Genomic DNA, 66098 nt, shown 5'->3' on the forward strand with positions numbered 1-66098 from the left:
GCTGATCAGAGCTCGAAGTTTTCAGATGACTCAGAGTCGGACTGTGGTTGGGCATGGCAGGGAAAGTTTTCTTCCTTCTCCCATCTGCGTGAGACGTGGGACTTTCGAGAGACTTTGAACTTTTTTTTACTGTGCCATGGTCTGTCCTTCATCAAATTATGGTATTGTTGCACTGTTGTAACTATGTTATAATTATGTGGTTTTTGTTAGTTTTTCAGTCTTGGTCTGTCCTGTGTTTCTCTGATATCACACCGGAGGAATATTGTATCATTTCTTAATGCATGACAATAAAAGAGGACTGTGTGTCCTCATAATCTAATCCTTTTTCTCATTGAATTCTAAAACAAAAATTAATGAGAAAAAGAAATCAGGTTAGGGGGTCTCTGTGGAGAGAGACACAGTTGTTCTAAGGCCAAGATCCTTTATCAGAACCGATATATAAGTAAGTTAATTAAGGAAACCAGAAGACAGTAATGGATGAAATAAAGTTTTTATAATAACTTAAACTAATGTGACTGTTAAGGGCCAGTTCCACTTACATCCATGACACTTGGGGCCTTCTGTAATTTGAATATTTCAATTTTCTAGTCCTAACTGGTAATTCTACACCGTGCATATACAAAGTCTCTGTACCTCCATCCTAAATGAAATAGGCCCCAAAAAAACCCCAAAAGTGCAGTTTTGGACCCCCCCCCCCCATTTAAGAAAGGATGCTCTGGCATTGGAAAGGGTCCAGAGAAGGTTCACGAGAATGATCCCTTGAAAAAAAAAAGTTAATGTATGAGGAGCTTGTCAAGTTTAATTGTCATTCAACTATACATGAATACAGTCAAACGAAACAGCGTTACTCCAGAGCCAAGGTGCAAAACACAGCAAGTCATACACAGCACAAGACACTCAAAAAAAATCTCATCTTCTATCCGGGAACTATGCACCATGCAGGACTCAGTACTAAATTCTCCAGCTTTAGATAACCTTTTTTTTGTATGAGAACTGGCCATTTTTTTGTGCATAGTCTGGGTTACAGAATGTTCCAATAGGCCACAATGTACATCATTAGACTAAACAATATTAGCAGCAGATTACGCCCTGACGGCAGCACACACAGCGAAGGCGACGTCAGTTTATTCCACTTCGTAATTAGTCCGTAATATTCGAAAAATAAAATAAACATGGTAAAATAATCTGTAAAAAAAAACTCAACAGCTAAGACAACATCTGTTACTTAACATTTCCGCCAAGACTAATTAAATACTTAAGTACGGTCGCAAGAAAACGGATCTCAGGGTGGCATATATGTACTTTTGACAACAAATTTACTTTGAGACACCACCGAGATTACAACAGCTGTCATTAGCCGTTTACAGATCTCCGAATCAATGCTCAGCTAAAACATAACAGAAAAACACAAACACTGAGATGTAAACGAAAACACGAGAAACTCTGCAGATGCTGGAAATTCAAGCAACACGCATCAAAGTTGCTGGTGAACGCAGCAGGCCAGGCAGCATCTCTAGGAAGAGGTGCAGTCGACGTTTCGGGCCGAGACCCTTCGTTAGTCCTGACGATGCTGCCTGGCCTGCTGCGTTCACCAGCAACTTTGATGCGTGTTGCTTGAATTTCCAGCATCTGCAGAATTCCGGTTGTTTGCATCTCTTGATGTGTGTTGCGTGAAATACAAAGGAAGCGTTCAATAAACAAAACAACATTTAAAAGCCGTCAATAACGCATATAAAGATATCGAATTCCCTCAGCCCACCTCCAGTCCGAGCTGCGCAGTCACCTTTACCCTGTACGGCGGCCGATCGTGAGTTGGCGCCCTTTTCTTCCTCATTTTCCATTTGTCAACAGTCTCACCAATCCCAAATGACCCCGCCTAACTAAGGCTGCTCCTTCGCACTACTACTCACTGTTGATTGGCAAATTTTCCTGTTAATCAATGAGACGCGCCCCTTTTCTTCACTCTGCGGTACGAATCGGAGCCTCTCTTCGACGCTATTGGCTAAGAGTGCCGTCCATCAAAGATGGCCGCTTTCCGCCCAACACCGTCGCTTCCCAATTGGCGATTTAATTGCTGCATTTGATTGGATAGAAATTGGTGTCAATCAATTGGCGCCTCGGACCCCACCCCCCTGAAGGGGTCACGTTGAGACGTAGGCGGCGACAATCGCCGTCAATGAGGTCCGTGTCGGTTAGCGGGAGCCGCCTCTTCCTGGTCCGGCCGCTTGCCCGCTGAGGAAGCGGGGCCATGTGATCTGCGGACCATTCAGTTGGGAATGTGCTTTCGCCTGTAGTCGCTGTGGCATCTGTATTCTGGAGGTGCGAGATTCTTGGTCGTGGTTTCAGTGTGCCGATCTGCTTTAAGTTGTACAGTTGTCCCCGCCTGAGGGGACATTCAGAGACCCTAAGCCCATCTGGCGCAGACTTTCAGTTAAACTCTCAGCGTGTTGATGTTCAAGGGGGTGCTTGTCAGTCAGAACCATTGAACGTTGGTTGATATTTGTTCTTTGTATTTCGGCTCCCTGGCTAGCAACTGACAGTAACGGGAAAATGGAGGCTAAAGCTTTATGTAAAGGAGACGGTGCTTGCAACGCGGTGGCCCCGGAGCCTCATCGCCTACGCGGAATTGGGAGCAGAGAGCACTCCAGGAACACCAACCTGAGAAGGGAGGAGCCCAGAATGAGCGACGAGGAGTACGAGGATTCCGAGGCCGAGCAGTACAAGGATGGTCGTTGCGAGGAAGTGAACTGGGAGGCCAAAGTTCAAGCGTATGCCTGGTGTAAGGAGTTTCTTGGTGGGTCCTGGAAGTTGATTACTGTGGATGAGTTTCAAATCTCAACTATCAGGTAGGTACAAATCCATTAAAGTATTCTCTGGAATTCATGTAGGCCACTTAATACAGCAAGCCTCCGTGCGAATGTCCAAAAGCAAGGATGGAAATACCCAACAAAGAGTAAAGACGTTTAGAGTGTAATCACTGTCACGCAGGTTAAGCTAATCAGAAATCTAGCTTTATACACTTTAAGATTGCCAACACCTCTCAATGTCGAGGTGTGTTTCCCTTGTTTGTTTGGTCCCATCTGCTTTTACCTGACATTTGCTGCCTCATTTTCCCTGATGATCCTCATCAGCCAGGCTTTCCTACCCTTGCCAGCCTTTGCTTCACTCCCTGAACCATGTTTATCTCACTGTTAAAGTCTCCTTGCCAGATGGCTCTTTAATTGCTGACAAACTTTCGACAAGTTCCTGTCTAATGCCATCAGAATGAGCTGTGCCCCACATTAGCACTTCCACTTGTGTACCAGTCCTATCAGTTTTTTTCCAAACCTACTTTAAAATTAAACATTATCTTTACTGGTTCCAAACTATGCCCCCACTGACACTTTGGCCGCATTTCTCGAAGAGGTCAAGTATTTCCCCCTCTTAGTAACGTCATCTCCATATTATTTGAGCACCTTCCTGGGTACACTTGACAAATTCTCCTCCACCTAATTCTATAGGAGACCATAAGATAGAGGAGCAGAATTAGGCCATTCAGCCCATTTCGTCTGCTCCACTATAACATCTTACCATAAGCTTTGATGCCCTGAACAATCAGGAAATTATCAATTTTTTGCTTTAAATATACCCGTGGTTTTGGCATCCACAGCTGCCTGTGGCAGAGTATTCCACGTATTCACTTCTCTCTGGCTAAAAAAAAAATTCTCCTTACCTCTGTTCTGAAGGGTCGCCCCTCAATTTGAGGCTGTGCCCTCTAGTTCTGGATACTCCAACCATAGGAAATACCCTCTCTACATCCACCCTATATAGTCCTTTCAACATTTGGTAGGTTTCAATGAGATTCCCTAGTATTCTTCTAAATTCCAGTGAGTGCAGGCCCAAACCTGCCAAACACACCTTTTACGTTAACCACTTCATTCCCAGTATCATCCTCATGAACATCCTCTGGACTCTCTCCAATGAGAACACATTCTTTCTGAGATGGGGCCCAAAACTGTTGACAGTTCTCCAAGACTAGTGTCTTATAAAGCCTCAGCATCACCTCCTTGCTTTTATATTCTACTCCCCTTGAAATAAATGCCAATATTGCATTTACCTTCTTTACCACAGACTCACCCTGTAAATTAACCTTCTGGGAGTCTTGTACGAGGACTCCTAAGTCCCTTTGCACTTCTGATGTTCGAATTTTCTCCCCATTTAGATAATAGTCTGCACTATTATTCCTTTTATCAAAATGCATTATCATACATTTCCCAACACTATATTCCATCTGCCACTTCTTTGCCATTCTTCCAATTTGTCTAAGTCGTTCTGCAATCACATTGCTTCCTCGGAACTGCCTACCTTTCCACAGAGCTATCAATTCCATAACCTGAATCATTGACAAACAATACTGATCCCTGAGGAACACCATTAGTCAGCAGCCAACCAGAAAAAGCTCCTTTTATTCCCACTCGCTGCCTCCCTCCTGTCCGCCATTCCTGTATCCATGCCAGTATCTTTCCTGTAACACCATGGGATTTTATCTCGTTAAGCAGCCTCATGTGTGGCACCTTATAAAATGCCTCTGAAAATCCAAATAAAAGACATCCACTGCCTCTCCTTTGTCCACCCTGCTTGTTACTTCCTCAAAGAACTCTAACAGATTTGTCAGGCAAGATTTCCTTTTACAGAAGCCAGCAGACTTTGACTTATTAGTCTCCAAGTACTCCGAAACCTCATTATAAGTGTTGGACTCCAGCACTTTCCCAACCGCTGAGATTAGGCTAACGAGCCTATAATTTCTTTTCTTTTGCCTTCCTCCCTTGAAGAGTGAAGTGACATTTGCAATTTTCCAGTCCTCTTGAACCGTGCCAGAATTAAGTGATTCTTGAAAGATCAAAACCAATGCATTTGCTATTTCTTCAGCAACTTCTTTCAGAATTCTGGGATGTAGCCCATCTGGTCCAAGTGACTTCACCACCTTAAAACCTTTCAGTTTGTTTAGCACTTCTTCCTTTGTAATAACAATGACACTCATTCCTGCTCCCTGACACTCATGGACCTCTGGTACACTGCTGGTGTCTTCCACAATGAAGACATGCAAAATACCCAACAAGTTCATGGGCAATTTCTTTGTCCCCCATTACCTCACCAGCGTTCTTTGGTACTATGTCTGTCTTTGTCAAGAGAGAAGTTACAATTGCCTACTTTTACAACCCTATTATTCCTACGGTTTGCTGCTCTATTTCTCATTTGGAGGGGCTTATAGTGCACAACATTAAAGTGATCACCCCTTAGTTGTACCCACATAGCCTCACCAAGCTTCCTCCCAGGGATATCCTTAAATTTCTGCTTGATAGTCATAGTCATACTTTATTAATCCCGGGGGAAATTGGTTTTTGTTACAGTTGCTCCATAAATAATAAATAGTAATAGAACCATAAATAGTTAAATAGTAATATATAAATTATGCCAGTTCTCCCTGATGTTCTCCCTAATCAAAAATACAACTCCCCTATCTCCACCTCTATCACAATTACAGCACTTGTACCCAATGAACCTTGAGCTGCCAGTCGTGGCTGTCTTTAAAGTATGTTTATGTAAGAGCTGCATAATATATTAAAAACAGGTGCATTGTTCATGAGAGTGCAATCAGGTACTGTTGGGATCAGCTTCTCCACAGGATGGGAGGGTTAATTGGATGGAGATTTCAGACTTTAGGATGAAAGGGAAATGGAATTAACAAACACTCCAAAAAGCAGATTGACAGAACGTGGCTAAGGTTAGAAGGGAAGGACAAAAAAGATATCTGTTGCTAGTTAAGATTTTAAAATTTTACCAACCTGTTACTGAGTTTTTACCTTTTTCGGCTTTCAATGTGGTTGATCAATAGAGCACATAGAATTTGACAAGTGACACCACACACAGTAAAGATTTACTATTCTGCTATCTAACTCATCAGAAAGCCTAACAGTTCTTGATTTGGCTCATGAAATGATACTCCTTTAAAGAGGTACTCTCTTTAAATATGGTGCACTGGAAAATTTATTATGCTACTGTTACAGGATACTTTTTGAAAAAAATAATTGGTCCAGAAAATCTAATCGCCAGGTACCAACAAAGACCTGAGCATGTTAGATTATCAGCTTTGCTTTTGAGGAAGTTTGAAGTGAGTGTTTTAATTTCCTTACTAAAGGTTTCTTAGTTCCTTGTGAGATGGATTATATGGAGGATGAGATGTGTTTAATGAGTAAAGGCTGATATAATCGAAGTAGGTTAAGGCGGAGCTTAAGACCAATCTCCCTGTCTTTTTGCATTCTTAATCACGGTTAGACGATCAGGGAGCACCTTGCCAAAGGAAAATCTGATCTTGGACAGCTAAAGTGCTGCTATGATCAAATCCCTTTGTTTCTAACTTTGGTATGAACTTTGAGTGCAAGAGTGCATTTTTTTTTGTTGAATGAACATAAGGTTTTGAAGTGTAGGACAGTGCTCAGCTGCAATAGTCATCTTGGCGAAGAGGTCAGCAACATGTGGACCTTTAATGGTGAGCTCTACAGGGATGTAAAGTATGTTTAAGTGACATTACTGAAACAGCTTTGCCAAAGTTTGCTTGCACAGATAACAAACTAACACCACTTCTAAAGCAGTGTCTGAGAAACGGGGCACAGTTGCTTTTCAAGCCTGATATCATGAGCAAATTTTGTCACGCTCCTGAACACTGACATTACAGATGCTTAAATGAATTCTAGTATGAAAATATTGACCAGAAGGCGCTCCACTGGTGACTACTTTCAAGTGTTGCGTCTACATTTCTCCTATTCCTTCAGGCAGATACTTAGTTGAGGAAGATGCTTCTTCTGCTCCATTCCTGCTTGTTCACTGTTGGCGGTTGAGGTGAATGAATGTCCTGTTTTGCATATCAGGTGCTGCTTGTCTGGGCTTGGGTGGCTGGCTTGGGAGATGGTATGCTCCTTGCATAATTTGCTCCTAAGCCTTTCTGACAAATTTTCAAAGCCATCTTACATGCTGCTCCTTCACTGCATGTCGTTATGGACCAGGATTCCTGTGAGTTGGTGGGAAAACATTGAATCATTCCCTCAATTTTCCTGGCAATTACTTACTGTGACAGAGTACAGAATATAGTGTCTTCTAGGCATCCGGTGTCGGACCTGCAGGTGACACAGCTGTCCATCAGAGCCAACAGTGTAAATCTGGTCTCGATGCTGGGATGTTGTGGTTTACCTTTCATCTCATTAACATCTTTCTGTACTAACCCATATTATTTCACTCGTTAATCTCCAAAAATATCCAGGAATTCTGTCATGAAAATATTTGATGACTACTCTCTACAACTTGCTTGAGTAGTGAATTCCAAAGATTCATCAGCCTCCAAGTAAATAATTTTATTCTCATTTCCTGAATAGCTGGCTGCTTATTTTGAGACTCTGTCTTCTAGTTTGAAGCAGCCCACCTGGCAGAAGCATCAGCTCTACTTTTGCTATCAAGCTTCATAGGGATTTAGGAAGTTTCACTGTGATTCCTGTTTATATTCTTAAATTCCAGGCGTTCAGGCCTAATCTGCTTGATCACTTTTTGCAAACAAGAGAGAATCTGCAGATGCTGGAAATCCAAGCAATACACACAAAATGCTGGAGGAACTCTCCAAAAGGTCTTGGTCCAGAACGTGAACTGTACTTTTTTTTCATAGATGCTACCTGGCCTGCTGAGTTCCTTCAGCATTTGTATGTGTTGCTAAATACTTATTGCATTGTTTCCGGGGATCAAGGTAACACAATACAGGCCCTTCGGCCCACAATGCTGTGCCGAACATGTACTTACTTTAGAAATTACCTAGGGTGATCCTTAGCCCTCTATTTTTTTTAAAAAATCTCCATGTACCTATCCGGGAGTCTCTTAAAAGACCCTATCGTATCTGCTTTTACCACCGTTCCCGGCAGCCCATTCCACATCTGCCTGACATCTCCTCTGTACCTACTTCCAAGCACCTTAAAACTGTGCCCTCTCGTGCTAGCCATTTCAGCCCTGGGAAAAAGCCTCTGATATCCACGTGATCAATGCTTCTCATCATCTTATACACCTGTATCAGGACACCTCTCATCCTCCATCGCTCCAAGGAAAAAAGGCCGAGTTCACTCAACCTATTCTCATAAGGCATGCTCCCCAATCCAGGCAACATCCTTGCAAATCTCCTCTGCACCCTTTCTATAGTTTCTACATCCTTCCTGTAGTGAGGTGATCTGGTGAACCTTAACTGTACTCCACTTTATTGCAAGTTTTTGCTTCCTTATACAAGTTTCCCCCGCCATCCGAAGGTAGTGCGTTCCTATGAAACGGTTCATAAGCCGGAATGTCGTAAAGCGAAGAAGCGATTACCATTTATTTATATGGGAAAATTTTGTGAGCGTTCGCAGACCTAAAAATAACCTACCAAATCATGCCAAATAACACATAAAACCTAAAATAACAGTAACATATAGTAAAAGCAGGAATGATGATATATACGCAGCCTATATAAAGTAGAAATGCTTTTCCACAATCATTGCCTGCACTGTTCGCCGTAGTGAAAATCTCACGCAAGCGCCGTCGGCAAAAACACGGCGCAAGTGCTCTCGGCAGAAAATCTCACACAAGCACACTCGGCAGAAAATCTCACACAAGCACTCTCGGCAGAAAATCTCACGCAAGCGCTGTTGGCAAAAACACTCTCTCCAGTAACCTTTAAGCTATGAAGCTGCCAAATCATACCAAATAACACGTAAAAATACACAGCCTATATAAAGTAGAAATAGTGTATGTACAGTGTAGTATCACTTACGGGAATCGGCAAGACAGCGCAGAGCACACTGATGATGGTGTGTTAGACTGAGTCGTCGGAGTTAGGGTGGTGCAGTGGCCCCCACCCTCTGGGCAGCGACCCAATACCGATCCGTGAAGCATGCAGCGGGAGCCGGGAGGCAATCGTCTCTGATCTGGGCTGACAATTACGTGCCGGGCGGCACCTAATTAATCAGCATATTTATTTCGGCTTTTTTCTTAAAGATGTGCTGTGTACCTCCTGGCTACCGCTGCATTCTTCGCGGATCGGTATCTGTCCGCGGCCTGGGGGTTGGGGTGACGGGACACTGGGGTGTCATCTCGTAGTCGTCTGTTTCCATTAGGGCAGGCAGCTAATCTTCTCCTATGACTGCCTGCCTGGATGTCGAAGGTCGAGGTTCGTCATCTGCTGTGGCTGATGTGGAAGGCTTGCTTGACTGCTGAGCCTCACGCATTTTTCTATCATACAGTTGTTTGTAAGCACTCAAACCATCCTGCAAATAGCCCCTAAACCTACGTACCCTTTCAAAATTAACGTTGTACTTTATCATTGCAGCGAAAATCTCACGCAGTTGCTTCACGTTCAGTTCGCTACTGCATTCGGTTTCGATTGTTATCCTTTCCTCTGCCAATTGCATCAGCTCTTCATCTATCAGTTCTTGGTCATGGGATGCCAAAACCTCTTCAACATCATCTTGGTCAGCTTCCACAAGCCAAACTCACTTTGTCCTTACTTCAGTCACCACGATCAAAAGGGTTAATTATGTCTAGTTTTACGCTAAGTGTAACACCCTTTTGAGCTCTTTTCCGATACCTTAGAACTCATCTTGTAAACGGCTGCTCACAGGCACGTGTTTAAGCAATGCCGGCGAGAATGCTGTTCCGAATCCGGGGGAGAGCGGCTGCCCGGGGCGCGCGCTGATTTTTTTCATAACAGTGAAAACACCTTCTGTTGGCGAAAACAGGGAACTAATATAGGTAACACACATAAAAGTTGCTGGTGAACGCAGCAGGCCAGGCAGCATCTGTAGGAAGAGGTGCAGTCAACGTTTCAGGCCAAGACCCTTCGTCAGGACTAACTGAAGGAAGAGTGAGTAAGGGATTTGAAAGTTGGACGGGGAGGGGGAGATCCAAAATGATAGGAGAAGACAGGAGGGGGAGGGATAGAGCCAAGAGCTGGACAGGTGATAGGCAAAAGGGGATACGAGAGGATCATGGGACAGGAGGTCCGGGAAGAAAGACAAGCGGGGGGGGAACCCAGAGGATGGGCAAGAGGTATATTCAGAGGGACAGAGGGAGAAAAAGGAGAGTGAGAGAAAGAATGTGTGCATAAAAATAAGTAACAGATGGGGTACGAGGGGGAGGTGGGGCATTAGCAGAAGTTAGAGAAGTCCATGTTCATGCCATCAGGTTGGAGGCTACCCAGACAGAATATAAGGTTTTGTTCCTCCAACCTGAGTATGGCTTCATCTTTACAGTAGAGGAGGCCGTGGATAGACATGTCAGAATGGGAATGAGATGTGGAATTAAAATGTGTGGCCACTGGGAGATCCTGCTTTCTCTGGCGGACAGAGCGTAGATGTTCAGCAAAGCGGTCTCCCAGTCTGCGTCGGGTCTCGCCAATATATAAAAGGCCACATCGGGAGCACCGGACACAGTATATCACCCCAGTCGACCCACAGGTGAAGTGTTGCCTCACCTGGAAGGACTGTTTGGGGCCCTGAATGGTGGTAAGGGAGGAAGTGTAAGGGCATGTGTAGCACTTGTTCCGCTTACACGGGGTGGGGGGGGGACGAATGGACAAGGGAGTTGCATAGGGAGCGATCCCTGCGTAATGCAGAGAGAGGGGGGAAGGGAAAGATGTGCTTAGTGGTGGGATCCCGTTGGAGGTGGCGGAAGTTACGGAGAATAATGTTGGACCCAGAGGCTGGTGGGGTGGTAGGTGAGGACTAGGGGATCCCTATTCCTAGTGGGGTGGTGGGAGGATGGAGTGAGAGCAGATGTACGTGAAATGGGGGAGATGCGTTTAAGAGCAGAGTTGATAGTGGAGGAAGGGAAGCCCCTTTCTTTAAAAAAGGAACACATCTCCCTCGTCCTAGAATGAAAAGCCTCATCCTGAGAGCAGATGTGGCAGAGACGGAGGAATTGCGAGAAGGGGATGGCGTTTTTGCAAGAGACAGGGTGAGAAGAGGAATAGTCCAGATAGCTGTGAGAGTCAGTAGGCTTATAGTAGACATCAGTGGATAAGCTGTCTCTAGAGACAGAGACAGAAAGATCTAGAAAGGGGAGGGAGGTGTCGGAAATGGACCAGGTAAACTTGAGGGCAGGGTGAAAGTTGGAGACAAAGTTAATAAAGTCAACGAGTTTTGCATGCGTGCAGGAAGCAGCGCCAATGCAGTCGTCGATGTAGCGAAGGAAAAGTGGGGGACAGATACCAGAATAGGCACGGAACATAGATTGTTCCACAAAGCCAACAAAAAGGCAGGCATAGCTTGGACCCATACGGGTGCCCATAGCTACACCTTTAGTTTGGAGGAAGTGGGAGGAGCCAAAGGAGAAATTATTAAGAGTAAGTACTAATTCCACTAGACGGAGCAGAGTGGTGGTAGAGGGGAACTGATTAGGTCTGGAATCCAAAAAGAAGCGTACAGCTTTGAGACCATCCTGATGGGGGATGAAAGTATATAAGGACTGGACATCCATGGTGAAAATACAATGACTAATATAGGTCTTTCATAACAGTGAGGTTTCGTAAAGCAAACTTTTGAAATGCGGGGGACACCTGTATTGGAGCAAGATGTCTTAATTCTTGTTCTCAAACCTTCTCACAATAATGAGTAAACTACTGTTAAACTTTCCAACAGTTTGCTGAATCTGGCTATTAACTCTCTATTCCTTTCAGAGACTATCCATGATATCATCTGAACACCAACACTTTCACTCTCTTGACATTCTAAAAGCAGCCTTCTTTTCCTATTTTTCTGCCAAAATGCATAATAAAATGTTTCCATCTGCCATGCCCTCGACCATTCACTTCACTTGTTCCCTTAGCACTTCTCTAAACTGTCCTCAACCCCTGTTGCCACTAGTCTTTGTATCATCAAGAACCTTGAATATATGCTCAATTGCCATTCAATTAGGTACCTCCTATATGTTTGTGGTCGTCTTTTGTAGCCCATCCACTTCAAGGTTTGTTGGATTGTCCATTCAGAGATGCTGTTCTGCACACCACTGTTATAGTGTGTGGTTATTTGAGTTAGTGTTGCCTTTCTGTCAGCCTGAACCAGTCTGGCCATTATTCTCTGACCTCTCATTAGCATAGTGTGCATGGCGTTTTCACCTACAGAACTGCCACTCATTGTTTTTTTTTCCACACTATTTTCTATAAACTCTAGAGACAATTATGTGTGAAAATCCTCGGAGATCTGCAGATTCTGAGATACTCAAACCACCCTATCCAGTCCTAACAATCATTCCATGGTCAAAGTCACTTAAATCGCATTTGTTCCCTATTCTGATATTTGGTCTGTTCAGAAACTGAACCACTTGACCATGTCTGTATGCATTTATGCATTGACTTGCTGCCACACAATTCTCTGATTAGATATTTGCATTAACAAGCAGTCGTATGTAATAAGACATAGGACCAGAATTAGGCCATTGGCCCATCGAGTCTGCTCTGCATTCTTGACTGATCCTTTTTTCCCCTCCGCAGCCTTCTCCCTGTAACCTTTGATGCCGTGTCCAATCAAGTACCTATCAAACTCTGCCTTAAATACACCCAACAACCTATCTTCCACAGCTTTTGTGGTAACAAATTCCACAAATTCACCACCCTCGGCTAAAAAAAGATTCTCTGCACCTGTCTTAAATGGATGCTCCTGTATCCTGAGGCTGTGCCCCCTTGTCCTAGACTCCCCACCATGGGAAACGTCCTTTTCATATCTACTCTGTTTAAGCCTTTCAACATTCGAAAGGTTTCCATGAGATCCCACCTCATCCTTCTAAATTCCAGCAAGTACAGAACCAAAATCAACAAATGTTCCTCGTGTGATAACCATTTCATTCCTGGAATCATCCTCGTGAACCTCTTCTGAACCCCCTCCAATGCCAGCACATCTCTTATAAGCTGAGGACCCCAAAACTGTCCAAAATACTCAAGGTGACGCCTCACCAGTGCCTCTTATAGTCTCAGTATTACTTCCCTGCCCTTGTATTCTAGGCCTCTTGAAATGACTGCTAACATGGCATTTGTCTTCCTCACCACCGACTTGACCTGCAGGTTAACCTTCAGGGTGTTCTGCTCAAGGACTCCCAAATCACTTTGCATCTCAGATTTTTGGATTTTCTCCTTGTTTAGAAAATAGTCTGCAAATTTATTTCTACTACCAAAGTGCATGACCATGCATTTTCCAACATTGTATTTCATTTGCCTCTTTCTTGTCTATTTTCCTAATCTAAGTCCTTCTGCAGCCTACTTGTTTCCTCAACACTACCTGCCCCTCCACCAATCTTCATATCATTTGCAATCTTGGCATCAAAACCATTTATTCCATCATCTAAATCGTAGATGTACAACATAAAAAGAAGCGGTTCCTACACCTGACCCCTGTGGAACACCACTAGTCTCTGGCAGCCGACCAGAAAAGGACCCTTTTATTCCCACTCCCTGTCTCTTACCAATCAGCCAATGCTCTAACCATGTTAGTAACTTTCCTGTAATACCACGGGCTGTTAACTTGGTAAGCAGCCTCATGTGTGTCACCTTGTCAAAGGCCTTCTGGAAGTTTAAATATACAACATCCATTGCATCCCCTTTATCTATCCTACTTGTAATCTCCTCAAAGAATTCCAACAGGTTCATCAGGCAAAATTTTCCCTTAAGAAAAGCACGCTGACTTTCTCCTATCTTGTCCTGTGTCCCCAAGTACTCCATAACCTCATCATTAACAATTGACTCCACCATCTTCCCAAACACTGTCAGGCGAACCGGTCCATAATTTCCTTTCTGCTGCCTTCCTCCTTACAGAGCAGAGAGACATATGCAATTGTCTGGTTTTTGAAAGATCATTACTAATGCCTCCACAATCTCTACTACTACCTCTTTCAGAACTCTAGGGTTCAGTTCATCTGGTCTGGATGACATGTACCATTTGGTTTTTCAGCTTTTTATGCACCTTCTTCTTTATAATAGTAACTGTACTCTCTTCCCTTCCCTCACACCTTTCAACTTCTGGCACACTGTTAGTGTCTTCCATGGTGAAGAATGATGCAAAATACTCATTCAGTTTATCTACCATCTCCTTATCCCCTGTTATTATTTCTCTGCCCTCATTCTCTAGCAGTTCTATGTCCTTTCTCATCTCTTTTATCTTTATGTACTTGAAAAGGCTCTTACTATCCACTTTGATAATGTTTGCTAGCTTGCTTTCATATTTCATCTTTTCCCGCTTAATGGTTTTTTTAGTTGCTCTCTGTAGGTTTTTAAAAGTTTCCCAAGCCTGTCTTCCCACTAATTTTTGCTTTGTTATATGCCCTCTTTTTTGCTTTTACATTAGCTTTGACATCCCTTGTCAGCCACAGTTGAACCATTTTGCCATTTGAGTACTTCTTTGTTTTTGGAATACATCTATCCTGCACCTTCCTCATTTTTACTAGAAACTCATGCCATTGCTGCTCTGCTGTCATCCCTGCCAGCATCTTTGCTGCTGCTAGGGAGACAGATAGGAGAGAGATTCTGGAAAGATGTAATAATAACAGGGTTGTCGTGGTGGGAGATTTTAATTTCCCAAATATTGATTTGCATCTCCCGAGAGCAAGGGCTTTAGATGGGGTGGAGTTTATTAGGTGTGTTCAGGAAGGTTTCCTGACACAATATACAAACATAGAAAACCTACAGCACAATATAGGCCCTTCCGCCCACAAAGCTGTGCTGAACATGCCCTTACCTTAGATCTCCCTAGGCTTACCCATAGCCCTTTATTTTTCTAAGCTCCATGTATCCATCCAGCAGTCTCTTAAAAGACCCTGTCGTTTCCGCCTCCACCACCACCACTGGCAGCCCATTCCACACACACACACCACTCTCTGCATTTTAAAAAAAACACTTATCCCTGACTTATGTAAATAAGCCTACAAGAGGAGAGGCTAGACTTGATCTGGTATTGAGAAATGAACCTGGTCAAGTGTCAGGTCTCTTCGTGGGAGAGCATTTTGGAGATAGTGCTCACAATTCTATCTCCTTTACCATAGCATTGGAGAGGGATAGGAACAGACAAGTTAGAAAAATGTTTAATTGGACTAAGGGGAAATATGAAGCTACCAGGCAGGAACTTAGAAGCATAAATTGGGAACAGATGTTCTCAGGGAAATACACAGCAGAAATGTGGCAAATGTTTAGGGGATATTTCAGTAGCGTTCTGCACAGGTACGTTCCAATGAGACAGGGAAAGGATGGTAGGGTACAGGAACCGTGGTGTATAAAGGCTGTTGAAAATCTAGTCAAGAAGAAAAGAAAAGCTTACGAAAGGTTCAAAAAACTAGGTAATGATAGAGATCTAGAAAATTATAAGGCTAGCAGGAAGAGCCTGAAATTAGGAGAGCCAGAAGGGGCCATGAGAAAAGGCCTTGGCGAGCAAGATTAAGGAAACCCCAAGGCATTCTACAAGTATGTGAAGAGCAAGAGGATAAGACGTGAGGGAATAGGACCAATCAAGTGTGACAGTGGAAAAGTGTGTATGGAACCGGAGGAGATAGCAGAGATACTTAATGAATACTCAAGCAAAGTATTAATTACGGAAAAGGACCTTGGCAGTTGTAGGGATGACTTAAAGCGGATTGAAAAGCTTGAGCATATAGATATTGAGAAAGAGGATGTGCTGGAGCTTTTGGAAAGCATTGAGTTGGTTAAGTCACTGGGACTGGATGAGATGTACCCCAGGCTACTCTGGGAGGTGAGGGAGGAGATTGCTAAGCCTCTGGCGATGATCCTTGGATCATCAATGGGGATGGGAGAGGTTCTGGAAGATTGGAGGGTTGCAGATGTTGTTCCCTTATTCAAGAAAGGGAGTAGAGATAGCCCAGGAAATTATAGATCCGTGAGTTTTACTTCAGTGGTTGGTAAGTTGATGGGAAAGATGTTGAGAGGCAGGATTTATGAACATTTGGAGAGGCATAATATGATTAGGAATAGTCAGTATTGCTTTGTCAAAGGCAGGTCATGCCTTACAAGCCTGATTGATTTTTTTGAGGATATGATTAAACACATTGAAGGTAGAGCAGTAGATGTAGTGAATATGGATTTCAGCATGGCATTTGATGTTACCCCATGCAAGGCTTATAGAGAAAGTAAGGAGGCATGGGATCAAAGGGGACCTTGCTTTGTGGATTCACAGTTGGCTTGCTCACAGAAGGCAAAGTGTGGTTGTAGATGGGTCATATTCTGCATGGAGGTCAGTCACCAGTGGTGTGCCTCAGGGATCTGTTCTGGGACCCCTTCTCTTTGTGATTTTTCTAAATGACCTGGATGAGGAACTGGAGGGATGGGTTAGTAAATTTGCTGATGACACAAAGGCTGGGGGTGTTGTGGATAGTAGCAGATGGAGTTCAACCCAGATAAGTGTGAGGTGGTTCACTTTGGTAGGTCAAATATGATGGCAGAATATAGTCTTAATGGTAAGACTCTTGGCAGTGTGGAGGATCCAAGGGATCTTGGGGTCCGAGTCCATAGGACACTCAAAGCTGCTGTGCAGGTTGATTCTGTGGTTAATAGGCATACGGTACATTGGCCTTCATCAACCATGGGATTAAGTTTAAGAGCCAAGAAGTAATGTTACAGCTATATAAGACCCTGGTCGGGCCCCACTTGGAGTACTGTGTTCACTTCTGGTCACCTCACTACAGGAAGGATGTAGAAACTATAGAACGGGTGCAGAGGAGATTTGCAAGGCTGTTGCCTGTATTGGGGAGCATGCCTTATGAGAATAGGTTGAGTGAACTGGGCCTTTTCTCCTTGGAGCGGTGGAGGATGAGAGGTGACCTGATAAAGGTGTATAAAATGATGAGAGGCATCGATCGCGTGGATAGTCAGAGGCTTTTTCCCAGGACTGAAATGGCTAACATGAGAGGGCACAGTTTTAAGGGGCTTGGAAGTGGGTACAGAGGCGATGTCAGGGGTAAGTTTTTCTTTTACGCAGAGAGTGGTGAGGGCTTGGAACGGGTTGCCGTCGATGTGGTGGAGGCGGTTAAGATAGGGTCTTTTAAGAGACTCCTGGGTAGGTACATTGAGCTCTGGGTAACCTTGGGTAATTTCTCAGTAAGTACATGTTTGGCACAGTATTGTGGGCTGAAGGGTCTGTATTGTGCTGTAGGCTTCTATGTTTCTATCTCGTTCCAATTTACTTTGGCCAACCCCTCTCTCATACCACTGTAATTTCCTTTACATACTGCCACATCAGACTTTACTTTCTCCCTATCAAATTTCAAGTTTGAAGTACTGTAATAAACTGGCCACTGAGTGTATTACCTACTCAACTAAACCGTTACATAGTTTGTGTATGGTCAAGGCCCTAGCAGTGCAGCACCTCACTGGTTACAACCTTTCATTTTAAAAATGACCACCTTAATTCTTAATTTTTTCTCTGCATTTAAGCAATCATCTATCCTGGCTCCGTAATTTTGCTCAATCATTTGCACAGCAACATATTAAAGTGTTTCTGAAAGTCCAACTGAACCCACGACAACTCATTCACCCTTATCTGTTCAGCTAATTACTACAAATTCCAACAATTTGTCAAACATCTTCCTTTCATAATTGCCTTTCAATCTGCTCAAACCTAAATGAACTACTATTGCCTCCTCAGTAATAGATTCTATCCTTACTCTGACAAACCAACTGTTGGTCTTTTCTTGCATCCTCTCTCCCTACTTCCTTTACTAATAGGGTTACATTTCCTCTATATTGGTTTATGGGAACTGTTGTGGAATTTTGGAGGATATTCAGAGACATGGTTAAGAGAGAGATGGAACTGATTGATTTAGTATTCCAGGGTTTAAATTTTCAGAAGGGATAAGGAGGTAAGAGGGGGAAGAGTTGCACTGCTAGTCAGAGACAGTATCACAGCTACACTCAAAGAGGACATAATGACACAACATAAGTAGAACTCAAATAAGAAAAGTGCACTCGTTGTGATGGGATGAAACTATAGACCACTCCTACCTCTGTAGCCGTTAGGACTGAGGTATATGTAGGTGCATTCCAGTGAGTTTCTTAAAACGGTGTGTGGATTGTTCAATCGGAGAAGGTGCTTGTCAAGTAGAATTAAAGAGAATCCCAAGGCAAGTGTGCCAGAGGTCATCTTCACCCAGTCTACCTGTGACACCACTTTCAGGTTCCCTTCCTGGTTTCCTGGTCACTCTTACCAAAGCAATTCTGGTATTTCTAATGGGGTACACTAAGTGTTAATTATGCTGCTCATCAGGGCAGTTAGACATTGGGAGTTGTCTAATGATGTACTGTCTGAGGAGACATATCAGTGAATTAGATGATGGAATAGATGGATTTGTTACCAAGTTTGCAGATGTTACGAAGATTGGTGGAGGAGCAGGTCGTGTTGAAGAAACAGATCGGCTGCAGAAGGACTTAGACAGATTAGGAGAATGGGTAAGAAAGTGCCAAATGAAATACAATGTAGGAAATGCATGGTAATACTCTTTGATAGTAGAAATAAATGTGCAGGCTATTTTCTAAACAAGGAGAAAATCCAAAAATCTGAGATGCAAAGTGACTTGGGAATCCTTGTGCAGAACACCCTAAATGTTAACTTGCAGGTAGAGTTGGTGGTGAGGAAGGCAAATGCAATGTTAGCATTCATTTCAAGAGGTCCAGAATACACAATCTGAGATGTGATGCTGAGGCTTTTTAAGGCACTGGTGAGGCCTCACCTTGAAAATTGTGAACAGTTTAGGGGTCCTCACTTAAGAAAAGATGTGTTGGCATTGGAGAGTGTTCAGAGGAGGATCACAAGGATGATTCTGGGAATGAAAGAGTTATCATTCATAATTCTGGATCTGTACTTGCTGGAATTTAGAAGGATGAATTGGGATCTCATTGAAACCTTTTGAATATTGAAAGGCCTAGATAGAGTAGATGTGGAAAGCTTGTTTCCCATGGTAGGGGAGTCTAGGACAAGAGGGCACAGCCTCAGGATAGATGGGCATCCATTTAAAGCAGAGATGCGTAGAATTTTTTTTTTAGCCAGAAGGTGGTGAATTTGTTACCACAGGCAGCTGTGGGTGTATTTAAGGCAGAACTAGATAGGTTCTTGATTGGACATGGCATCAAAGGCTACTGGGAGAAGGCTGGGGAGTGGGGGAGAAAAGGATCAGCCATGGTTAAATGGCAGAGCAGACTCAATAGGCCAAATGGCCTGATTCTGCTCCTATGTCTTCTGGTCCTTGTCTGATTGCAGCAAAGTTTCTGTAGCTGTCATTGTTAATGAGCCAGGGTGATGAAGCTAAGTGGATAAACAGAATCGTCATTGATAGATGCCTTTGTGATCAAGATACATTTGCTCAGAAGATGATGTACTTCAATATGTGCGATGAGTAGATTAGAAATTTTGCATTGGGGCCTGCATTTTGTCTCGAAATGCAAGTAATAAGACATGCTCCAAGTATTTTATCACCAGATGTTTCCACTGGAGTTGGTGCTCCCTGCTCCCTCCCAGCCAATCACTTTGCCAGAAGGTCACTCCTTTTCATAACCTTGGCATTGATGTCACATGGGGAATTGGTTATCTTCATAAAAGTGATGCAGGCAAGGTTTTGTTTTTGAAAGGTCATTTTATCCTCATTCTCAACATGTGTTGCCCAGTATTGGGGCAAATGCTGATGATCTGTATAGTGAGCCAGAGTCATGAGACATGCATATAATACACAGGAGAAATTACTGAGATGTCAGACAAGCTCATTCTTACCTTATCCCTGAAAAACAGCATTTCCCTATCGGTGTGACCTTCCTCTGTCTTGTTCTCTTTGAACTGGCCAACTCCTGCACAGTGTCATTCAAGTTCAAAAGTTCAGTAGTTCCATTTCATATCAGGGAATGTATACAATACACAACCTGGAATTGTTGTTCTTCACAGACATTCACCAAAACAGAAGACTGCCCCAAAGAATGTGACAGTAAAAATGTTGGAACCCCAAAGCACCCCTACTTCCCCCACACAAGCAGCAGCAAAGCAACACCCTTCCCTTCCCCTCCTCCCACTACTTCAGCAAAAAAAGAAAGTATCAGCACCCACCACCCACCTAGCAAGCAGTAACGAAGCCTCCAAGAAAGACCATGATCTGCAGTGCATTAAAAACTAATCGTTCACCTGACAATTCAACGTATCACAGGCGCACGCACGTGCGTGTTCTCCCCCTCGCCCTTGCCCTCATAAAGGGACAGAGTATTGTTAATAACAAAGAATCTTGAGTTCCCAAGCAGTATCCCAGGGTAACAGTCATGTTTTTTTAGAGGTACCCTTGAAGGACCTATAACTGCTGGTCTAAAACTTCATATTGGGGAGTGAATTTAAAAACGCAAATACGAGGAAATCTGCACCCCACCGAACTCATTTCTGCATACCTCGACACTATTTTATCCCCCCTTGTTCAATCTCTTCCCACCTATGTTCGTATTGAATTCTTTCAATGATTTTAAGTTCCCTGGCCCCCACCGCTTTATTTTCACCATGAATGTCCAGTCCCTATATACCTCCATCCCCCACCAGGAAGGTCTCAAAGCTCTCCGCTTCTTTTTGGATTCCAGACATAACCAGGTCCCCTCTACCACCACTCTCCTCCCTCTAGCGGAATTGGTCCTTACTCTTAATGATTTCTCCTTTGGTTCCTCCCACCTCCTCCAAACTAAAGGTGTAGCCATGGGCCCGAGTTATCCCTGCCTTTTTGTTGGCTTTGTGGAACAATACTGGTATCTGTCCCCCATTTTTCCTTGGCTACATCGACGACTGCATGGGCACTGCTTCCTGCACGCATGCTGAGCTTGTTGACTTCATTAACTTTGCCTCCAACTTTCACCCTGCCCTCAAGTTTACCTGGTCCATTTCCAACACCTCCCTCTCCTTTCTTGATCCTTCTGTCTCTGTCTCTGGAGACACCTTATCTACTGATGTCTACTATAAGCCTATGGACTCTCACAGCTATTTGGACTATTCCTCTTCCCACCCTGTCTCTTGAAAAAATGCTATCCTCTTCTCGCAATTCCTCAGTCTCCGCCGCATCTGCTCTCAGGATGACGCTTTTCATTCCAGGACGAAGGAGATGTCCTCCTTTTTTAAAGAAAGGGGCTTCCCTTCCTCCACCATCAACTCTGCTCTCAAACGCATCTCTCCCATTTCGTATACGTCTGCTCTCACTCCATCCTCCCGCCACCCCACTAGGAATAGGGTTCCCCTTGTCCTCACCTACCACTCCACCTGACTCCAGGTGCAACATGTTCTCTGTAACTTCACCCACCTCCAATGGGATCCCACCACTAAGCACATCTCCACCCCCCCCCCCCAGCTTTCTACAGGGATTGCTTCCTATGTGACTTCCTTGTCCATTCATCTCCCCCCATCCCTTCCCACTGATCTCCCTCCCGGTATTTATCCTTGTAAGCAAAATAAGTGCTACACATGCCCTTACACTTCCTCCCTTACCACCATTCAGGGCCCCAGACAGTCCTTCCAGGTGAGGCGACACTCAACTGTGAGTCGGCTGGTGTGATATACTGCATCCGGTGCTCCCGATGTGGCCTTCTGTATATTGACGAGACCCGACGCCGGCTGGGAGACCGTTTCGCTGAACACCATCGCTCTGTCCGCTAGAGAAAGTAGGACCTCCCAGTAGCCACACATTTTAATTCCACGTCCCATTCCCATTCTGATATGTCTATCCACGGCCTCTTCTACTGTAAAGATGAAGCCACACTCAGGTTGGAGGAACAACACCTTATATTCCGTCTGGGTAGACTCCAACCTGATGGCATGAGCATTGACTTCTCTAGCTTCTGTTAATGCCCCACCTCCCCTTCGTACCCCATCCCTTATTTATTATTTTTTTTCTTTCCCCCTTTTTTCCTCTCTTTTTTTCTCCCTCTGTCCCTCTCACTATAACTCCTTGCCCATCCTCTGGGTTTTTCTCCCCCCTCCCCCTTTCTTTCTCCCTTGGCCTCCAGTCCCATGGTCCTCTCCCTTCTCCAACCTGGTATCCCTTTTGCCAATGAACTTTCCAGCTCTTGGCTCCATTCCTTCCCCTCCTGTCTTCTCCTATCATTTTGGATCTCCTCCTCCCCCTCCCACTTTCAAATCTCTTACTGTCTCTTCTTTCAGTTAGTCCTGATGAAGGATCTTGGCCCGAAACGTCGACTGTACCGCTTCTTATAGATGCTGCCTGGCCTGCTGTGTTCACCAGCAACTTTGTGTGTGTTGATTGGAGAGTGAAGGTAGCTTGTGTGTGATTTAATATGAGGTAGCTGTTACACACCAGTCAGCACATGAACTTGTCAGTCTGAGGGCTAGATCCAGTGTCAAACGAATCACATAATGATAACCTAGGCAGGTGTTTTTTTTATCCAGCTTAATGTGACCTTAATCTCTGCCTAGCAGTTTGAATTGTGTAAACCTTGGTGCATATGTAAACAGTCATGATTTCAGGTATTTGGAAAAGAAGCTGGAGCACCAGTTCAATTCAAAATGAATAATTGGTCATGTGCATATTTAAACTTATTAATTCAGATTTGGAATTGGTATCTAGAACAATGAAATTCCTTTACGCCAAGTTGAGTGTCCCTTCAGTAGTGTTCATTTTACAACTGGATGGGTCAGCTTTAGCTGAGGGAGATCACTTGTAATTGTTAAATTACTTCAGTATTGGAGAGGAAATCTTCACAATCAGAATCAGGTTTATTAACTGACATGTTGTGAAATTTGTTCTTTTATGATACAGTTCAAGACATAAAAATGACTAGAAATTGCGAATAATAAATATTGCCAAAAAGGAATAATGCAGTAGTGTTCATGGACAGTTCAAAAATCTATTGATAGAGGGGAAGAAACCATTCCTAAAACATTAACTGTGTAGTAACTAGAAGAAGATGGTGTGGAAGCTTGTGCCCATGATAGAGTTGGGTAAGTGTGCAGCTTTCCACAGCCTCTTGATCTTGCACATTGGAGTCTCAATACCAGGCAGTGATATGGCTAGTTCTCCAAATTTCTGGCTGTTTGTCTCTGGTCTTGGGCAGCATGTCAGTCATTTGAGGCCATGGTGTGATCTGAACCTTTGGTTTCAGAATACTGTAAATTATTAACCTCTACAAAGTAAACTTTCCTGTTAGGAGTAAATGAAATGCTAGAAAATCTTATAATCAGTTCCCAAATCGCTAATTTTTTTTTTCTTGTGTTTGTGTCCTTTTTGTCCCTAGTGGAGGCCTCAGTAACCTGTTGTATCTCTGCACTCTGCCAGATCATGTGTTAAGTGTGGGCGATGAGCCTCGCCAGGTACTGCTGCGTGTTTATGGAGCCATCCTACAGGTCAGTGTAACTGACTCATTTGATGACAGCAATAAATAGCGGAGCTGCTCGAGCTGCTTTTAAATTTGTGTTTCCCTTAACAAATCAGGATTGTTTACAATAATTATCAATTATTTTGCTTTTATTTTTGCTTCACCTGTTTTGTCCAGTTTTAATACGTTTACTCTTGCTTGCACATAATTCTGCAATGTTCACTTCTGTAACCACATCAGAATCAACATAGCAAATGTCTGCGAAATGCTGTCTCTAGTTGCATAGCTGGATATTGACATCTTCATTCCCAGTAGAGGCCAGGAGAATCTTTATTTAAATTGTGCTGAAGTTCAGACACTTGACGTATAATGAGCCTGTTAATACCATTGAACTAAGTATCTGTCTAATCTTTTAACTATTTCCAGTCCCATTTAGATTTGACTTGAGCAGTGCATCAGGACTTGAATTGGTAGTGCCTTGCTGCAATAAATTTTTCTAATTTGGAACAGGAGAAGATGGAATTCAGGCAAGGGAAAATTCACACAATTCCAAATGACTTGGACACTTCAGTGCTATGCTACACAATAATTTGTGTTGTAGATTAAGCAAAATAAAGCCATTTGATTTATCGAATGTGTGACACCTCAATATCAAAGAAAAGGGATAATTAAGAAGTTGGGATTTCTGCTGCTAAATCAAAAACAAAGTGGTTCTGTTTCCATGTTACCATGACTTCTGCTAAACAACGTCTTACAGTTCACAGTTACCATCCCCTCCTTTTTACTGTCTAGTTTCTCATTAACCAATAGTGCATCTTAGGGATTGCAATATAATTCTGTATGCTTGTCAAATGAGTTGTACACTATTGAGAAGTGTATAAACTGTGACCCAGTTTGTAGTTTAGTCTATTTAAGTGTTGGCACGTGGCCAAGTGGTTAAGTCGTTGGTCTAGTGATCTGAAGGTCGCTAGTTCAAGCCTCAGCTGAGGCAGCGTGTTGTGTCCTTGAGCAAGGTACTTAACCACATTGCTCTGCAATGACACCGGTGCCAAGCTGTATGGGTGCTAGTGCCCTTCCCTTGGACAACATCGGTGGTGTGGAGAGGGGAGATTTGCAGCATGGGCAACTGCCGGTCTTCCATACAACCTTGCCCAGGCCTGTGGCCTGGAAACCTTCCAAGGTGCAAATCCATGGTCTCATGAGACTAATGGATGCCTATTTTTTTTTATATTCTAGTTTAAGCTTTCTAAGGAGCCAGTTTCCTTTTTCCTTCTGGCTATATTTCTGGCCTGATTCTCATCTCCCTTCCCTCACCTCTCCATTGGGAAAACCTCGTGTTTTGGCACCAAACAAAATAATAGCCCATTGGCACAGCTGTTTATACACAGCTTTCAAGTCAAATCCAGTATTTTGCAGCCCTTGACTGAAAATGATGCCGTCCTTTGTATATTCTCCTGATGTAAATACAATTCAGGTTGGCTGTTCTGCAGCTGAAGCCATATTTTACCATTGTAGGCATCCTGTGTTCATTTTAATTTCTTTGGTAACACTGAGATTGGGGTTTTGCTGTTGGTTACTCTGGTTCCTGATTTCAATTCTGACAGTGACCATGCAGCATGAGTCCAAAGATCCCTGAAGATGGAAGCATGGGTAAACAGTTGATAGAAGAAGACATCTGGGATGCTTGCCTTCATTCGTGAATGAAGTTATAGTAAACTTTATAAAGCATTGATTAGGCTACAGTTGGAATACTACACATTTTAACGTGTAGAAGGAAGTGATTAGATGGGAAATCTGTGTTGTGAGAGAAACTGGGAAGGCTGGGTTTGTTTTCCTTGGAGCTGAGGGAGAAGGGGAGGCTGATATAGAGGTATGAAAAATCCTGAGGGGTCAAAGTAGGGCTGATGATGTTAGGAAACCTTAACCACATTAACTACCAGCAGAGGTATCAGAAAATAGAGAGCATAAGTTTGGGTTGGAGGAAATCTGAAGAAAATGTTTTCACTTGGAGCATGACTGTAATCTGGAACTCATTGCCTGATAAGGTGGTAGAGGAAAGTACATTGACAATATTTTTGCTTCGGACAAGTATTTGAATTCAGAACATAGAAAACTATGGAGCAAGTAAGTGGGATTAATATGAATAGATGCCTGATGGTTGGCATGGACACAGTCGATTACAGGATCTGTTTCTGTGCTTCATGACTACTCTAACCTGATGCTATTTCAATTGTCAAATCTTACTGGCCTAGCCCTCCCCACCATTGAGCACATCTACACAAAACATTGTCACAGGAAAGCAGCGTCCATCATCAGGGACCCCCACCACCCAAAACATGCTGTCTTCTCACTGCTACCACTAGGAAGTAGGTACTGGAGCCTCAGGACTCACACCACCAGGCTCTTGAACCAGAGGGGATAACTTCACTCAACTTCACTTGGTCATCATTGAAATGTTCCTACAGCCTGTGGACTCACTTTCAAGGACTCATCATGTTCTCAATATTTATTGTTTATTATTATTATTGTTTCTTTCTTTCTATATTTACACATTTTGCTGTTTTTTGTACACCGGTTGAAATCTCCTAATTGGTATGGTTGTTATTCTATTTTGGATTTATTGAGTATGCCCGCAAGAAAATGAATCTCAGTGTTGTACATGGTGACATATGTTCTTTGATAATAAATTTACTTTGAACTTTTTTCTCACATGCGTATTGCTTATTTTGAAAAACCGTTTCCAGAATGTGTTTAAATGATCACTGTATGGGATGAGAATTTTGCTGTTTTGACTGTAAGCACTTTTGTTGTCCCTCACAGGGTGTGGATTCTCTGGTTTTGGAGAGCGTGATGTTTGCAGTTTTGGCAGAACGTGCCCTGGGACCAAGATTATATGGAGTGTTTCCACAAGGACGTTTGGAGCAATACATTCCAGTATGAAGTTATTACTTTCCAGTGTCACATTTTTATTATTAAATTTGTTACAGGAACATTTCTCAAACTGTATCATCCATGCACAATCATTCATCTTCTGTGGAATATCCTACACCTCAGAAGCCTTGCTGAACTGGTTGCAAGTGGTTTATTTTGTTGGGTCTGGTGACCAAGGCCGTCACCAGATTGGCAATTGGAGTTGGTATTGAAGTATTAGCATGGTAACTGATCGAAAATGGAATTAACTTGTTCTTTCTCTTTGCAGTATGTCAACTTACTTACAGAATTATTTTAAGATCTTGTCAGTGTAGATATACCAGGCAATTCTTCACTGTGGCCAGAACAGTTTTGTTCATTTGCTAACCTTGGTGCCTTGTAGTTGATAGAAGTTCAATCTTTTCAATACATGCACACCAAATGTAAGATCTCCACAAGCTGTTGGAACATTTTGTCATGGTGCCCATGTAAAATGCTGATACAGCTGGATGAATATCAAATTCCTGTCCTGTCTCAAAGGTTGTCCTTTCCGAGGGTCTTTACCCGCATTCAATTTTTTCCCAATGTGTTGTAAATCACTGTCACCTTATGAATGGTATGAGAACCAATTAAACTCTAGTTTTTTTTTTACTCCATTGATCAGAGGTTTTTCCAGAATCTTTATGTAGACCAAATCTTTATTTTGTATAAATCAGGGGTCCCCAACCTTTTTTACACTGCGGACTGATTTAATATTGACAATATTCTTGCGGACCGTCCGACCCGGGTTGGGGGGGTGGGGGTAGGGTTGCCAACGGACAAGAGTAGCAGTCAAATACGTTGTGTTTACCCAGAGAAAGACTACAATGACCATGAAGCCTTGTGCGGGCACCAGTGCGCATGCGTGACCTGCGCCTGCGTGTATCAGCCGATATTTTTTTTCTGCAAATCGTTTTTGGCGATTCTGTTTGAGGGGAGGGGTTAATCACGACCGGAATATAGGTGATAAGTGGCTAATACACTCAATTTCGTTTCTAAAATGATTTATCTAACGAATTTAATATTAAACACACAGTGCATATTTTCCTCGCATGAGTATAGCGATAAGTCAACTATCAGGGGAGGTTGAAGTAAGTGTTGATCGAACTTCCAGTAGAAGTGGTAGAGGCAGGTTTGATATTATCATTTAAAGAAAAATTGGACAGGAAAGGAATGAAGGGTTATGGGCTGAGTGCGGGTCAGTGGGACTAGGTGAGAGTAGCGTTCGGCACGGACTAGAAGGGCCGAGATGGCCTGTTTCTGTGCTGTAATTGTTATATGGTTATATAAGTAAGTCAATAACGTCATAGCGTTTTAAGTTACATTTGGATATTAAACACACAGTGCATATTTTCCCCATATGAACATATAAAATCATTGCAACACACCAATATGGCTGAATCAGTGGGAGCCCTGGGCTTGTTTTCCTGCAACAAGGCGGTCCTATTGAGGGGTGATGGGAGACAGCGAAACTCGAAGGTGGTTCCCTATGTCCAGTCTATTTCGCAATTTGGTTTTCATTGCATTCATTGCAGAAAACTCCGCTTCGCAGAAAAATGTTGGAAATGGAAGCAATGTTTCAGTGCTTTCGTGTCTGTCTCAGGATATTTAGTCTTGACTTTGATCCAGAATGCTGGCAGAGATGTTATATCAAACATACTTTTCAGCCCGCCATCATTTGCAAGCTCGAGGAGTTGATCTCCTTCCCATGCTGACATGGATAATGCGGGCGTAATGACCTCGCATAAGTTCAAGCTCAATAGTGGGTGTGTCAGGGAGTGAGGAAAGGTGCAGCTGACTCCTATCGCTAAATCATATTGTTTCCTCGCGGCCCGGTAGCACATGCTTTGTGGCCTGGTACCAGTCCGCGACCCGGTGGTTGGGGACCGCTGGTATAAATCATCCTTGTCCCCTGCAGTTTCAATACTCTCTTCTCCAATCTAGCTTCCACCACTTTCTGAAGGCAGGATCTCTTGTTAGCGTACTAATCTATGTGCCCTGGCTACTCTCAAACAAATAAATAGAGGGGTAGCTTAAGCAGAATAGCCTGTGGAAAGTGGCCAGTGAGTGAGTGAGTGGGCCAGTGAAGGAGTGGAGCTTTGAGGCTTTGACTCGAGAGGCTTTGACTCGAGAGGCTTTGACTCGAGAGGCTTTGACTCGAGAGGCTTTGACTCGAGAGGCTTTGACTCGAGAGGCTTTGACTCGAGAGGCTTCGACGAGAAGAGGCGGAGGACGAGTTTGTTCCCAGTTAGTCTTTTCAATGCCTGCTGAGATGGTGATGGCCTCTCATGTGAGATATGGCAGTCGTGGGGAAACTCCCCTCTCCCGCAGAGTCACATCTGCCAGAAGTGCATGCAGCTGGGCGATCTGGAAGACCATGTGAGGAATCTGGAGCAGCAGCTGGAGAACCTTCGACTCGTAAGGGAGAATGATTAGATTAGATTATGAGGATATGCAGTCCTCTTTTATTGTCACTTAGTAACGCATGCATTAAGAAATGATACAATATTCCTCCAGAATGATATCACAGAAACACAAGACAAACCAAAACTAAAAAAACTGACAAAAACCACATAATTAAAACACATAGTTACGACAGTGCAAAGCAATACCATAATTTGATGAAGAACAGACCATGCCGTGCCGGTAAAAAAGAAAAAAATTCTGAAAGTCTCTCGAAAGTCCCATCATCCTACGCAGATGGTTGAAGGGAGAAACTCTCCCTGCCATGAGCTTCCAGCGCTGCAAACTTGCCGATGCAGCATCCTGGAAGCACCCGACCACAGTCCGACTCTGAGTCCGTCCGAAAACTTCGAGCCTCTGACACCGAGCACCATCTCTGCCGAGCGCTTCAACCCTGGCCCCAGCAACAGGCAATAGGCAAAGCTGAGGAATTGGGAGTTTCCCCTCCGGAGATTCTTGATCGCACAGTAGCAGCGGCAGCGAAGCAGGCATTTCAGGAGTTTCTCCAGATGTTCCTCCTTGCTTCTCATGTCCATCTCCATCAATTCAGGATTGTGCACGGCCCCTATTTAACAAATACGATATCAATTCAGAGCAGCCGCGCACGCTGCGTCGCGTCGCCATCTTCTCCTCCTCTCCTAGTCATAGATGAGAGCTACAGGGAGGTAGTCACACCTAGGCTGTCGGAAGCAGGTCGTTGGGTGGCAGCAGAGGGGGGAAAGCGAAGGTGAATAGACAGGTAGTACAGAGCACCCCTGTAGCCATTCCCCTGAGTAATAAGTTTACCGTCCTGGATACTGTTGGCAGGGACGACCGACCAGGTGTGAGCCACGGTGTCAGGACCTCTGGCACTGAGTCTGACCCTGTGGTGCAGAAGGGTGGGACGGAGAAGAGGAGAGCTGTCGTCATTGTAGACTCTATAGTCAGGGGAGCAGACAGGAGATTCTGTGGACATGAGAAGGACACCCGCATGGTTTGTTGCCTCCCGGGTGCCAGGGTCCAGGATGTCTCTGACCGGGTGCACGACATCCTGGTACGAGAGGGAAAGCAACCAGAAGTCGTGATACATGTTGGGACCAATGACATAGGCAGGAAGAGGGATGAGGTCCTGAAGTGTGAGTTTCGGGAACTAGGCAGAAGGCTGAAGAACAGGACCTCAAGGGTGGCATTCTCAGGATTGCTGCCAGTGCTACGTGACAGTGATGGTAAGAATTGGAGGGGATGGCAGTTGAATGCGTGGCTGAGGAGTTGGTGCAGGGGGCAGGGTTTTAGATTTTTGAATCCTTGGGATCTCTTCTGGGGACCTGTGCAGATTGGATGGGTTGCACCCGAACTCGAGGGGGAGCAATATCCTTGCAGGTAGGTTCACTGGCATGGTTTGGGAGGGTTTAAGCTAATTTGCAAGGGGGATGGGACCCAGAGCGATAGAGCAGTGAAAGAAGTGCATGGAGTAACGCCAGATCTAACATACAGAGAGGCTTTGAGGAAAGAGAAGCAGAATAACTGGTGTAAAGGTAGTAAGGTAGAAGGGCTAAAGTGCATGTACTTCAATGCAAGAAGCATCAGGAACAAAGGTGATGAACTGAGAGCTTGGATACATACATGGAACTATGATGAGAGCTACAGGGAGAGACTTGGCTGGCACCAGGCCATTACAGAGACTTGGCTGGCACCAGGGCAGGAATGGATTCTCAATATTCCTGGATTTCAGTGCTTTAAAAGGGATAGAGAGAGGCGGAAAAAGGGGAGGAGGGGTGGCATTACTAGTCAGGGATACTATTACAGCTACAGAAAGGGTGGGTAATGTAGCAGGATCCTCTTTTGAGTCAATATGGATGGAAGTCAGGAACAGGAAGGGAGCAGTTACTCTATTGGGAGTATTCTATAGGCCCCCTGGTTGCAGCAGAGATACCGAGGAGCAAATTGGGAGGCAGAGTTTGGAAAGGTGCAAAAATAACAGGGTTGTTATGGGTGACTTTAACTTCCCTAATATTGATTGGCACCTGATTAGTTCCAAGGGTTTGGATGGGCAGTTTGTTAAGTGTGTCCAGGACGGATTCCTGTCACAGTCTGTTGACAGGCCGACTAGGGGGAACGTCATACTAGATCTAGTATTAGGTAACGAACCGGGTCAGGTCACAGATCTCTCAGTGGGTGAGCATCTGGGGGACAGTGACCACCACTCCCTGGCCTTCAGCATTATCATGGAATCAGAGAAGACAGGAAAATTTTTAATTGGGGAAGGGCAAATTATGAGGCTCTAAGGCTAGAACTTGCGGGTGTGAATTGGGATGATGTTTTTGCAGGGAAAGGTACTATGGACGTGGTCGATGTTTAGGGATCTCTTGCTGGATGTTAGGGATAAATTTGTCCTGGTGAGGAAGATGAAGAATGGTAGGGTGAAGGAACCATGGGTGACAAGTGAGGTGGAAATTCTAGTCAGGTGGAAGAAGGCAGCATACATGAGGTCTAGGAAGCAAGGATCAGATGGGTCTATCGAGGAATATAGGGTAGCAAGAAAGGAGCTTAACAAGGGGCTGAGAAGAGCAAGAAGGGGGCATGAGAAGGCCTTGGCAAGTAAGGTAAAGGAAAACCCCAAGGCATTCTTCAATTATGTGAAGAACAAAAGGATGACAGGAGTGAAGGTAGGACCGAATAGAGATAAAGGTGGGAATAAGTGCCTGGAGGCTGTGGAAGTGAGCGAAGTCCTCAATGAATACTTCTGTTCGGTATTCACCAATGAGAGGGAACTTGACATGAAGGCAATATTAGTGAGGTTGATGTTCTGGAGCATGTTGATATTAAGGCAGAGAAGGTGTTGGAATTATTAAAATACATTAAAACAGATAAGTCTCCCGACGCCTGACGAAATATTCCCCAGGCTGCTGCACGAGGTGAGGGAAGAGATTGCTGAGCCTCTGGCTAGGAGCTTTATGTCCTCGTTGTCCACGGGAATGGTACCGGAGAATTGGAGGGAGGCGAATGTTGTCCCCTTGTTCAAAAAAGGTAGTAGGGGTAGTCTGGGTAATTATAGACCAGTGAGTCTTACGTCTGTGGTGGGAAAGCTGTTGGAAAAGATTCTTAGAGATAGGATCTGTGGGCATTTAGAGAATCATGGTCTGATCAGGGATAGTCAGCATGGCTTTGTGAAGGGCAGATGTGTCTAAAAAGCCTGATAGAGTTCTTTGAGGAGGTGACCAGGCATATAGATGAGGGTAGTGCAGTGGATGTGATCTGTATGGATTTTAATAAGGCATTTGACAAGGTTCCACACGGTAGGCTTATTCAGAAAGTCAGAAGGCATGGGATCCAGGGAAGTTTGGCCGGGTGGATGCAGAATTGGCTTGCCTGCAGAAGGCAGAGGGTCGTGGTGGAGGGAGTACATTCGGATTAGAGGGTTGTGACTAGTGGTGTCCCACAAGGATTGGTTCTGGGACCTCTAATTTTCATGACTTTTATTAACGACCTGAACGTAGGGGTAGAAGAATGGGTTGGCAGGTTTGCGGATGACACAAAGGTTGGTGGTGTTGTAGATAGTGTAGAGAATTGTCGAAGATTGCAGAGAGACATTGATAGGTTGCAGAAGTGGGCTGAGAAGTGGCAGGTGGAGTTCAACCCAGGGAAGTGTGAGGTAGTACACTTTGGAAGGACAAACTCCAAGGCAGAGTACAAAGTAAGTGGCAGGACACTTGGTAGTGTGGAGGAGCAGAGGGATCTGGGGGTACATGTCCACAGATCCCTGAAAGTTGCCTCACAGGTAGATAAGGTAGTTAAGGATGCTTATTGAGTGTTAGCTTTCATAAGTCGAGGGATAGGGTTTAAGAGTCGCGATGTAATGATGCAGCTCTATAAAACTGATTAGGCCACACTTGGAGTACTGTGTCCAGTTCTGGTCACTTCACTATAGGAAGGATGTGGATGCATTGGAAAGGGTACAGAGGAGATTTACCAGGATGCTGCCTGGTTTAGAGAGTATGGATTATGATTATGATCAGAGATTAAGGGAGCTAGGGCTTTTCTGTTTGGTGAGGAGGAGAATGAGAGGAGACATGATGGAGGTATATAAGATATTAAGAGGAATAGATAGAGTAGATAGCCAGTGCCTCTTCCCCAGGGCACCACTGCTCAATACAAGAGGACATGGCTTTAAGGTAAGGGGTGAGAAGTTCAAGGGGGATATTAGAGGAATGTTTTTTACTCAGAGAGTGGTTGGTGCATGGAATACCCTGCCTGAGTCAGTGGTGGAGGCAGATACACTAGTGAAATTTAAGAGACCATTTAAGGTATACGGAGGAATTTAAGGTGGGGGGGTTATCTGGGAGGCAGGGTTTGAGGGTCGGCACAACAATGTGGGCCGAAGGGCCTGTACTGTTCTGTACTCTGTTCTCTCTGGCACTGATATATTACCTCTTGGTTGGAAGGGTTTGCAGACTTCTTGCCAGTGGAAAGAATTATTTCTGTTTGTATTTCCACTTTCCTCATGAAGTTCTCAATCTAAAACCCCTTCCTCATCCTTCATTGATGTTATTAGATATATTTTTCAGTCTGAACTAGGAGCAGTTATCCTTGTGGTAGTATGAACACCAAATGGAGGAGCTCTTCTTGTTTAGAATGAATAAGTGATGTCAGATCAAAGCTAGCTTTAAGTTCTGGATACATTTAGAGTTAATGTTTGAAGGATATATCAAGGGGTCTACCAGAACATAGACTGCTCTTTTCAAAATGCTGAGATGTAGATCACAATTTCATTTGACTGATATTCTTTTATTGCAGGTGTTGGATAACACTGCATTCTGTAGCATCTAGGAGTGTATTTGAATATAGGCCAAGAGTAAATAGCTGATTCTGATCCTAGCAGGGAAAGACCCAAGTATTTTTACGTATGATAGCACTGCATAAATCCTAACCCATTCCCCGTGTTGACTGTTAGCAAGTTGGTAGCATGTGAATCCCACATCCACTATCTCATTTCTCTGTGTTTGTTCTTGTATCTGAGGGGGCACTTTGTTAGGCAAAAGTGTGTAACTAACATTAATGATGGACTAAAATAATACATTGAAGTTGAAACACTTTAATTTGGCATCCTCCAAATCTGTCTGAATAGAGCCGTCGACTGTTGACTGAAGAATTGGGATTTCCAGATATTTCAGCAGAGATTGCCGTTAAAATGTCACGATTCCATGGAATGGTCATGCCCTTCAACAAGGAACCAAAGTGGCTGTTTGAGACCATGGACAGGTATGTATCAAGTTGTGTGGAATGGATATCAAGGATAGGCTGTTGAACTGGCCAATGCAACAGTAATTGCAAAACAATCATATACTTCAGGTTCAAACAGTCCTTCCAGGTGAGGCATCACTTCACCTGCAAATCCTTTGGAATCATTTATTGTGTCCGGTGCTCCTGAAGCGACATCCTCTACATAGGTGAGACCAGTTATAAATTGGGGGAACCGCTTCATCGAGCACCTCCACTCCCATCTGCCAAAAGCAGAACAGGAATTGTACCCTGACCACCGGTGCTTTAAAACATTACATTAGCTGCTGCACCCCCATCTTGTAGTTAGGTCCAGGATACTGCTGTTAAATATACTCCCTGAACTGTTGTCCTCTCCTAGCTCTGCCTTGTCTTGTGGCTGCTAAGTATGGCTGGGTGCTGGTCTTTTGCAGGCCATTATCATCCACCATCCAAACCTTGTTGGTTTGTGAAATGTTGATGGGATCTGAGTGTCACGGTACACCCTTCACTTAAACACATAGCCAGATATGAAAGTATGTTCTTCTTCTTTACAAAATGTTTTGAGTACTGGATCAAGAAAGCCTTGCTATAGTTATACAGAATGAAACTTGGATGACATCAGGAGCATTGGATGAAGTTTTGTCTCCTTACTTAAGAGACCATAGAAGGGGTTCAAACAAGATTAACTAGACTAATCTCTGGGATGGCTGATCCACTGAGTGAGAAAAAATCAGGTTGATCAGGCCACTCTAGATGAGTGAGTTGAGATCTCTTTGAAATGCCCTAAATACTTGTGTGCTCGACTGGATACAGGGAGAATATTTCCTCTGGGTAGTGGGAATTGGGGTAGGATTAGCGGCAGCGTTCAGTCTCCATATACTTAAGACTGACAAGAATCTATGGAATCCTCCGTTAGAGAAGATTGGGATAATGTGGCTTCTAGACCCAAAACTCAACAGAGAATGAGTACAAGACATTATAAAAGAAGATCAGCCAGGAGCAGTTAGAATGGCAGATCAGGTTGATGGATCAAATGGCTAAGTTTTCTGATTTCTAAGCAATGGTTCCAGGTCTTAGTTGGAACTGAGTGAGCAGTCTTGTGATTTGATCTGAAGTACTTCTAATGAGACCAAATCTTTCCTCTGTTGTAAAGGTATCTCAAGCAGATAATGGGGCTGACATTCATCAGAGAGGCACATGTCAAAAAGTTTAATAAACTGAAGACTTTCAACCTACCAGGAGAGTTGAGAAGTTTAAAGTAAGAATTTAACTATTCTTTAATCATTGCTGCTTAATATACAGGAGACCTTGGTCGTTGGCTTGATCTAAAGTTTGTATTTTGAGGAGAAAAAGAAATTATTGTTTCTAAAATAATTCCTCATCTTTTCTCTTCACAATGGAATTTACTAATTTGATTCATTTTCTTTCAGGGCACTTCTTGAAGCCACTTGGTCACCTGTGGTTTTTTGCCACAATGACGTGCAGGAAGGTAAGAATGAGTTGTAGAATAAGTACACTTCTATAATTAGCTTTAAATTGGCAGGATGCACAGCAGACCTGTGATGGATTGAAGTAACAACAAAAGATAACAATCAATTTTGGGCTAGTGGCTTGACACCAGCAAGATAGGCTGAATAGAGTTGAGGGTGTGAGTTTGCATGGTCAACAAGTTGAATAAACTTCAATAATAAAACTGTTTTCTCAACATTGGGAGAAGATGGTATGTCTTGAGCACTGTCAAAATGAAAAGAAAACTAAAAATGGCTTTGGATCCTGTTTTAAGACCCACATAAGTGGAGTATTATACTTGACCACAACAAACAGTTAGACCTCATAATTTCCTGCTTTCTCCCCATCTCATCAATTATTTTGATTTTTTTTGTTACTGCTATCTGCACTTCAGTTACAATTACAAGTGGAACAGTCCGTTACTGCTGATAGTCCTGAAAGGCAGTGCCACTAGATGGAGCCTGCGGTAAGAGAAATGACAGATAGGGGATGAAATCTACTTGAACTTGTCTTCCCACCCACCTCACACTGAAGGTACCAACCATCATTTGAAGTGACTGCCTTGGTAGATTTATTCAGAGGAATACATGTGGAAGAGATTTTGCACTTCAATATTTGAATGGAAACAAGTGACTCAAATTGAAGGTGGGACTAGTTTGTTTTGGGTTAACCTGCGCAAAGTGTTCCTATAACAGACTCGCTGAGTTATTGCTTTCCAACACTAAATTGGTGATGAAAATCAGAAAATCCTCAATCCAGGCGGACATGAGAGCATCCTTCACGAGAGTGAACCTAGGGAAAGCAACCAGCCCAGGCAGAGTACCTGGCCCAGACTGTCCTGATCAACTAGCTACAGTGTTCACCAATATCTGTAACCTCTCACTTTGGCAATCTGAGGTACCCACCTGCTTCAAGCAAGTTTCAACTATACTGGTGCCTGAGAAGAGCTGAGTGACCTGCCACAATGACTCATCCAGTAGCGCTTACATTCACTGCGATGAAATGTTTTGAAAGTTTGATGATGAAACATGTCAACTCCTGCCTGGGAACTGACTTGTACCTGCTCCAAATTGACTAGTGTCACAACAGGTCAACAGCAGATGCCATTTCATTGGTTCTTCACTCTGTTATCACTTCAGAAAATCTGTCCTGGGTCCAGCACGTAAGTGCCATTATGAAGAAAACATGACAGTGTATCTACTGTCTTAGAAGTTTGTGAAGATTTGGCACATCATCTAAAACTTTGATAAGAACTTCTATAGATATGTGGTGGTGTTTGCTTCACTGGTATGGAAACGCTGATGCCCTTGAATGGAAATCCCTGCAAATGGTAGTGAGTACAGCCTAGTCCATCAAGGGTAAAGCCCTCCCCAGCACTGAATCCATGTACTCGGAGAGCTGTCCCCTGCCATCCAGGCTATGCTCCCTTCTCACTGTTGCCATCAGGAAGAAGGTACAAGAGCCTCCAGACTCACACCACCAGGTTCAGGAACAGCTATTACCCTTCAACCGTCAGGCTCTTGAAGCAGAAGGGATAACTTCATTCACCACATCAGTGAACTGTTCCCACAACCTATGGACTCTCTTTCAAAGACTTTTCATTTATGTTCTCGATACTTATTGCTTGTTTATTTAGACCATAAGATATAGGAGCAGAATTAGGCCATTTGGCCCATCACGTCTGCTCTGACATTTCATCATTGGTGATCAATTTCCCTCTCGGCCCCAGTCTCCTTCCCATATCCCTTCACGCCCTGACTAATCAAGAGCCAATCAACCTCTGGCTTAAATATACCCAATGACAGGGCCTCCATTGCCACCTGTGGCAACGAATTCCACAGATACACCAGTCTCTGGCTAAAGATATTCCTCCTCGTCACCGTTCTAAGTCGCCCCTCTATTCTGAGGCCGTGTCCTCTGGTCTTAGACGATTCCACCATAAGAAACATTCTCTCCATATCCACTCTATTGATGCCTTTCAACATTCAGTAGGTTTCAATGAGATTCCCCACCCCTTCAATCTTCTGAATTCCAGTGAGTACGGGCCCAGAGGCATCACTCAGTCCTCATGGTAACCTTTTCATTGCCAGAATCATTCTCATGAATGTTCTCTGAACTCCCTCCAATGTTAGTGCATCCTTTCATAGATAAGGGGCCCAAAAAGGGGTCCAAGTGAGGCCTTACCCAGTGCTGTATAAAGCCTCAACACTACATCCTTGCTTTTATATTCTAGTCCTCTCAAAATGAATGCTAACAATGCATTTGCTTTCCTCACTTCAGACTCTACCTGCAAATTAACCTTTAGGGAATTCTGCATGAGAACCCGGGTCCTTTTGCACCTCGGATTTTTGAATTTTCTCTCCATTTAGAAAATAGTCTTGCTTTTATTCCTTCTACCAAAATGCATGACCATACATTTCCTGACACTGTATTCCATCTGCCACTTCTTTGCCCATTCTCCTAATTTCTAGGTCCTTCTGCAGCCTCCCTGCTTCCTCAGTGCTACCTACCCCTCTACCTATCTTCATATCATCCACAAGTTTGGCCATAAAGCCATCAATTCCATTATCCGAATCATTGACGTATAATGTAAAAAGAAATTGTCCCAACCCAGACTCCCATGGTACACCACTAGTCACTGTCACCCAACCAGAAAAGGCTCCTTCTATTCCCACTCTTTTCCTCCTGGCAATCCCCCAATACCCAATTCATCCTAGTATCATTTTGTAATACCATATGCCCTTAACTTTTTAAGCAGCCTCGTATGCAGCACCTTGTCATAGGTTTTCTGAAAATCCAGAACACAACATCCATTGGTTCTTCTTTGTCTATCCTGCTTATCATTTCTTCAAAGAATTCCAGCAGATTTGTCAGGCAAGATTTTCCCTTGAGGAAACCATGCTGACTTTGGCCATATGCTTCCAAGTACCCCGAAGCTACATTCTTAACAATTGATTCCAACAAATTCCCATCCACTGATTCTTGAAAGATCATTACTAATCCCTCCACAATCTCCTCAGCCACCTCCCTCTCTCAGAACTTCAGGTCTAGGTGGCCTATCTACCTTCAGACCTGTCAGCTTCCTAAGCACCTTCTCCCTATTAATGGCAACTTCACTCACTCCTGCCCCCTGAAGCTCTCAATCTTCCAACATGCTGCTAGTGTCTTCCACGGTGAAGACTGATGCAGAGTACTTATTTGGTTCATCTGCCATTTTCTTGTCCCCCATAGCTACCTATCCAGCATCATTTTGCAGCAATCTGACCTCTTGCCTCGCCTCTTTTACTCTTTATATATCTGAAGAAACTTTTGGTATCCTCTTTAATGTTATTGGGTAGCTTACCTTCATGTTCCATCTTTTCCTCCTTTTGACCTTTTTTTAGATGCCTTCTGTTGTTTTTTAAAACCTCAAACTTCCCACTAATTGTTGCCCTACAAGATACCCTCTCTTTGGCTTTGACTTCTCTTGTTAGCCACGGTTGTGTCATGCTGCCTTTAGAAATACCATTTCCTCTTTGGATGTGTGTATATATACCGGGCCTTCTGAATTGCTCCCAGAAATTCGAGCCGTTGCTGGTCTGGCATCATCTTGCTAGTGTTCCTTTCCAATCAGTTTTAGCCAGCTCCTCTCTCATGCCTCTGTAATTCCCTTTATCTACTGTAATACTGATACATCTGACTTGGCTTCTTCCTCTCAAATTGCAGGGTGTATCCTATCATATTATGATCACTGACCCTTAAGGCTTCCTTTACTTTAAACTCTCTGATCAATCCAGATTCCGTGCACCACACCCAGTGCAGAATAGCTGATCCCCTATTGGATTCAAACACAAGTTGCTCTAAAAAGCCATTTTGTAGGTACTGTACAAATTCCCCTTCTTGGGATCCAGCACCAACCTGATTTTCCCAATCTACCTGCATACTGAAATGCCCCATAATTATCGTAATATTGCCCTTTTTATACTCCTTTTCTATTTCCCGTTATAATTTGTAGTCCACACCTTTGCTGTTGTTTAGAGTCCCGTATATAACTCACATCCTTGCAATTTCTTAGCTCCACTCACAACGATTCTACACCTTGTGATTCTGTCACCTTTTTCTAAGAATTTGATTTCATTTTTTAACCAACAGAGCCACTCCACCCCTTCTGACTAGCTCCCTGTCCTTTCGATACAATGTGTATATGTTAAGCTCCCAGCTATAATCTTCCCTCAGCTACGACTCAATGATTCCCACAGCGTTATACAGTACCTGCCAATCTCTAATAGTGCTACAAGTTCATCCACCTTATTCCGTATACATTCAAATATAACATCTTCAATCCTGTATTCATCACCCTTTTCATTTTTGTCCCTTCTTTTACATTGCAACTCATCCTGCTGACTAGTTTTGCCCTATCATCAGCCTGTCCTTGCTTGCAGTCTCACTTCACGCTTCAGCTGTTTGTAAACCAGCTGCTCTATTACAACGGTTCCCACCCTCCTGTGCAGCTCTAGCAAACCTGCCAGCAAGGATATTGATTCCCCTCAGAATCCAGTGGAACCCACTCCTTTTGTACAGGTTGTAAGTTCCCTAGAAGAGATCATAGTGATCCAGAAATCTGAACCCCTGCCCCCTGCCGAATCTCCTATTTTTGCCCCCACTGGCATTTGGCACAAGCAGCAATCCAGAGATTACTACCCAGGATGTCCTGCTTTCTGGCTTTCTACCTAGCTCCCTAAATTCTCTCTTCAGAGCCTCCTCTGCTTTCCTACCTATGTCTTTGGTGCCAATATGCACCAAGACTTTTGGCTGTTCACTCTCCCACTTTAGAATACCACGGACCTGATCCAACGCATCCCTGACCTTCGCACTTGGGAGCAAAATACCATCCAGGTATCTTTATTGCGTCCATAGAATCTCGTCTCTATTTCTCGAACTGTGGAATATCCTATCACTACTGAAATCCTGTTCACCTCTTTCTTTTTTGAGCCACAGCGCCACACTTGGTGCCAGAGACCCGGTCGCTGCAGCTCCACCCAGTAGGTCATGTGCCCCCCCCCCCCCCCCACCCACCACCAACAGTATCCAAACGATATACTTATTCCCCTCAATAATGGCCGCAAGGATACCCTGTACTGGCTGTCCAGCTCTCTTCCGTCTGACAGTCACCTCCTGCAACGTGGGGGTGACCTCCTCCCTGCAGCTCCTGTTGATCACTTCCTCAGTCTCCTGTGTGAGCTGAAAGTTATCGAGCTGTGGCTCGGTACACCTGGTGCAGATGTGGTTATCTGGGAGATTGGAGGTCTCCCAGAATTCCTGCATCTGACACAAAAAACACAACACTGCCCCAGAGTCATTCTCACTGCTCTAACTATGCCCTCACAGATGATGATTATTTTTTTCTTTCTTTTAGTATTTTGCATAGTTGATATTTGCACATTGATTGTGTGTCCATCCTGTTGGATGCAGTCTTTCATTGATGCTATTATCTTTCTTGTATTTATTGTGAATGCCCACAACAGTGTCTCTCAGACGACACAAAGGTTGGTGGTGTTGTGGATAGTGTAGAGGATTGTCGAAGATTGCAGAGAGACATTGATAGGATGCAGGAATGGGCTGAGAAGTAACAGATGGAGTTCAACCCGGAGAAGTGTGAGGTGGTACACTTTGGAAGGACAAACTCCAAGGCAGAGTACAAAGTAAATGGCAGGATACTTGGTAGTGTGTAGGAGCAGAGGGATCTCGGGGTACATGTCTACAGATCCCTGAAAGTTGCCTCACAGGTGGATAGGGTAGTTAAGAAAGCTTATGGGGTGTTAGCTTTCATAAGTTGAGGAATAGAGTTTAAGAGTCGCGATGTAGTGATGCAGCTCTATAAAACTCTGGTTAGGCCAGACTTGGAGTACTGTGTCCAGTTCTGGTCACCTCACTATAGGAAGGATGTGGAAGCATTGGAAAGGGTACAGAGGAGATTTACCAGGATGCTGCCTGGTTTAGAAAGTATGCATTATGATCAGAGAATAAGGGAGCTAGGGCTTAACTCTTTGGAGAGAAGGAGGATGAGAGCAGACATGATAGAGGTGTACAAGATAATAAGAGGAATACATAGAGTGGATATCCAGCGCCTCTTCCCCAGGACACCACTGCTCAATACAAGAGGACATGGCTTTAAGGTAAGGGGTGGGAAGTTCAAGGGGGATATCAGAGGAAGGTTTTTTACTCAGAGAGTGGTTGGTGCGTGGAATGCACTGCCTGAGTCAGTGGTGGAGGCAGGTACACTAGTGAAGTTTAAGAGACTACTAGAGAGGTATATGGAGGAATTTAAGGAGGGGGCTTATATGGGAGGCAGGGTTTGAGGGTCGGCACAACATTGTGGGCCGAAGGGCCTGTACTGTGCTGTACTATTCTACGTTCTATGAAAATGAATCTCACTGTTGTATATAGTGACATTGTACTTTGATAATGAATTTGCTTTGAACTTGTTCTAAATTAGTACTGAGACCGTTCTATTGAATTAGTTTTCTTATTTATTTTGTTTCTCTTTCAAGGTAACATTCTCTATTTGGCAGACAAAGACGCTTCATCCACAGAGAAATTGATGTTAATTGATTTTGAGTACAGCAGCTATAACTACAGGTAATGACAACTCTCGGCATTTTATTGTTATTAAGTCACTAAACCAGTATTGTTTTTGTCAATTATAATGCATGTTCCAATAGCAACTTCTTGTTGGAGAGGTTAAGGCAAAGACTGGAGCTCTAACTTGAGCTGCTGTACTTTTGATATAAGCAATTATTACCATATCCCACCCCCAGATGAAGTAACAGCTTGGGCACCACCAGCACATCCTGGCTTTGGCTTGGTTCTAGGTAATACTGCCATGTTTGCAAATGAAAAGGTCTACTTGTTCTGGAGGTGGGGGACTATTTATATTTTAGTACACAGTTCAGCTGGATTTGATCACTAACTACAATGGCTATCTTTGGGAGAGGAATGCATTGGGAAGGAGATGTGATGGGTATCTGGATTGCTATTGGGAAGAGGCTGCTTGATTGTTCCTGGTGTACTGACTTTGTGTTTTCAGAGGCTTTGATATTGGGAATCACTTCTGTGAATGGATGTATGATTACACTTATGATCAATGGCCATTCTTCAAAGCTAATAAAGAAAAATATCCCAACCGACAGCAGCAGGTAAGGATATCAGGAAATTCGCACGAATGGTGGAAATCAAATTCCTCCTTCAGCCCTTTCCATTTTCCATCTATCTATCATCTCCCAACTTCTGTTAGGTGGCATCCACCCCCACCTGGTTTAGCATATCACCTTCCAGCTTGTACTACTTCCTCTCCCCTCACCACTTTACTTTGGCTTCTTTCCCCCTTCCTTCTCAGTGCTGGTGAAGGTCTCGGCTGGTAATGCTGACGCCTCTCCATAGATGCCGCCTGAGTTCCTGCAGCGTTTTCGTACAGTGGAAATGCACCTTTCTCTCAGATACCAGAATATCTGGCACTGACTCATGACCATGTCTTGGTAATAAAATGTCTCTGAAGAAACACCTGCAGAAGTTGTTCAGGAGCATTTTGCCATCAGGAGGTCTGCTGTCTATCTTAAAAGTATTCACGGTCAGCTTGAAGACCAAATGTGATTACACATTCCCCTTAAATAACGTTGAACTCTCCTATTTCTCCTCAGCTTCATTTTATCCGCCATTATCTTTCTGAATACTCTGGCAATAAAGGGGACTCGGTGCATGAGGACCAAACAAAAATTGAAGAGGAGATGATCATCGAAATCAACAGGTTGGGCACTTGTGTGGAGTAAATAAGGGATTAATTTGGTGAGAGGTTTGTTTGCAATAAGGTATTAAGTTTGTGAGGCGAGCAGTTAAGTGATTCTTATTCTGTACAATTAACTTCTAGAATCTGAAGATTGGTAGACTCAGTAGATGCTGTTTAATCCGCTATCCACTCAGAACCCAAAGATATAAGATTCTCCTTGTTGGGACAAGAATACCTCACTTTTTACCCACAAGAGAGTTATTGAAGCCTCAGAGTGCACTAGCATGTTATCATCAAAAATGCGACTGCATGTCACTTGGGTGTATTAAAGAGGTACAACATCAGTTTTAAATGTGCATCGAACAATACAGGGCCTTTCCTGACATGTTGTTCAAACCATAAAATAATGTCGTTTAGTAGGAAACCGATCTCACTGCACTTCATACTTGAGCAAAAGGGCTCTTGAAGAAATGTGATGGCAGCCTTCTGAACAGCCGCAAAGCTTTGTTTATCTTTCTCACCTCCTGACCTCTTCTCCTGTCTCTGTCCACATTCATACCATGCAGGCCAGAGCTCGGCTGGACCCTAATACTTGCCAGCTTCATTCTGTTGTATCTTCACTGTGGCCTCACTGAGACCTTTAACTGAGCCTTTCAGAGAATAAACTCCTCACCTGCCTCAGTGATTTCCATTTTCCTTTGGTGTTTACATTGCATCTTCCAACCCCTCAGCACACTCCTCTTTGACTTTCTCTCATATCGCCACAAATAACTTCTTCCCCACCAACCAAACTGCTGTGAAGGAGACTGAAGGGCAATGTGCCTGGGGGGTTTGTTACTCTTAATCTAAGCTGCTCTGCTGTGTAACTGAGACCTGTGTGCATTGTGGGAGGTGGTCATCTTGAACTGATAACAGGTTGGTTTTGGAAGGCTCAACTAATGCAATATACCTCTTTTTTTTTTTAAAAAAGGTATGCCCTAGCCTCTCACTACCTGTGGGCACTTTGGGCTATTATACAAGCAAAACTTTCCACAATTGAGTTTGGGTACATGGTGAGTCGTGCGGGCATATTTCTGCCACTCCTGTTTATACAGCCACCTCAATTACTTTCTTCTCCCATCCCCTTTCCCCACTTCTTGTGTTGGCATGGAATGGAAAGTAGCTAACAGAAAAGTAAGTTGAGATAACTGGATTAGTTTTAAAATACTAGTCAGTAACCAGGGCAAAGCCATAAGACCACAAGACCGTAAGAGCAGATTTAGGCCATCTAGCCCATCAGGCCTCAAGAGTTAGTGCTGGGACTCAACTATTAATAATTGCGGTTCAGACCGGGTGTGAGGGACTTGAGCAGATTTGCTGATGATACAGAGGTGGGTGTGTTAGCAAGTCGTGGGGAGCACGCGGCTTGCATAGGGATATGGCGAGTGGACAAGGAGGTGGCAAATGACGTCTGATATGGGGAAAATGGGAGGTTCTTAATTTCAGAAAGAAAAATGAACATGTAAAATATCACTGACGGAGGCAACTGAATGCTGTGTTACACGGGATCCGGCAGTGGAGAAGATGATTATATCAGCTAATTGGGAAGGCTGATGGGATGTTAGCCTTTATTGTAATGGGTATGGAGTGTAAATGGAGACGATTTGCTCTTTTGCAGGGAGCAGGTGAAAGTACACGTGGAGTATGTATTCAGTTGTGAGCTCCATGTCTGAAGAATTTGTTTGTACTGCAGGACTACAGAAAAGGTTCATAAGATTCATTCTGGGAGATGATATCTGAAATGTTGAACAAGTTGAGCCTGTACTCATTCATCTGCAGCAAAGTGAGAGGTGTGATCTTATGGAAAGATTTAAGATTATGTGGGAGATTGACAGCATGGATGTTGAGAGGGGCATGTTTGAAAATTAGTTTAGTTTTCATTCATTTCAGACAGAAGGCGGAATTCCTGCTTGTGAAGAGTCATGAAACTTTGGAATTCTTAACCCTGGAGAGCGTTAGAGACCAATACATTGTCATTGTCATGTTAAATATAGTCAGTGAAGGGGAGTCAATAGATGTGAGAAGGGAGTTAAAAGAATGGTGTGGAGGCCAAAGTATGAAGCCATGGTTTTATTGAATGGTGGAGCAAGGCATGAGAGACCAGTTTAACTGACTGCTGCCCTTGTGCTCTCTCATTCTCAATGTTTGCCCTCCCTTCCCACCTTGTGCTCCCCCTCTCCCTTTCAACCCCAGCCTTCGTTCTTGCTGGCTTTGGTGCCTGCCCATTCTTACTCGCATTTTAAAATTGTGGGTAACTCAGTCATGCTCTCAGAGGTATTGACATGCTATTTCTTTGTTTCAGGATTATGCCCTGTGCAGAATGGAAGCCTACTACGAACAGAAAAGAATATTCGCTTAATTTGCTTTTGAGCGATAGCACTGTTGTCTTGCTCAGAGTTTAACACACCTCTGCTACACTTTCCTTTTACATATATATAAAAAAATTGCTTTCATTGCAAATTTGTCCAGGACAATTTCATACCTAATCAGTGGGCTGCACCTGAAGAGCACACAGACACATGCTAGTGTACAGGTCAAATAGCAATTCTGTGCTCGGAATGATGAGCATTGACTTCTTGTGGGGGCGGGGGGAGTAGCTTCCAGCAGCAGCTGTTTGAAGCCCTGGGCTGCAAGTGTTCCTGTAGGAGTCTGTCGCAATGTTTATTCAGTGTGTTCCCATATTGTATGTCTTCGTCCTTCCTGTGTTCCAGCAGTCTCCTAACCCAGTAATGTACATATCTTCAAAGTTTATCCTTGAAAAGCTGAGATTTGGTTTAAAGTCACGATTTGTGTTGGGTAGTCCAATAACTGCATAAGAGGGACAAATAAGGATTTCTTGTGGTTTATTTTTGCTTAATAATTTATGAAGTGTCTGCAAAGGCCAGTACTTGTTCTCAACACTAAATGCCTTTAAGAAGTTGAAAGTAATTGTCTTGAAATGTATGTATTCTTGTCGTAAAAATATTTTCACATTGTTGGGTAGCGTGTTACCTTGTGATGATGAAGAAATGACCCCACATCAGCCTGACTTGGAGGAGTATCCATGGGAGGTCATCCTGTGTTTCTGCTACCTTTGTCCTTGATTGAAAAGCACACCCTACTCATAAGTAATCAATACTTCTACACTATTTGAAGAAAATAAAGCAATGCAGTTCTGAGCAATGCAAACTAGATGAATTTAACTACAGATCAAACGTGTTAAGCTGAGGTTGAACAAACGTGTTAAGCTGAGGTTATCTGTCCAGATTCCTGGTGCAGAAATTGAACAGGAAACTTGAGGGAAAATGTACACTATAAAACTCCTCAGTGATCTCGATGAGTGGAAAATAAATGTTTCAGTTAAATGATTTGCATTTCTGATTTCACTTTCCACTTTGCATGACTTGCTTCCATTTTTCTTAAAAAAAATCCTGTTTCTACTGAACAGGGTTCAGACACCAAGACCAGTCACTAAATAAAGCTTGCATTAACTCCATCTTGGGGTATATTTCAGCATCAGTGACCCAGTTGGTGGAGATCACAGCTGCTCAGTCAGGCTTCCAACTGGGTTCATATTTCTCGTTTGCTGCAGGTAACAGCGACTCTAATCGTTCCTTAGCTTATTCTGTCAGTGCCCAGCTCATCCACGACCAGTGCTAAGTGTAGCTCCTGGCTGGGTAGTGTGTAGGATACATCCCAGCTGTACTTTGCTAAGCCCTGCTAGTATATTTATACCATTGGAAAGTAGTTTCTTTGGAGAAATTAATCCTAGTGCATTAACTAAAATGAACAATAAAATGCAGGAAATTAATTTTCCCAAGACTGGCATAATGTTGAGTAATACTTATAATATTTCACTTTTGATATCAGGTTCGTACATTCTATATGAAAGGCATTCAATATGCGTCCGCAATCATTCCAGATCCTATTCAATGTGTGAGGTGTTTCCTCCTTGTAAAAGTTATTTACCAACTTTCCTCAGCTTATTGACGTGTAAGTAATTGTAAGCCTCTAATGCTGCGATTAGATCTCTTTTTACTCAGGAGGGGAGAGTGAACTAAGATGAATCCAAATCTTATTGCAGGATTTCAACTTGAAATGTCAGCAATTCCTTTCCTTCTAAAATAGCTGCTCAGTTCATTCAGTTCCTTCCACAGATTGTTGCTCCAGATTCCAGCATCTGCAGTCTTTTGTACTCCTTATTCTCAAGCTGTTCCATCGAATCTTTCCTGCATCCCCTTTCGGATCTTTTCTCAATCCTGAGGTGAGGTAGGTGAGCTGAATTTTAAATCTAACTTCACCTTCCTTCCTCCCCCACCCTCCCCATTACCAAATTGAGAGAGAGAGAGAAGCATCAGTGGTGATACAGGGCATACTTTGTTCAAGATGTACCTGTTATTGACAGCTAAATCAATTGACAGTTGCAGCAGGCAGTGAGAACCATCAGAGAAATCAAAACCAATTCACTCTTGGAAAATGTCTATCACATTTTTTTCCATTTGCTGGAATCTTATTTGTGCAATTTGTTGGGGGGAGGGGGAAATCTGCAGATGGTAGTCATAGTCATACTTTATTGATCCGGGGAAAATTGGTTTTTGTTACAGTTACAGATGCTGGATATTCAAAGCAACACACTCAAAATGCTGGTGTCCCTCGGAGTTTTGGTGTCATGGCAGATTATTTTATTTAACTTAGAATCAAAAAAAGTGTCCACTGTTTTTCCAAATTGTTCATGCTGTTTTTATAATGTGTCTGTGTCTGTTCATTTTATCTGGATCTTGATTCACTTTGTAAATAAAATATTGCCATGTACTATGTGACACTAAATTCTACATTCTCAATGTTTAACAGGTATATTTAATGTCAGAGAAATGTATACAATATACATCCTGAAATTGAGGTTTTGCAGGAATCCTGTTTGAAGTCCTTTATCTTTGAGCTGGAATTTCGTTTTGATAGCATGGCTTTGCCATCAAACAAAACTTGTCCCAAGTCAAAAAAGAGATGGATAGAGCTCTTAAAGATAGCGGAATCAAAGGTTATGGGGATAAGGCAGGAACAGGGTACTGATTGTGAATGATCAGCCATGATCACAGTGAATGGCGGTGGTGGCTCAAAGGGCCGAATGGCTTACTCCTGCACCTATTGTCTATTGTCAATTTCATGGATTTGGCAGGATTGAACCAAATTCTGGAAATAGTAATTCTACAGCTGCTATATTTTAAATATGGAAATTGAATGTTTGTGCATTTGTTTTTTCAGTTTTAGATTTTCTGTGCTGCATGTATGGTGGAACACAGGCCACTCATCCGAGCAGATGCTTGAGTTTCACATTGCTACTTCCTTCTAACTTCAGTGTATCCTGCAGCAACTTGTACTTTGCGCAAGTATATTTATCCTCTTGTTGCCGTTATTTGTAGGGCTGAGTTCCACCTGTAAGACCATAAGATAGAGGAGCAGAAATAGGCCAATCAGCCCATCAGGTCTGCTCCACCATTCCATCACGGGCTGATCCAATTCTTCCAGTCATCCCCACTCTCTTGCCTTCTCCCCATACCCTTTGATGCCCTGGCTAATCAAGAACCTATCTATCTCTGCCTTAAATACACCCAGTGACTTGGCTTGCATAGCCACTCGTGGCAACAAATTCCACAGATTTACCACCCTCTGACTAAAATAATTTCTCTGCATCTCAGTTCTAAATGGACGTCCTTCATTCCTGAAGTCAAGCCCTCTTGTCCTAGACTCCCCTACCATGGGAAATAGCTTTGCCATATCTAATCTGTTCAGGCCTTTTAACATTCGCAATGTTTCTATGAGATCCTCCCTCATTCTGCTGAACTCCAGGGAATACAGCTCCAGCTTGAGCTGCCAAACGTTCCTCATACGGTAACCCTTACATTCCTGGAATCATTTTTGTGAATCTTCAATGTTACAGCTACTATGTTCACTTTTGTTATATCTCGTGTATGTTCTACTACCTACAAGCTAATCTGCCTAGTTCTGCAGTTGAGAGGATTGACAGCTTCAGGCCTGTTGAAATTGTCTAAATATAATTTGTGTGAGAATAAATTATCTACCACAATGCAATCAGTTCTCTTTGGCTTGATTTTCAGGTTGTTTCTGCATCTATTAACATAGACACAGTGGTGCTAAAAAGTTTGTGAACCCTTCAGAATTTTCTCTATTTCTGAATAAATATGACCTCAAATGTGATCAGATCTTCAGGTAAGCCCTAGAACTATATAAAGAGAACCCAATTAAATAAATAACAGAAAAAAATTAACTTGTCCATTTATTTATTGAGAAAAAATATCCAATATTAAACGTTTGTTGGAAAAAGTATATGAACAGCTGGATTATCAGTTCATTTAAAGGGGAAATAAAAGTCAGGTGTTTCAATCGATGGGATAGTCAGGTGTGAATATGGGAGGCCTGGTCCTTTTTAAAGAACATAAACCTGTATCTTCACTATCAAAGTCTGATCTTCACCACACAGGTTTTGGAAGTGGGCCATGCCTTGATCAAAGGAGATTTCTGAGGACCTCAGGGAAAAAAAGTTGTTGATTCTCACTGGCTGGAAAAGGATATCTGTGGAATTCTCTGCCACAGGAAGCAGTTGAGGCCAGTACATTGGCTATATTTAAGAGGGAGTTAGATATGGTCCTTGTGGCTACGGGGATCGGGGGGTATGGAGGGAAGGCTGGGGCGGGGTTCTAAGTTGGATGATCAGCCATGATCATAATAAATGGTGGTGCAGGCTCGAAGGGCCGAATGGCCTACTCCTGCACCTATTTTCTATGTCTCTATGATAGAAAACCATTTCTAAAGAATTTGGAGTTCACCAACCCACAGTCAGGCAGATGATGTAGAAATGAAGGAAATTAAATACCATTGTTAATCTCCCCAGGAGCGGTCGAACAATAAAAATCACTCTAAGAGTAAGGTGTATAATATTCCATGAGGTCACAAAGAGCCCCAGGGTAATATCTAAGGAGCTATGGGCCTCTCTTGCATTGGCTAATGTCAGTGTTCATGTGTCTACTACCAGGCAAACACTGAACAACAATGGTGTGCATGGTCAGATTGCAAGGAGAATGCCACTACTCCCCAAGAAGAACATTGCTGCCCGTTTAAAGTTTGCTAAAGACCATGTGGAAAAGCCAGAAAGCTGTTGGAAGAATGTTCAGTGGACAGATGAGTCCAGAATAGAACTTTTTGCATTAAATGAGAAGAGTTACATTTGGTGAAAGGTAAACATTGCATCCAGCATAAGAACCTGTGAAATGTGGTAGCACTGTCATGGTTTGGGCCTGCTTTGCTTCCTGGGGACCAGGATGGCTTGCCCTCATTGATGGAGTTATAAATTCTGAATTGTACCAGCAAGTTCTACAGGAAAACGTCAAGGTATCGTCTGAGAACTGAAGCTCAAGAGGAAGTGGGTCATTCAGCAAGACAATGACCTTAAACACAAGTTAGTCTACCAAAGAATGGTTAAAGCAGAAGAAATATGTTTTGGAATGGCCGAGTCAAAGTCCTGACCTTAATCCCATAGAAATGTGGAAGGACCTGAAGCAAGCTGTTCCTGCAAGGAAGCCCACCACCATCCCAGAGTTGAAACAGTTTTGCAAGGAGGAATGGTCTAACATTCCTCCAAGCTGATGTGCAGGACTGATCAACAATGACCAGGAATGGTTTGGTTGAAGTTGTTGCTGTACGAGGGGGTCACACGAGTCACAGCAGCAAAGGTTTACATACTTATTCCAACAAATGCATGTAATATTGGATCAATTTTCTCAATACAGTAAAGAACAAGTATAATGTTTTGTGTTATTTATTTAATTGGGTTCTCTTTATCTAGTTTTAGGACTTGCATGAAGATTTAATCACACTGTAGTTCATATTTATGCAGAAATAGAGAAGATTCTAAAAGGTCCGCAAACTTTCTAGTACCATTGTAAGTCACTAAACATTATCTGCAAATGGTCTACTGAAGGGATTTTTTAATATTGAAATCATAAATAACGTGCACCCAATATGATAGGAAGGACCTCCACTACTGGGAAAGGTCCTACTGAATCGAGAAGGCAATTAGAATACTATCAACAAGGACAAATGGAAGCTATGCATAAGGGGTTAGGCAGAGGTAGTAGAATATTATTTTGGGGGAAACCTAAGAGAATTGATAAGACTTAGAACAATAAAACTTGACAATAAGTGCATGCCAAAAGGGCAATTCAGGGACACCAGTCACCCCAACTATAACCTGTTTCAGCTGCTTCGGTCTGACAAATGGTACCACAGTATTAAAGCCAGAACCAGCAGGCTATGGGACAGCTGCTTTCTGCAAGCTATCAGACTTATAAATTCACATGTCTGTACATTGCAACGGAGTCATAACACAAAGAATTTTATTCCCTCACATGGGACGAATGTAAGATTTAATGTTACAATAGTCATGGGGGACTTCAATATGCAGGTAGATTGGGAAAATCAGGTTGGTGCTGGATTACAGGAGAGAGAATATCTTAGAGTGCCTGTGAAATGGCTTTTTAGAGCAGTAGCTCATGGTTGAGCCCGTTGGAGGAATTACAGGGCCAATGGAGAGGTGTTGGCCAGACTTGATTGGAAAAGAACACTGGCAGGGATGATGACAGAGCAGCAATGGCTGGATACCTGGAAGCAATTCAGAAGGCACAGGATATATATATCTTAAAGACGAAGAAGTGTTCTAAAGGAAAGATGACAACAATGGCTAACGAGAAGTCAGAGCCAACATAAAAGCCAAAGAAAGGACATGTACTAGAGTAAAAATTAATGGGAAGTAGAGGATTGGGACACTTCTAAAAACCAGCAGTAGACAATTTAAAAAGTCATTAATAAGGTAAAGGTGGAGGCCAAAGATGATACCAAAAGTTTCTTCAGATACATGAAGTGTAAAAGAGAGGTGAGAGTGGATATTGGACTGCTGGAAAATGATGCTGGATAGGTAGTAATGGGGGACAATGAAATAGCAGACGAACTGAATAAGTATTTTTACATCAGTCTTCACACTGGAAGACACTATCAGTATGGTGGAAGTTCCAAGTGTCAGGAGGCATGAAGTGTGTGAAGTTACGATAACTAGAGAGAACTAGAAAGAATGCTATCATTAATTTCAAGAAGTCTGTACTCGCCGACATTTAGAAGGATGAGGTGGGATCTCATTGTAATCTTTTGAATGTTGAAAGGCCTAGACAGAGTAGATGTGAAAAGGATGTTTCCCACGGTGAGGGAGTCTAAGACAAGGGGGCACAGCCTTGGGATAGAGGGGTGTCTGTTTAAAACAGAGATGCAGAGAAATTTCTTCAGCCAGGGGATGGTGAATTTGTGGAACTTATTACCACAGGCAGCTGTGGAGGAAAGGTCATTGGGTGTATTTAAGGCAGAGCATAACAATTTGTTGATTGGACACGGCATCAAAGGTTACAGGGTGAAGGCCAGGAGTGGGGCTGAGGAGTGATAAAAAGTATCAGCCATGATTGAATGACAGCAGACTCAATGGACCAAATGGCCTAATTCTGCTCCCATGTCTTATGGTCTAAATAGGGGAGTGTGCTGAACATGCATCTTTGAGCTGTACTAGTGTAGATTGTCAGTGAGGTTGAGATGTTATTTGCTATATGCAATGACTGTAGTCTTCTGGCGAAATGATCATTGAGATCAACAGGTTGGACACTGATACAGAATGATCAAGGGGGTAAGTATAGTAATGATTTTATTCTAGTTTAAGTTTAATTTGAGAGAGACTGTGGGCTGCTCCTAGAACATCCTTAGGTTGTGGTGGTTGTTAAGACAAGCAACAGATTTCATTGTATGTTTCAATGTACGTGTGATAAATAAACAAATCTAAATCTGAATTGTGTCAAGTAAATACAACTAAACTGTAGTATCTAAAGACCAGCAGACTCGGTGGATTAAACAGCATCCATCACCTATCCGGACCCACAGATATCAGACACAGTCTCTGGGGTTAATTGTATCTCACTGTCCGCCTGTAGGGGAATTCTGATTCTGCAGATATCCTGGAGAGCTCTGATGCAAATGTGGTCCAGAAGGTGCCAGGAGTGGATCAGCTGGAACCACTCTGGTGTGAATGCGTACCTCTCCAAACAGGGCCTTTCCTGGATTTGCTTTTCAAACCACAGAAACAGGTAGTGCAGCGGGAAACAAGTCAACCGTTTGTGCCTGTGCCAGACTTTAAGAACAATCCAAGAGTAATTCCACTCACCGCCCCCCCCCCCAAGCACTGTGTAGAACCAGAGTTGATGCACAGGGTGCTGCACTGAAATGTCTCAGGCCCCACTCTGAGAAGGTGAGCCTCAAAAACATCTCCAGTGCACTGTGTACTGGTTCAGAGAACATCCAAATGAGATGGATGTTAGCAGCCATGAGGAAATCTGCAGGTGCTGGAAATTCAAGTAACACACACAAAAATTGCTGGTGAACACAGCAGGCCAGGCAGCATCTATAGGAAGAGGTACAGCCAACGTTTCAGGCCAGGACCCTTCGTCAGGACCAACTGAAAGAAGAGATAGTAAGAGATTTGAAAGTAGGAGGGGGAGGGAGTGATCCGAAATGATAGGAGAAGACAAGAGGGGAGGGGTGGATCTAAGAGCTGGAAAGTTGATTGGCAAAAGGGATACCAGACTGGAGAAGGGAGAGGATCAAGGGATGGGAAGCCTGGGGAGAAAGAGAAGCGGGGAGGGGAGCCCAGAGGGTGGAGAGCAGGCAAGGAGTTATAGTGAGAGGGACAGAGGGAGAAAACAGAAAGAGAGGGAAAAAAAGGGGGAAAATAAAAAAAATATATAAAATAAATAAATAAGGGATGGGGTGTGAAGAGGAGGAGGGGCATTAACAGAAGTTAGAGAAGTCAATATTCATGCCATCAGGTTGGAGGCTACCCAGTTGGAATATAAGATGTTGTTCCTCCAACCTGAGTGTGGCTTCATCTTTACAGTAGAGGAGGCTGTGGGTAGACATATCAAAATGGGAATGGGACATGGAATTAAAATGTGTGGCCACTGGGAGACCTTGCTTTCTCTAGCGGACAGAGCATGGTTGTTCAGCAAAACGGTCTCCCAGCCTGCGTCGGGTCTTGCCAATTTCTAGAAGGCTGCACCGGGAGCATCGGATGCAGTATATCACCCCAGCCAACTCACAGATGAAATGTCGCCTCACCTGGAAGGACTGTCTGGGGCCCTGGATGGTGGTAAGGGAGGAAGTGTCAGGGCAGGTGTAGCACTTGTTCCGCTTACAAGGATAAGTGCTGGGAGGGAGATCGGTGGGAAGGGATGGGGGGGGAACGAATGGACAAGGGAGTCGCATAGGGAGCGATCCCTGCGGAAAGCAGAAAGAGGGGGAGAGAGAAAGATGTGCTTAGTGGTGGAATCCCATTGGAGGTGGTGGAAGTTACAGGGAATTATATGTTGGATCCGGAGGCTGGTGGGTTGGTAGATGAGGACAAGGGAAACCCTTTTCCTAGTGGGGTGGCGGGAGGATGGAGTGAGAGCAGATGTACGTGAAATGGGGGAGATGCGATTGAGAGCAGAGTTGATGGTGGAGGAAGGGAAGCCTCTTTCTTTAAAAAAAGGAAGACATCTTCTTCGTTCTGGAATGAAAATCCTCATCCTGATAGCAGATGTGATGGAGACGGAGGAATTGCGAGAAGGGGATGGCGTTTTTGCATGAGACAGGGTGGGAAGAGGAAGTAGCTGTGAGAGTCCGTAGGCTTATAGTAGACATCAGTGGATAAGCTGTCTCCAGAGACAGAGACAAAAAGATCAAGAAAGGGGAGGAAGGTGTCAGAAATGGACCAGGTAAACTTGAGGGCAGGGTGAAAGTTGGAGGCAAAGTTTATGAAGTCAACGAGCTCAGCATGCGTGCAGGAAGCAGCGCCAATGCAGTCGTCGATGTAGCGAAGGAAAAGAGGGGGACTGATACCAGTATAGGCTTGGAACATGGAACATGTTAGCAGACTTTTGAACACCACATGAGGGGAAGATTATTGATCTTTTTCACCTCCTGTCCCCTTTTCCTATCGCTATCCACATTCACACCAGTCAAGCCAGAGTGCAGCTGAACATCCCCTCTTCCCCCCAGTACACTTGCCAGCTTCATTCTGTTGTATTCCCCACTGAGATCTTTCCTTGATCTGTGCTGAAAATAACCTCCTCACCTGCCTTGGTGAACTCCATCTCCCATAAGTATTCACTTTGCAGCTTCCAAACCCTCACTATATTCCTCTTGTTCCAAGTTCACGTTTATTGTCATTCTACTGTACACATGTATACAGCTAAACGAAACAATGTTCCTCTGGGACTAAGGTGCAAAACAGAGTTCATATTTAACGTACAACATATAAAATAATATTAACAATATTATTTTAATAGATAAAGTATTCTGTAGACGTACACATTGACATAAAGTGCACACACACACAATGTTTACTGGGTTGTAACAAGGTGTTCTGAAGTATCACTGTTTGGATACGAACCTGTTACCCAGCATAACAGTCCTTGTTCTTATACTGCAGTACCTTCAGCCTGATGGTAGGAGGTCAAAGAGACTGTGGGACTGATGGCCTCTTTCTTTGATTTTCTCTCTCTCTCTGTCCCCACCACCACAACTACCAACCGTCTTTGTCCAAGCCATGCTTAAAGAGACTGAAGGACTGTAAACCTGGGTCTGTGTTATTTGTAGTCTAAGCTATTCCTCTAGTCTTGTGCAGTTTTATGTCACTGTCTTCAAGGACTTTGACTGACATTGGCTGGACTGATAATGCCCTCTGCAGATAGAGCATCAACATTACATGCATGTTCTATGACATAGGTGATCAAGGTTTATCCATAATCATGATTGTTCCTGGAAAATATTTCTAAAGAAGTGTGCCATTGATTTCTTCTAGGCAGCGTCTTTACAAGATGAGTACCCCAAGCCATTATCAATACCACATAAAACATAGACTGTATAACAGTACCCTTCATCCCACGAGGTTGTGCTGAACTAGCTAAAAAGTAAATCAAAACACCTAAAAAAAGTTAAAAAAAATACTGGAAAATGAGAAGAGAAATAGTAAGGAGGAACAATAAAATAGCAGATGAACTAAGTATTTTGCATCAGTCTTCACTTGCAGGAGACAATAGTGGTATGGTGGAAGTTCCAGGTGTCAGGGGTAATGAAGTGTGTGAAGTTACCGTTACTAAGTGGAAGGTTCTTGGGAAACTGGAAGGTCTGAAGGCAAATAAGCCACCTGGACCAGATGATGTACATCCCAGGTTCTGAATTAGGTAGCTGAAGAGATTGTGGAGGTATTGGCAACAACCTTTCTAGAATCACTAGGACCCTAACCCTAATGGTTCCAGAAGGCCGGAAAATTACAAATTTCACTCCGTTTTTAAAGAAAGGAGAGAGGCAGAAGAAATAAAGTTATAGACTGGTTTTAATATTTTTAATGTACCAGTGAGGAATCAGGGCTGGAGTGTAAGGAAGGAGTTAATTGTGATTCGTCCAAGGTAGATGCCAGAATAAAATGTAAATTCAAAGACAAAATGATGTCATTTTGGAAAGAGCTGGAGATGTGCATGAGTGCACCTCCCTGAAATGAACTACTGAATGATGTTTTCTTCCTCACAGACTTATTATCCCCATTTTCCTAAATTATTGTGACTAATCAGAAGGTTGTAAGTGATAAGGAGGTGCAGCTGCTACCATGGAGAGTTTGAAAAAGTACTGCGGTGAAAATCATGTTACGTTTTGAAAGAAACAAAAGCAGTATAAAAAGGGGTATGTTCTTTGTGGATTGGGGGGGTGAGACCTTTGTCTTAGGCTGGAGCATGGCTAGTGCTGAGATAGGGAACAGTACTTCGAGAGAGTCAAAATATGTTGAGTCAGAGATAGACAGAGAGAAAACAGGCTATGTGAGATTGTCAGATTGCAGAGATTGGCTTGTTTAGTGAAAGATCAGTATTATTTTGATTTCTGTACTGTTACTGCTGTAGACATCTGTTTAGCTTTCTGCATTGCATTTGTGCTGGTTCTAATAAAACGTTTTCTTATGGTTGAATACATGTGAAGTGCCTCCTTTGTTCGTGAATGCATATGCAAATACCCAGAACTGAATAAGGAAAGAACACATAATGAAATCAAAAATAATTTTTCATTGCAGGAGGTAACACATGATCCCGGAGTCCTGTTTAATTTCCTCTCACTCCCCTCTCTAAATGGACCCCAGTGCTGGCAATGTTGGCCTGGGGCAGGTCAAAACTGGTTAGCTTAACACTTTCATCTGGCTCTCTTTCACCAGCTACAGCCCAGAATAAAATACCTTGGCAAAGTCTGGTCCCAGCATTCCCTGGTCCTTACTGCAACACACTAACACACAGTCCTGGTCTGTCAAAATCCCCAGCCTGTACCTGCCGAGGACTTCCAGCACACTCTACTACCACACGGGACTTACTGTGAGAGTGTTGGGGCCTCTTGGTGGTGGGGTTGAGAAGACAGGGAGAGAGAATGAGACAGTGAGTGAGAAGGAGTGAAAGAGAGAAGTTGTGGAGGGAGAATGATGGGAAGGAGAGGTGGAGCGATCAAAAACTGTGGGTAAAGGTAAAGCTGGTGAGTATGGAGGTACAGACGAGAGCTCTCTGTGAAGTTACCACCCGATTCTCGGCTCCCACCTCTTCCCTTTTGGAAAACGATGGCTGGATGTAATGAGAAATCCCTTCTCAATTTTCCCCAACCTCCTCCGATAATTTCACAGCCTCCAGACTGCCAGACACCCTTCAAGATGAGGGGGTGGAGATCCCCTTGAGGAGGCTCCCCTCCTGCTCTGCACCACTGTCTGTGTGGGTGAGGTCAGACTGTGGGCTGGCGAACAGGCAAAACTGTAGGTGTCGAACAGTGAGGGAGGGAATAGTGTGAGGCCTGTGTGGGTAACGGCAGACTGTGGCTAGGGAATGGTGAGGAAAGGGCCGGTGTAAGGCCTTTGTGGGATTTTGTTTCATGTCAATGCCCTCCATCTCACTGTGGATATCCTGATTCAGATTTAGATTTATTTACCACATGTACGTCAAAACACAATGAAATGTGTTGTCTGCGTTAACACATTCGGGCAACAACATAGCAAGATTACAATATTCAGCAGGACTGAACGAGACAACAGAACAATAACAAAACAAGCCCCTTCCTCATCCTCCCACACGCAGAAAGACCTCCACCCCAGGATAAGTTGCCTCCAGTCCTTGGCCTCTCATACACTCACCCACAGCCTGAGAGAGAAATCTCTCCCTCCTCCTTCCTTTCCGTAGCCTCCACTATTTCCCTTCTCTATACTACTTTTCCAAGGTCCAATGTCCGCTCTTGCCTCTCTCCTAACCTTAATGTATCTTAAAACATGATTTGGAATCAGATTATGGACTACACTGCTATTGTATCTCATCTTCTCCTCCACTGCAATTGTTTTTTTTAGTTGTACTCTGTCGGCTTTTAAAGTGTTCCCAATCTTTGGGGTTCCCACAGATCCTTGCTGTATCGTATGCCTGTTCTTTTGCTTTTAAGCTGTCACTGACTTCCTTCATCAGCCTCGTCCTCCCCTTAAAGCACTGCTCCTTCCTTGGGATGAAATTCTGTTGTCTTCTGAAATACTCTCAAAATTCCTGCCATTGCTGCTCCGCTGTTTTCTATGTGAGGACCCTTTCCAATGAACTCTGAACGGCTCCTCTCTCTGTAATTATCTTTGCTCAATACAGAGAGAAGTTGGGCAGGCCAGAACTGTACTCCGGTCGGAGATTGCGAGGTGATCATATTGGAGTGTATGAATCTATATTAATGATTTGTTTGAGAATGTGGACGACATCATTAGTGTATTTGCATACGACAACAAAGTTGGTGCAATTGTGGACAGTGAAGCATGTTGTCTGAGTTTATAATAAAGTTTAAGTCAATTAGGGTAAGTGGGCGGGAGGAGGCGATAGCAGTGTGCCACACGTGCACAGCTCTCCGGTGAAAATGATATCGTATCCGTTAAATAGGTGCTGTGCACAATTCTGATTTGATGGAGACAGACGTGAAGGCACAGAGGAACATCTGGAGAAATTTCTGAAATGTCAGTTCGCTGCTGTTGTTACTGCGCGATCGAGAATCTTCCGGAGGGAAGGCCTCATAAATCCCCAGCTTTGCCTGCTGCCGGCGACTGAGGCTGAGGTTGAATCGTTTGGATAGAGATGGTGCTCAGTACTCGGTGTCGGAGGGCTGATCGGAGGCTCAAAGTTTTCGGACGACTCAGAGTCAGACTGTGGTCAGGCATGGCAGGGAGAGTTTTCTTCCTACTCCTGTCTGCGTGAGATGTAGGACCTTCTAGAAACTTTGAACTTTTTACTGTGCCATGGACTGTTCTTCATCAAGTTATGGTATTGTTGCACTGTTGTAACTATATGTTATAATTATGTGGTTTTGTTAGTTTTTTTCAGTCTTGGTCTGTCCTGTGTTCTGTGATATCACACTGGAAGAATATTGTATCATTTGTTAATGCATGCATTACTAAATGACAATAAAAGAGGACTGTGTGTCCTCATAATCTAATCTAATCTAAAGGAATAACAGGTGGAACTGTCAGTCCATTGCCTCCTGTACTGCCGTCTGGGTAGCCTCCAACCTGACGGCATGAACATCGATTTCTTGAACTTCTGGTGATTGCCACCCACCCTTCACGATTCCAATTCCCTTTCCTTCTCTCACCTCACCTCCTTACCTGACCACCTCCTCCCCGGTACAGTACTCCTCTCCTTTCCCTTTCATCCATGGCCTTCTGTCCTCTCCTATCAGATTCCCCCTCTCCAGCTCTTTATCTCTTTCACCTATCAGCTTCCCAGCTCTTCACTTTACCCCACCCCATCTCCCGATTTCACCTATTATCTACCACCTTGTACTTCTTCCTCTCCTCCCTCCTCCTTCTTGCTCTAATGTCTCATCTTTTTTTTCCAGTACTGATGAAGGGTCTCGGCCTGAAACATTGACTGTACTCTTTTCTGTAGATGCTGCCTGGCCTGCTGAGTTCTTCCAGCATTTTATCTGTGTTGTTAGGTGAATTTTTTTTAAGTTAAGTGCAAATGATGCAGTGTGGTAAGTTTAATCAGGGTAATGGTGTGGCTCTGGGGAATGTGGTTGAACAGAGACACCCAGTGGTACAAGTCTGTAGTTCCCTGAAATTGGGGACACAGGTTCTGTGCATTTAATATTTCAGTAACATTTGAGTAATATTTTAAATATATTGTTTGATGAAGTATTCTTTTTGTTGATAACATAATGTATTGTGGGTTATATGGAAAAGTATGTGGATGGCTTATGTCATTACGTTGCCACCTGATACATGTGTGCCCTGCTGAACACAAGCTAAGACTCGCATAATATCTTACTCCCATCTTTTTATTGCAATTTCTTTTTATATTTTGGAATACAAAACATAACAGTGGTGACAAGGTATTTTTAAAATGAAATTTACCTGATGAAGTGCAGCTAGACACTTGAGTTAAAAAAAAAACAGCATGTGCAGAGTCAATCAAGTTAAAAAATGCAAGAAACAGAAGAATGCACAGGTTCATAAACATTAAGGACAGAGTGATAATAATCATAAAGAAGATCAGAAATGGCTGGCTACATCAAAAAGACTGACACATTTGATTATGTGGCTGAATTGAAGACATTGTCTAAGCATTATCAGTTCAGTAATTGGCTTAATGTTGCACTGAGAGATCAGTTACTTTGAGGAATCTTATAACACAGCTTTCAAAAACGGCTCCTAACTGAACCACAACTTGCATTTAAAAGAGCAGTTGAAACAGCTGTATCAATGGAAACAGCAGAGAGAGCCGGCATTGAGTTGCAGTCAGGAATGAAAGTGAGCATGAACAAAATTGCAGCTTGTAAACAGAAATCTGCCTGATTGAATAAATTGTGTTACCGTCTTGGCAGGTCCTCACATACACCAGACCAAACACGAGGAAATCTGCAGGTGCTGGAAATTCAAGCAACACACAGGGACAAAGGCTCTCAGCCTGAAACGTTGACTGTGCTTCTTCCTATGGATTCTGTCTGGCCTGCTGCATTCCACCAGCATTTTGTGTGCTTTGCTACACCAGACCAACACAGGTTTAAAGGTGAAACTTGCAGAGAATGCAGCAAAGCAGGACACATACAAAGAACGTTTTAGGAAGACAAAAATAAATGGACTGCACAGGGAAAAGAAAAAGCTAAGAAATCAAGCTGCAGTTTCAAAAGGAGCACTAACCTGCATGCTTTTAATGAAAAATCTGATAATGATGAGTGACACAGAACTGAATAGCCTTGAGAATTACAATTTGAAAATTAACAATGGACAAGCAATATGGCTTACACCAGAAGTGAACTGCAAATTAATTAAAATTGAATTGGACACTGACTTGGTGGATTCAGTTACTCCATAAAATGAGTTTGAATGGCATTTCAAATATATTGAACTAAGATATTGCAGATATCCAACTAAGAACATATACTGAAGAAAAGATAATTCTTCTGGGAATGGTATTTGCAACTGTGAAATACACCAGGCCACATTGGGCTCGTATGTGGTAAAAATGGGGGGGGGGGGGGGGGGTCAGTATTGTGGGGTCATGAGTGGTTGATCCGTCCACTTTTTGCATGCCACTTCCCCTGCAACAGAGTCAACTGAAAGTGAACTGTTGCAAAGTTTGCAGATGATATAAAGAGAGATGGAGGGGTAGGTAGTTTTGAGAAAGCAGAGAGGCTACAGAAGGACAGACAGATTAAGAGAATGGGCAAAGAAATGGGAGATGGAATACACTGTCGGGGAGTGTCTGGTCATGCACTTTGGTAGAAGAAATAAAAGGACTGACTATTTTCTAAATGGAGAGAAAATACAAAAAAAAGCTGAAGTGCAAGTGGACTTGGGAGTCCTTGTGCAGGATTTCCTAACGGTAAATTTCCAGGTTGAGCTTGTAGTGAGGAAGGCAAATGCAATGTCAGCTTTCATTTCAAGAGAACTAGAATATAAAAGCAAAGTTGTAATGTTGAGACTGTATAACACTCTGGCAAAGCCTCACTTGGAATATTCTGAGCAGTTTTGGAACTTGGAAAGGATGTGCTGATACTGGAAAAGGTTCAAGGGAGATTCACAAAAAATGATTCCTGGATTAAATGGCTTGTCATATGAAGAGTCTTTGAGGTCTCTGGGCCTGTATTCACTGGACTTTGGAACAATGGGGAGTGACCTCACTGAAACCCATCAAATGGCAAAAGGCCTTGATAGAGTGGATGTGGAGAGGATGTTTGCTATGGTGGGAGAGTCTAAGACCAGAGGACACGGCCTCAGAATAGAGGGACTTCCTTTTAGAACAGAGATGAGGAGGAATTTCTTTAGCCAAAGAGGGGTCCACAGGCAGCTGTGGAGGCTAAGTCTTTATGTATATTTAAGGCAGAGGCTGATAAATTCTTGACTGGTCAGAGCATGAAGGGATATGGGGAGAAGACAGAAGATTGGGACTGAGAAGAAAATTGGATCAGCTATAATGAAATGGCAGAGCAGACCTGATGGCTAAATGGCCTAATTCTGCTCCTTTATCTTATGGTCTTTTGTTCTTATTATTAACACTGCCAGTCACCTGCAATGGCTCCAGTACTTCAGGTACATTCGCCCCTTTCAGCAACTCAATTTCTGAATCAATTTATGGCAAAGATATATGCTTCAGGCAGCACCATTCAAAGGTTCAAATGTTTGAAGGTTCATTTTATTATCAAAGTACACAACTCTGAAATTCTTCAATTCTCCAGGTAGCCGCGGAGCCTCGAGAACAAAGAAAAGCAGCACGATCATCAGCCTCCAAGTCCCAGCTCACTGCGAAAAAAAACAAACAGAAACAGAACCATTACATCAAGCCCCAAAGCCCTCCTCCCGCACAAAAAAATGAACAAAACGGATCAGGCACATTGAACCCAAGTTCCTCGTCCCGCATAAAAAAAAACAAACAGAACGGATGAGGCACATCAACATCCAAATCCCTCCCACCGCACAAAAAAACTAACAAAGTGGATCAGGCACATCAACCCCAAATCACTCCTATCACAATTACAGAGTGAACTGAGGGTAAAGCTGAGGGAGTGCAAAGAATCCTACAAGAGGAAGCTGGAGTACAAGCTCCAGCAGAATAGCATAAGCAATGAGTGGTTGGGCATAAAGCAGATCACTGGCTTCAAGGTTAAGGAGAAGATTGAGGGCTGCCTGGATAGTGCCAATGAATTGAACTTGTTTTTCAACAGGTTCAGCATGGAGCCTCCTGCTGTCACCTTCCTCCACTTGCCCAAACCACACCTCCTCACTGCCCCTGAAGCCTACTCTCTCCCCTCTGCTGAGTGCTTGTGTACCAAACTCCCCCCAACCCCGACTTTGGAGTATCTTGCCTCCCCCACCTGACTGTGACTGCAGGTCAGATTAAGAGACAGCTGGAGAGACTACATCAAGGCAAGGCTGGCAGTATCAGCCCCAGGGTACCGAAGGCCTGTGCGAGCTAGTTGTCTGGTAATTTCAGCACCTTTACAATCAGAGTCTGAGAAAGACTTCCTGCTTGGTTCCTGTACCCAAGAAGGCAACTCTATCTGAACTTAATGACTACAGACCAATTGCCCTCACGCCTCACGTGGTGAAAGTGCTGAAGGGGCCAGTCCTGACTTACCTTGGACTGAAGGAAAGATCTTCATTGGACCCTCTACAGTTTGCCTACCAACCTCATGTGGGAGTGGATGATGACGTCATCTACCCATTGCAGAGAGCTCAGTCCCACCTGGATGCTGCTGCTGGCGAGAATCATATTTTTTGATTTCTCCAGTGCCTTCAATACAATCCAGCCGCTTCTTCTGAGCAAGAAGCTACAAAGGATGGGCGTAGACAAATCCACTATCTCCTGGACTGCTGACTACCTGACAGATAGACCCCAGTTTGTACGGTTGGGTAGTTCTCTGTCTGAGATGGTGGTGAGTGGTATTGGAGCAGCACATGGGACCGTCCTGTACCCATTTCTGTTCACACTGTACGCCTCCTTTTGTCAGTACAAATCTGACTCTTGTCACTTGCAGAAGTTCTCTGATGACTCTGCAGTGGTTGGGTCTTGAAGAGCTTTCACATCTTCTGATTTGATATATGGCCAAGAAAGAGCATTTTTGCATGTAGGCTACAACAATTTTCTGCTTTTCACCAAAATGTTCCTGTAGTAAAAGCAGTGGCTGGCTCACTGTCAACTTTTGACTAGCTCTCTAGGGTAAGCTCCAGTAAACTGTTCAAGAAAATAGAGGCAGTCACTGTAATCATCAGCCTTGCTTTCAATGCTATTCTTTAAAGCCCTCATAAATGAATGACACTGCAATGGATCACAATCTCTTTCCTTGGCAGAGATTTTGGCAATGTGTTGTGGTTGCCCCACCAAGCTTCCTATTTCCCTTGGCATCCTTATGGTCTCCAACACACTTTTTAGACTTTTATCATCTGAAACATGAGTGTCACCATACTGTAAAAATGTCCTCAGAAGCACCTCGTGCTATTGGATATGGCATAGATTCAGAGTGCCTCCTTGGTGCAGGCTGAGAGCATACACTATGAACTACCTCCTGGAGTCCAGACTGGTGGCCCATAGACATTTGAGGAACAAATATATCCACGTTGACATTGAGTATGTTGGATTTTCTCTCTGCCATGTCTACATCGGAATTCATACCATAGACCTGTCTTGCTGGATCATCTTTAGCACGCACAACACTGGAAAGCTTCAGCACTTTCACTTTGGCCATCTTGGTTGCAATTTCTCTTTACAAATTAAGCCACTCTATCTTTCTTCATAGCTGCTCCTTTCCTCTCCGAAGCTGTTCTTCCATCAGTTTCATATGTTCTTCCAATGCATGTTTATCCTTCAATATTTGTTGCCTTGTGTATAACTCAACTAAATCAACCTCCACTCTAATGAGTGCCAAGGAGGTATCAGATGCCTGGGAGGCTCTGCTAGCAATAGAACCTGCTGCATACACGTATACATCCTGAAAATCATCGTATACATAGTCATATACAAAGAATGCCCAGGAGTTTGATAAATATTTTCATTTCCTCTAGCAATTTGACCTTCAACATCACAGGTTTGTTTGAACCCCATTGTCGAGCTTCTGCTGTCTCTGTAAGGGTATCAATATTTGCATAGTTGTTGGTTTGTTGATCTTGCTCTGAGATAGTCGTTAACGACAACAGCAAGTAACGTTGCTTGGCAATATTTTCATGAAGATTTTTAAAATCATCCAAATGAAACTGCACTTGTGAGGTATCCTGTTCTTCTGGTAAGAGGAAACATCTAACTAATAACATAAAATCATTAATCTTCTTAACAAGTTTATTGTAATTCCTCCAACTACAGTCAATTCTAGTCACCGAAGCTTTCTCAGTAAGTTTAATTTACTCCTTCAGTCCTGACTTCAAGGCTTGACTCATGTTGTTTTCCATGTACATGAACCAGACTAAACAATGGCATTTAGTTCAGATGTCAACAATCGAAATATTTCAGCATTTCAACAGAACCAAGTGCCGAATTCTTCAGCAAATACACACTACACAACTTACAGTCAGCGACAACCACTCTAAACTGTGTTCCAAACCCAAACACACAGCATGAATCAACAAAAGGTCATTACCTGCCACAGGCTTCTCCAGGCTGTGGTGCTTTTCTT

At 43.4% G+C, this 66098-nt stretch overlaps 1 protein-coding gene across 1 annotated transcript; it reads left to right on the forward strand.

Annotated features, from left to right (window-relative positions):
- The first annotated feature begins 2158 nt into the window (after positions 1–2158).
- Positions 2159–49383, forward strand: chkb (choline kinase beta). The gene is made up of 11 exons (XM_072241186.1): positions 2159–2846; positions 23291–23399; positions 26192–26305; positions 33888–34021; positions 35175–35279; positions 35452–35510; positions 42061–42148; positions 42597–42705; positions 43207–43313; positions 44263–44344; positions 45634–49383. Exons 1-11 carry the CDS (start codon positions 2551–2553, stop codon positions 45688–45690), a joined length of 1260 nt encoding a protein of 419 aa, XP_072097287.1. The 5' UTR covers positions 2159–2550; the 3' UTR covers positions 45691–49383.
- Positions 49384–66098: the final 16715 nt, after the last annotated feature.

The sequence above is a fragment of the Mobula birostris genome, chromosome 23 (assembly GCF_030028105.1).
Source record: "Mobula birostris isolate sMobBir1 chromosome 23, sMobBir1.hap1, whole genome shotgun sequence".
NCBI classification, from domain to species: Eukaryota; Metazoa; Chordata; class Chondrichthyes; order Myliobatiformes; family Myliobatidae; genus Mobula; species Mobula birostris.

Coding starts and splice junctions, on each gene's coding strand:
- chkb (XM_072241186.1), top strand. CDS start 2,551: ATGGAGGCTAAAGCTTTATGTAAAGGAGACGGTGCTTGCAACGCGGTG. Junction 42,706..43,206: donor ATCCCAACCGACAGCAGCAG/GTAAGGATATCA, acceptor ATTTCTCCTCAG/CTTCATTTTATCCGCCATTA. Junction 44,345..45,633: donor CAATTGAGTTTGGGTACATG/GTGAGTCGTGCG, acceptor TCTTTGTTTCAG/GATTATGCCCTGTGCAGAAT.